Genomic DNA, 72,089 nt, shown 5'->3' with positions numbered 1-72,089 from the left:
ACACCTAGGAAGCTTGTTCAAAGTACAGATTCCCCGACTTCTCCCAAGACCAACTGAATGTGGCTCTGTAGACCAAAGGCCCAGAGTCTTCCTTTAAAGAAAACTCATAGGGGGTGCACATGCCTCCTCAAGCTTGAAAACGAGAGTGACAGAGAAAGAAACAAGTATTTTAAGAACAACCATGTTCAATATGTGACATTTACATATTATTTTAATTCTCCCAATGATAGACCATATTTATAGTATTATTATCATTATTATTATTATTATTATTTTGAGACAGGGTGTCAGTCTGTTGCCCAGGCTGAAGCTCAATAATACAATCATGGGTCACTGCAGCCTCCATCTTCTGGACTTGAGCCATCCTACTGCCTCAGCCACTCAAGTAGCTGAGACTACAGCCACATGCCACCATGCCTGGCTAAGATTTTTTTTATTTTTAGTAGAGACAAGGTCTTGCTATGTTGCCCAGGATGGTCTCAAACTCCTGAACTCAGATGATTCTCCCACTTCAGTCTCCCAAAGTGCTGGGATTACAGGTGTGAAGCACCATACCCTGCCTAATGATTATGTTATTATTTTTATTTGACAGATCAGAAAACCTTGATACAGAGAAGTTAAGGGATTTACCTAATGATATAGCTCAAATATTTTAGAGATTTTGAAGGTAAGATCTCCTCTCTCACAAAAGAAATTTTTTAAAAATATAATCTAGCACTCAAAAACTGAGAGCAGACCACTATCCTTTAGTTCACCGAGAGAACAACATTGGTCCACATGATGAAAATGTCCCCAGGGAGATCTATTTGGATTTCCCCAACACAAATAATTAGGTATGGTTTCTATGATTGTCTCTAGAACAAGGGAAAAGGAAAGGAGAGATGGAGCAGAAAGAAGAGGAGGAACTGACTTTCAGATTGGGCAACTGAGCCAGGTGGAACTGAAAGTCACCAGAAGAGTCACACAGGAAATTTACATGGGATCACGTGGCAAAGTCATTGATTTGCATGGCGAACCGCCCCTCTAGCACAGAGACTCACCTGGAATTTAGTGGGCTTGAATCACAGACCCAACAAAGCCACTTCTAACAGGGAGATACAGCAAGCAAAAACATCAACACCCTTTCTTCCTCCTCCACTGCCATTTAAATATAAACTTCTAGGTCAGGCGCTCCCTGGTTTTTCCTGGATTGCAGACCATACCCAGCAAAGCAGGCACAAACCCAGAGAACCAAATCTGCAATTAAGCCATTGGGAGTTATGTGGAGAGGATTGCCAGGTAGAATAAACAGGCCCCAGGACTGGAACAGATGAGAGCGGAGGTTTAATTCCGTTGTGCCGGGGAAGATTGGCAAGCAAGTCCCAACTGAAGTAGATCATTGCAGTGGAGGTAAAATATTTCATAGGATATTTTCAGAGGGAAATGCATGCAGGGGAAACCATTCCAAATTTTTTTTTTAAAAAATCTTTGCATTAACAAACTAGGTAGGAGCATGTGGGTAATTGATGCATATGCATGAGAGCATAATTAAGAACTATAAGACCTGGAAGATTTTCAAGCTCTATGGCAATTATAAACCATGAAAAAATACCCTTCCTTGGGGTGTAGGGCTATTATTCAAGCATCTCCTCTCATTATGATAGCGGGAACTTACATAGTACTGTGTAGAAATGGAATAAACAAACAGAGAGCTGTCATAAACTAATAATGATTCCTGGCTTTGTGCTTTTCTAAGACTCTTCTCACACATTATCTTATTTGATCTCTATATGTATCAGATTCCTATTGCTGCTACAACAAATTACTACATATTTAGAGGCTTAAAATAATATAATATTTTTCTCTTACAGTTCTAGAGGTCGGAAGTCCCAAATGAGTCTTACAGGGCAAAATCAAAAAGTCAGCAAGAGTGGTTCCTTCTGAAAGCTCCAAGGAAGAACCTATTTTTGCCTCATTCAACTTGCAGTCCTTTACTTTTGGCCCATTCCTCCATCTTCAAGGTCAACAATGTAACATCTTCAAGTCTCTCTGTTTCTGTCATCACCTCACCTTCTGCCCCTCTAATCTGCCTCCCTCTTATAAGGACTCCTGTGATGACCCCAGACCCACCTGAGCAATCCAGGAGAATCCTCCCATCTCAACATTCTTAACTTAATCACATCTGCAAAGACATAGCCACAAGTTCCAGGGATTAGAACATGAACATCATTGGGGTCCATTGTTCAGTCTACGACACTACAGAAATCCTATGAAGTAGATGCCTAAATCCAGTTTTCCAGATGAAGAAACTAAGATTCAGCGGGCTTCTTGACTTGTGTCAAGAACCCTTGTGGCCTGTGTTGGGGTAATTTTATGCGTGTGCCCCTTTAATATTTACTGAGTGCTCTCTCTGTGGCAGACAATGCACTACACAGTGTAGAGGAAAGTCTACCTTGAGAAGCTTCTATACTAGTGAAAAAAGTAAACCGTTATTTAAAAATTCACTTAGATATACACATACTTGTGTTGTAAAGGAAAGGAATGAGGTATTAGGAAAGAAAAATAAAAGAGCGGTCATTGTGTAAATTTAAGGGTAGTGAGGTCAGGGAAAGCCTCTTTAAAAAAGTGGTGTTTATGCCAAGACCTGGAGAAGCATAGGAGTAGATTGTCAAAAGGAAATGGAACAGCATTTGGTTCTGAGGGAACAGCAAGTGCAGATACCCCTAAGTGGGGAGGAATGTGCAACTTCAAGAAGAGCAGCATGGCTGGAGTATGGTGAGTAAATGTCATCTCTTCCTGGAAGCCTTCCTGGCCTGGGGTTGTGAGCTTTCCTTGGGTTTGCATGACACTCACTCCTTATCAGATCACTGCACTAATTCTAACTCCCTGGCTATGTGGGACTCCTTGACTACACTGTGAACCACAGAGAGCCAGGACGGGGTCTATTCATCCCTGAATGCCAGTCTTGCACAGTTCCTGGCATGGAGTAGGTGCTCAATAAATACTCATTGACTAAATGTGTGAATGAACAACATGCAGATCCCTCCTTCCATAAAACTCCCTGTGCTCAAGTGAGATCAGGCCACAACGTGACTGACACTTACAATTCTGCTGTGCAGAAAAAGCATTACTCCTTATTTTTCTCAACAACTGGTCTGATCTCCCTCCAAGCCTCCCCTCCTCTTCTCAATCCTGCCCTCCATCTGTTAGATAGTGTGGGGGAAAAGACAGTATTTAGTGAATCCAATTCAAATTTTAGTTTATCTATTAGCAGCCTCTTTACATAACTTCACACTCTTTGGTTTACTCAGTCTTTTAGATTTCTGACCCTTTCTCACCCAGGTGGAAGCCAGGAAAATGAAGGGGGCTTTTCAGCTTGTGATGCAGCATCCCCCAAAGCCCCTGCCCAATAAAAACTTTGAATTCTTCCACCTTTGAATGAAAGCTGTTTGGAGACAAGAACTGTGTCCTATCAGGTACTATGGATAGTAAAGGAAGTATGGAATGAATCTCCCATGTTTCCTATGTTATCAATATTATTATTAATTATGAGTAACAGACCACATCCCAAGAGAGTCAGCACCCTGGGACTAACTAGTAAAAAAGATAAAAATGGCTGGTGAAACAATTTTTCTTAATGTCGTTCCCCTTACCTGTAAAACAGGAGAGTAAATGCTGCCCTGTCCTACTGGGAAGTATTCTTACTGGGTTCAGTTTACAAAATCATTGTGGAAAAAAAACATGTTGGGGAGGGAAGATTTAAAAATACAGAAAAGTAAGCACAACAACCCAGCCCCCTACCCCACTGCACCCCAATATGATTTATCCTCCCAACATTGTCATTTTGCTATAGATCAAGATCCATCAGAGTCATATCCCAATGATTCCCCCCAGATTTCTAGAACTTTCATGTCTTCTGATAGTGCCTCCATCTCCAACACTGACTCTCAATCTTCCCAATTTTGCTACCTTAAGCAATATACTTTAATTTTCCCTGCCTCAGCTCCCCTACCTATGTCACTATTGTTAGCAGATAACTAAGTGAACCTGCCATGGCACAGGTCAGAGGGTAGTTGTTCAATGCACGTCAGTTACTTCCAGGTTGGGAAGCCTACCTCCTCTGCACTCAGGTCATGTTCCATGAATTCCTTCCTCCAGCCTCTGCTCTGGGCCTGGAAGGCCTTGCCATCTGAGACTTCTCCAGGAATCCTTCCCCTCTTCATAAGCCCAGGGCAAGTTTCTCTCCATAAGCCGTGTCAGTATTAATTCTTCAGCTCACACTAATATCTTCTTTGCTAAATGCTTACTGCATCCATTCTAAGCAGAACCACACATTTCAGGGCTTAATTCTCTTCCATTAGTTCCACATGCCTTGTTTCCTCAACTCGCTATAAAACTCGTGACGACTATGTCCTGGACATCTTAGTGCAGAGAAGCCTGAGGGAGCCTAATCCCCACTCGTTGACTGGCGGTACTGTGGATCCTTCTGTCCTGGGACCCACAAACTCAAACAACAGGCTCACAACATCAGAGTCCATCAGCCCTTAATCACATGGGCTCCAGCAGCAGTTGGAGGCCTCTCTCGAATGGAGAAGGTGGTGAGAAAGCTGATTTGCCCGTAAGTAAATAGCTGTTGTAATTATGGAAGATTATTCTCAACAGACCAGCAGACGGAAACCAATTTGCATAACAGACGCGGTTATTCATGGAAATGTTTGTGATTTGTCTACCAAAGCAGATGAAGACCCTAAATTAATGTGTGTATGCCAGCGCCAGTAAACCAAACACTCGCTTCTTTATCCTCTTCTCTACAACATACACACATTGCCCTCAGGTTGAATTCAGCACCTTCAGATCCACTTTCAGGATTGGGGGAACCCCTGAAGAAAGCCCAAGTCCCAGGGAGCAGGGCAGGAGGAAGCACGCAGACTTGTACAAACTACTGGGCATTTTCCATTGTGCTGGAAGCTCAAGGTTGCCACTGCCTTTCTGATGGAAATCTTGTAAGAGTCTGGTGAGTCCTGAAAATCTAAGACACATCTTAGAGCAGGATGGAACAAACCAGAACTGACAGAAGTTGTCTGGTAAGTTCTGAAACACTAGTTTTCACATACATCAGAATCACTGAAAAAGCTTTCTGTGAAAACATGGATGTTCATATCTTGGCCCCAGAATTTCAGATTTAGTGCTGAATTAAGGTGCTTCCCTCCATTCCCAGGGGACAAGCTGTTCTAAAATGCAACCAACACAAAGTTATCTGTAAACCTGAGAAATATGACATGATGCAAAAGTGCAATGTGTTCAAATGAAACCAGTGATCTATGGATCCTGGAAGTTGATTGGACACAAAAAGGTGTCCAGGCATCTTACAACATGTAAATTTACCCAAATGCATGGAGTCAACTCTTTTAAACCAAGTACTCAATTAAGTTAAGAGCCTGGTTTTTAAGCAAACTGGCTCCTTCATAGACCACTTTCCTTAGGAATGGGCTTTAGTAGTGAGAGCTCTTATAAACAATTAAGAGACCAAGCTACAGTGAACAAATAGATAATCTCCAAATGAAACTTCTTAAATATAGGGTTTTAAGGGGGAATTCACACTTGAACGGAAAGACCTAGGGTTATCTTTAAGGCTTTGTTTCTTCTAAAGATTAGCTCTTAAATGCCTATTAACAACATTTAATTGTTTGCTTACTTAAAAAAAAAAAGTCTTTGTAAGGAGATGGAGGGAAAGGTTTCAGTTTCAAAATCCCAAACTCTTAAACTCAAAGGATGGCTCTGCTTAAGCCCCATATACACTTTCTATTGTTTCTGGCTTAAAGAATATTTAATGTAAGCCCCCATGGGCTCCTGGCAACATTAAAGGCAGCAGCTATTAGTTAAATAAACCAACACATGTGGTGCTTTAAGGGCAGGGCAGTCTTCTGGAAGCGCTTTGATCAGGCCTAATGGGAATCCACACTCCTGATAGGGATTAATTGTCTAAAAGGAAATCTTCGCAGGAGTAAATTCTGCTGTGGGAGTGACTGGGAGTGAGCCACCCGGAAGCAGCCATTCGAGAAATGCAATCAACATAAAATGATGTGTAAACCCGGACACGGTGGACTGCCATGAAAGGGCGATGTGTTAAAATGAAGAAGGTGATGTCATGACAAGCACAAGCAGATGGATGAAAGGAGCTGACAGCTGGTCACTATGGAGTCTTCGAAAGCAGAGCCCATTGTGCTTGTGGAGGGCTGGCCAGGGGAGGAAGGCTGTGCACATCTGGCAGCACAGATATTTCATCACTGTTCTGCAGGGGATCAGGCTTGTCTCACTCCTGGGTCCTTAACTCTGTTTAGCCATCTAACAATGTGTTTGCTTTTCCAGGTACCCAGGAATGGCCCTTCTTGGAGGGCAGACATAAATATCTGGTCATTTTAAAGGGGCATCCTTCATTGACGATTGATTGATACATTACAAGGACATGAAAAGGACCAGTGGGGACCCAGTTTTCCAGAGGCTGGTCACTTCTGGGTGCCCTGATCTGGACATCTGTGAACACCTGTGCCTTGAGCTGTGAAGTCCCCATCACAATGTGACCCCTCAGAGGCTCAATCAGTTACTAGACTGCTTCTCTTCCCCACCTCCCCACTGTTTCTTAATAAGGGTGGGGTTATTTCTATACTCCCAATATGCTTTGTCTAAAAAAGCATCTGAGTGCATTTAACCTATTTTGTAGAAAGTTGCAAAGGCAAGAGGAGAGATGCTGAGCACATCCAAGAAATGACTGGAAATTGGCTACTGAGACCATTTGGCTGGGCAGGATGAGGATACAAATGTGAGATGGAGGGAAAACATTTCAAATATGAAACATGAGTACAGTAAGCATCTGAGAATCCTGTTCTATGGCTGAGTTTTCTCCCCTGTATTATGAAGGTGGAGAGACTTAACTGATTTAGGAATAACTGGCCATGCCTAATTCCGTCTTCCTATCTCCTAGGAGGCAGCAGCCACAGAGAGTGCCTCTCTGGGGGAATGCTCCTCCCCCTGCCCCAGGACCTCTTTCCAGGCTGGGCTGCATGGCTGATGGGGTTTGGAATTATCAAGCCCACATGCCCACTTGGTTAACAGACCTAATGCAATATCACTAACTTGGTTCTATCAGTAATAAAAATAGTATTTGAACTTTAGTTTTATTTCTCAACTTATTAAGTGTTCTTTACCACCACACACTCACAGGAAGAGATATGTGATTTATTGAGGACCCCAACAGGTTTTGTGGAAAAATCACACGGTTCGAAGCTAGGAGTCCCATGTTTGAGTTCTGACTCCATCACTTCCCAGTCTAGGAGCTTGGGCAAGTCATTTAGCTTAGCAGTTCTCCACAGGTGGTTTTTGGACCTGATATTCCAGGATCCTTTTGGGGGCCTGTGAGGTCAAAACCATTTTAGTAATAGTACTAAGCTGTTATTTTCCATTCTTGTTTGTTGGCATTTATGCTGAAGGTGTGCAAATCGAGGCAGTGGAACCACACCATACTAGTCACTGTGTTCTCTACCACCACCCACTTGCAGCAAAAAAAAAAAAAAAAAAAAAAAAAGCCAATTTCATTTCAGAATGTCTTCAATGATGCAGTAAAAATGATTACTTTTATTAAATCTCAACCCCTGAATACATGTCTTTTCAATATTTTGTTGTGAGGAAATTACACACAAAGTGAGCAATTTTGTAACAGACTGCCTCTGTTGAGAACCCTCCCAGGAACAGCTATCCTCAGCACCTAGGGGACAGATTTCCAGCAAGTTCTGCAGCATAGCACCACAGTGGCTTCCCTGCCATTCCATGAGCCACACCCCTGCCATCTGCAGTCAAGTCTGGATCAGCTCTAAGTAAAGGGCAGAGACCTCTTTCCTGGTCACTCTATCTCAGCTGTAGGGTAGTGGATGCCCCATATCTGCTATTGTATTGTTTAGTATCCCCCTTACATTTTACTATCTAATCCCTCATTACTCCAATGCTCCGTGTAATTTTAAAGTCTTTATATTAAACTTCCTTGTTCAACTTCCTGTGTGGTTTCTCTCTTCTGACTGGACCAGGTTGGTAAGATGGTTTCCTCTACAAGGAGATCTACCATCTACCAATAAGATGGTTTCCTCTACAAGGAGCCTCCAGGCCGTCCCTGCCCTGTGTCCAGCAGTGCCCTGAATGTTCATTAAGATTCTGTGGTAGCAAAAAAGAGATTTTTAAAGCCCCTGACCAAGGGCCTGTTCTTGCATAGTGTGAACCTGGGTGGAGAACACCTTGTCTCATTCACCGAAGACCCCATTTGCTTCTTGGGCTGTATCTCTTGTGCCCATTTCTTCTCACAAGATGAATGGGGAAAAAAATGCCTTCCCAGCTGCGTGGGATAAAACCAAAGCTGAATAGTAGCTCTGAAATTGGCTAAGCTTCTTCTTTCTTCCCCTACTGCTCTCAGGTCCTTCCTGAGGTTGAATGGCTGGAGTGGGATAACTTGGCCGGCCTCGACACTGCAAGCTGCCCCTCTCCCCACCACACTCTCAACCTGGGCTTCCTCTGGGTCTCTGATGGCATGAGGTGGGATGGTGCAGCCATGAGGATGGGGATTGATGGCAGACTTCATTGGAAAGAAACCTCCCAGGGCCTTCTGGGGTTCTAAGAAACCAGAGAAAGCCCAGGGAGAGTAGGTCATGAGGACCTGTCACTGCAACTAGAGTAGGTCACTTATTAATACATTCTCTGAACTTCCCATTTCTACTTGGGCCAACATTTCTTTTGCTAAACTACCAGCTCGATTTCTCCAAAATGCCCTATGTCCTGTTACAACCACTTGTCTTACAACCACTTATTACTCTCCTGATGAGTTCTGGTGTAATGCTCTGTCCCTTTCCCATGCTGCTCCTCCTCTCTAGAGCATCCTCCTTTCCCTGGGTACAGCTAAGCTTTCAGGTCCAGCACCACATCCTCTGGGAACTCTTCCAGGACTCTGAGGTTGATCTGAGCACCCAGGTGTATTCCTCACACCATGAACTGAGCAACCAGACTGCCGTCTCATTAAAGACAGGAACTGAATTTTCATCTCTATGCTAGGATCTAGCTCAGTGCCTCTATGCCTATATTTTTTAAAGAAAAAAGTACACAAATAAAAAAATAAAATAAAGGACTACTTGTCTTATCTGTGCTTGAAGTTGTTCAATGCATGTCTGCTGTTACTGGAGGCTGGCTAAATGTCATTAATACTAATGAAGAAACCAAGGCACAAAATGTTTAGGCGACCTGCTTAAGTCACACAGCCAATAAGTGACTGAGGCTGGACTCTAACAGGTGGCTTCTCATGGACGACATTTGGAGGAGCTACGGGAGGGTGGTGTTCTTGGAACATAGGTCAGGCTGGCCAGGAGGGCATGAGGGTCTGCCAGGTGGTTGCTAAAATTACTTCACTGTCTGTCCTTTTAGGACTAGGGAGGGAAATCCAGGGTCACTGGGAAGCTGTCCTTGGCATGTGGTCGTAGGCATTGCTCAGTGTTCTCTCTCAGGGATGGTCCACTGTGATGAGGGCTGGTGGGAAGGGGGACTAATAGGCCTTATCAGAGGAACCAGCAGGGACTCCCTCCCCCTGCACCCTCACACACCTGTAGACACAACACTCACATCTCAGAAGCCAAGCCAGACAATTGGAAGCAAACAGCTCTACTGCCCTGAGCTCCAGCTCCCAGGTTCTGGCCCCAAGTGTCATGGGGGGAAGTGACCTTGCTGTAATGGTATCCTCCATGTCTACTACCAACTAGCTGTTCTGGTGACCAAACAGATGGGCTCAGAGACCAAAGGGGCTGAGATCACATAGGTGATAGGTCAATTTAAAACATACAGCAAGAAGCAAGGGGAGAGGGACAGGGTGGGACAACACACTTAGAACATTGTAAGAGAGGACAGAAGGAAAACATATGTCGCCCTGAGTCATACCATGCTTACATGTCCTGAACTCCACCAGCACTTCCTGCTCATGGTGTGATTATAAATACCAGAGCTGAGGTCTGAGCAAGGGGCACAAAAGACAGATGGTGCCTGGGGCCCAATCCCATCAGAGAGACATGGGACAAGTACGACTGGCCACAGATGTAGCTTATCAATTTATCTGCTGAAAGCCATGGGTGTTTATCTGTATTTCTAGGGGCTCATGGCATTGCCAATGGGTGGCTCACTGAATATTGAGTGCCTCATGGGTCTCGCGTGTGGTTGATGTATCCTGAACACTTGGTGCTTCATGTACCTCATGTATATTTAGTGTGTGTCATGAATATTCAGTGCCCACTCAGCTCCTTCATCCCTTCCTATCTGTGCATATACACACACACATCACGTCCTTTATCTATGCCTAACATGGCTCACAAGCCATTTGCTTCTACTATTAGTTTCAATTATCCTCCTGATTTGTTTTTTTTTTTTTATTTACTAGATCAGAATCCAACATTCCAAGCCCAGCCAGTGCACATTACACCAGGTCTGTTTACTAGAATAGTAACCCCCAATTCTGAACTCCACTTTGCAGTCTGCAAAGGTCTTTCACACTCACAATCTTATTTCATCTTTGTCACCGTCCCACGAGGCAGGAGTTAACATCCCAATTCAGAAGATGAGCACACTAAGGCTCAGAGGTTAAATGACTTTCCTCAGGCCACAAGCACACATCCATTTGGTGGCAGAGAGGACGTGCGTCCCAGTCCCCTCGCCCCTGGTCAAGTGTATTTCCAGTTTTACCAGCCCACCCCTGGGTTATTTTCACTCCCTTAAGGACCCCCAACTCTTCTGACTCCTGAGCCTTGTACAGTCTGATCTGAAGAAGCTGTCACTTCTGGTACCCTGGGTATAAGACACACACACACACACACACACACACACACTCACACACACACACATACATCCCAGAGAAAGGAGCTGCAGCAATAAGCAAGCCTGAGCAGCAATCTCACAGGGCCTATTCCAGTCAATGCCTGCAGACCTCACTGCATGGTCTTTATTCCACAATGGGAGTCCACAGGAGGCTTCCTTGCAGCTCAGTCCCTCCAGAAGCTTATCTGCTTAGGCAGAAGGGCAGCAGTTTGAGCAGAAGAGCATCTGCACCCTGAGAACACCATAGTCCTCTCAGCATTAAACCCCAGGCTAAGGGCACTCTAACAATCTCTGAGTCCTCCCTTGTCAAGGAAGCCAAGGACCAGGGAAAGAATGTTCTGTATGAGTCAACCAGCAAAGCTGCAACCAAGGAACCCAAAGCCACTTGAAAGAGGAGTAAGCGTTTGTGCACGAGGCAGCCTTCCGCAGGGCCTGACGTGGGCCCACTTCTCCAAGGGTGTGTGATACTAAGGGTGAAGGAGTGGAGGGGGCTGGCCTGGGGTCCTGCAGCCTGGGCCACCAGGGCTGCTTGTGTGTGTGCTGCTGCTGCTGCTGGCTGCACAGCCTCTGTAGAGCTGCCTCTTGCTGTTGCTGCCAATGACCCAAGGGGTCTCGATAGCTGGATGACAGGAACATCACACTTGGTGAGGCTCCCCCTCAGGTGAGACTTCATGTGAGGCTAGTGGAAGTCAAACTAAAAACAAGGATCACTTTAATTATTTCATTTGGCCAAGAGATCCCCTCTGGGAAATGATTCCTTTGTCCAAAAGTCCTCAAATAGATGTTTCCAAGCAGAGCTGAAGCTCGGATTTCAGGCACCAGAGGATAGTAGCGCCCAGTTTTCTCTGGTTCAGAAACCACTTGGCTTCTCCCCTGTTGAAGAAAGGTCCTCCCAGACCATTGGAGAGTGGAGGTGGGACTCTCCTGTGCAGTTAACATGGCTGTGAAGGGTAACAGTGAACCACACATTGAAGCCCGGCATGATGCCAATCAGCTTATGTGTGTGGTGGCACGAGATCCTCACAGGGGCCTCTGGACCATAGAGTCAAACAGTGGCGACTCGCCAAAGGTAACTGACACAGCTGGACTTAAGCGGGCACCTTTGTAAAGGCCAGCCTGTGCTCTTGGCAAATTTGCTATCTCCAGCCAGATGCAGATTTAGAAGTTATACAGTCCAACCCCCTCTAATTGCTTTTTAAAATAGATGAATTCAGAAGTTAGGGAACTTGTTGAAGCCTCCATGGATGGCTTTTAAGAACCAAAAATACCCAGACCCCTCGTCAAGGTGAGGCCTGCCCTTTCCATCACCCCACCCTACCTGTCTTGAGCTATGCGGCTTCTGGCATAATTTTCTTCTGCAAGTGGGAGAAACCATGCAAGCCCAGGCTTAAAATGGAAGATAAAGACAGGAGTCAGCATGCGGCTTAAATACCAAGCCTCTCCTGAGCCTGGGTCTGGCCCAGGACCACCCACCTCCCACCACTCACTCTGTGATTTGTGACCTGAAAGCAAAAGGTTCAGGAACTTGACCCAGTGGTTGATCCTCCCAGGAGAAGGAATTCTGAATGGGTAAGAGAAAGTGATGCCCTAGTATCTTGAATTTCGGGATATGAAGAACGTGTTCAGAGGGCATCTGTGATGGTTTGAACTGCACCTTCAGTCAGGACCTGCCATTTGGCATCAGAATGACTCTAAACTTTAGGCCACCAGAGAGGGACCCTTTAGTGAGAAGTCACATGTCTCTTTAGGCAAACCTTATATATCGATATTTTCAGTTAGCAACTTGAGTAGAGACTGACTTTTTAAATGACAGGATTCACCTGAATTACTTTAAAGTCATTCATTCATTAAATTGGTAAATATTAAACATGAGCTATGTACTAAACCAGGTGCTGTGATGCCAGGATGTATGGGCTGGGTGCTGCTATATCCCTCAAGGAGATGCACTTAAGCTGAGCACTTAAATAAATGAAATAAATTTCAGAAACAAATGCAATATATAAAATAGAGTACAGTACATAAATTAAACACTAGTCAGAAAAAAGAGACAAGGAGAGACAAGTGAATCCATGTGAGGCTGAAGCTGGCCTTTTGGGCTGAGTCTGGCTGGCAAGGTACTCCATTAGCCAGGGTTTCCCAGAAGAGCTTGTGCTGAAACTGTCATCTGTGGTCCTGTAGCTGGAAGATGCCCTGGTGTGGGGATCGTGCACCACCTAGCGTTGACATAAGCCACTGCACATACCACAAAAGCGGGAAGGAAGGTGCCCTCCCCACAAAGAAATTTGTGGAGTTCACCGTTTTTAAGTGCACTGCCAAATGCCATAAATGCTCACATATGTTATCTCATCTAGCCTGCATTAGAGCCCTATGAGGTCGATATTGTCATCACCATGTGACTGATGAAGCTGTAGAGATTCAAAAAGGTTAAGCTATTTGATCAAGGTCCCCTGAACTAAGGGCCAATGTAGGGAATTGAACCTCCCTCCCCCTGTACTCTGTTAACTTCCTAGCCTTTCTGGTGTAGAGGAAAGGATTGGGCGTCTCATGACCAGGCTTAGACTTCTTGGATGATGGCTCAGCCTCTCAAGAAAGGACCCAGACTCCATGGCAGATCCTGCAGGGATCAGCCCTTGCCTGCCCCAGCAGCCTTGGTTTTCTTGCAACAGAGATAAGTTCTGGCTTCTCTGAATCTCTTGCTGTGTTCCAAGCACTCCGTTTCATCCCTTGCTTTAGTGTCTTCTTTTTTTTTTTTTTTTCCATGTAGAGTGCCCTCTGTCTGGGACACCACTGTCCCTTTATTTTCCTACCTAGTTCCTCTTTCCCTTAAGATGGTTAAAGGGAAACCTGCCAGGAAGCCTCCCCTGGCCCTCTCAGGTTGTGCTAGATGCCTCTCCCGTGTTTCCACAGCACTGTGTGCATTCCCAGGTCACACTGCACCACAGACCACCTGTCAGTCATCTCTCACCCCCCCCCCAGGAGACTGTGAGCTCTGTGTCCCTAGTGCCTAGCAGATGCCTGACCCATTGCAGGAGCTTGATAAATGTCTTCAGGCGAATGAATGTTTGAATGGCTGGATAGATGGGCAGAAGGATGAGATGAAAGCTTGCTGCCCAACTGGCCTCAGCATTCCAGGGTCTCATCAAGTGCCCTATGCTGGCCAGTCAAGTTCACCAGCAGAGCCAGCCAGGATAGAACCCCAGGGGGACAGGATTCACCTAAATTACTTACAAGTCTAGTGGAGAAAGGTTGCGTTCTAGACTGCATTCTTACCCTGCCTTCTCACTGTCAGTGTCAGTTCACTTCTAGGTCACAACCTAATTCCCAGCAGAGTTTCTGGAACAACTGCAGTTCAGTACTCAGTCTCTCGGGGTTGCTTGGTCTATGGTCCCGAAAACCCCTAGCTGGCAACCTGGAGCTCTGTTGAATAAACGGGCTGCTTCTGAGGTGAGAGGGAAGCAGAGGACAGAGCTTTAATAACGAGATGGCCACTTTCTCAGAGATCCCTGCCCCTGAGTCCCTGCATTGGAGACTGGAGTGGCCCTCCTGGTGCCCCACTTCAAGGAAGTAGTTTGATACATTCAGAAAGAGGATGTGGAAGAAGATGAGGAAAAGAGAAATAGAGCATAAAACCATGGGTGTTTCACTATGTCCTCTAAAAACCAAAATAAAAATAAGTAATAGTAGCTGTAGAAATTACTTGTTCTACCTCAGGGGAAAAATTGGAGCTTCATTCATTGGGTGCCTACAGCCTGCTGGCATTATCTAATCTTCACAATGACCCAGGGATGGAGGCATTTGGGCTCCATTTTACAAATGAATAAACTGAGGTCCAATGTCACACAGCTAGAGTGCATCTTCTCACCTCTCTTCTCTTTCATTTCTGTTGGATTTGGTAGCCTCTCTGTCCTCAGGACACTGGAGAAAAGATGGTAACCCAGGACCTGAGACCAGTGACCCCAAAGGACCATCTTTGCAGAGATCCTGAGAGCTTGATACACAGCCTGCTTCACCACGATGCCCGCTTTTACCTACTCATCACCCACAACACTCATTTCCTCCTTTCCTTCATTATAAATCTAAATACATATACTTCATTGGGGAAACATCAGGTTCAAAATCCTGGAAGCCAAAATCATTTCTCTAACTCAATACAGCAATGGCAGGAAAACAGTGCTATTTACAGTCAGCCAGGAAGCGCCTTGCTCCAGGCCACATCTGCAATCTAGAAGGTTCTCTTTGGATAACTGAAGTTTTATACAAAACATGAAAGAAGAAACAAGACCAGGGATAAATAAATAGTAGGTATTTTCATCTCCTCTTGTTCAGGTAGAGTCCTGTTTTCCTGAGATTGTGACAGCCTGGAACAGGCCTCACTTTGATATGCTTTCCCTGCGTGGGCTGGACTTGACAACCCAACCTCTGGATTCCTTGACCTCACCCTCCTTGGCACTGGCAGGTGATTTCTCACTCCTCCTTGGCTGCACTTTCCACTTTTTCTTATTCATGGCAGACTTTCTGCTTTCGATATTCCAGAACTGCTGATGGTCAACTCTCAGCCCTTCAGCTGACTTCACCCTGGTGCTTGCCCAGTTTCTCCTGCCCCAGATCTCTATTTTCCCGCCCCTGCTTCCCCTGGAGTGACAGAAGATGGGGAAGCGTGGTGGGAGTGGGGAGATTGCTCTGCCCCCTGGTCTTCAGTACTCAGCTTTGGGGGTAAAGGAGAGAATCTGGAGGAAGGGGGTCAGCAAAGACAGGTCATCTTTGAGTTGCCACAGTGCAGATACCTAGACTCAGGAGAGTGAGGCTAGCACCTGAGTGATGTAGGACCACTCAAACCACCCACTGAGAAGTCACCAGAGGGGCTCTCAGGCTTAATCAATGTGGAGATAGATCTATCTGCACCAACACAGCCAGCACACTATAGTCTAAATGTCATGAATAGGATCATGGTGTCACCCTCCCATCACCCAAAAATATCTCCAAAACTGCCTTCAGGGGCCAAGGCAAAATTGGTTTATTAAAACAGCTATTTGCGATGGCAGATTTTAAAGACAAAGATACAAATAAGTCAATGGATATAAAAATCTGTAAAAGGCTATAAATACATGATCATCATTTATAAAATCAACAACATCTCATGTATCTGGCACTTTATGGAAACCCATTTTACATTTTATCATTTGGAATAAATGAAGGGTTTTTTTTCCTAAATAAAATACTTTCCTACCCCATAAGCTACGCTTTCAAAGTGCTCCTTTCTTCTGGTACAGTACCCATCTGACAGGTGCTCAAATCTCCTTTAGTCCTCTGCCAGTGGACACACTTTTATCTCTTCATTCAGCTTTCTTCCTGAGTCTGCTATGGAGTTGGAAATCAAACAGCCATGTTTGTTAGAATTGTTTGTAAATTAAGATTAAATAGAATACAGGTTGACTATCTCTTAACGAAAATGCTTGGGACCAGAAGTGTTTCAGATTTCAGGATATCTGCATTATAGACTTGTCAGTTGAACACCTCAAACCCAAAAATTCAAAATCCAAAATGCCCCTATTTCCTTTGAGTTTCATGTCTACTCTCAGAAATTTTAGATTTTGGAGTATTTCAGATTTGGGGTTTTCAGATTTGGGATGCTCAACCTGTAGTAATAAATGGCTCTGAGGTGCTAACTTATGAATAAATTGCATAGACTTTGGAAAAAGGCCATTGTTCTGGTTTTGCACCTGTATTCTTGGTTGAGAGGGATGACATAAACAAGGTGTTTCATGGTAGTTCAAAAAATCAGATATACCAACCACCCGCTGATTGACTCTATAATTTAGCATGGGTTTGTTTTTGTCCTTTGAAGTAGATAGAGAATTTCTGGACGGATTTGAAATGGATCTGATAGTCTATATATCAAGCAAATAGACACACCTGTCACAAGCAGGAAGCCCTTTGAGAACTCAGGTGTTTTAAATCTACTAGGTTGCCCCAGATCCAATCATATGGAGATATTGTCAGAAGAAGACTACCCCATGATCTCAGATGCCAGAGCCAGCCCACCCCACCTGGACTCTGCCAATTCTCTTATTGTCTGTGTTTCTGAAAGCCCACTATATCCCTGACCCCATCCCCAAACAGCTGAAACTTAGCCTATGTCTCTATCAATTTGCAGATGCTGGGACTAAATGTCTAAGGATATATCATTCCCATTTCAGACCTTAAAACCTAGATGATTACCCCACATGTGAGAACATGTGGCATGTCTAAAGTCACTTGAGTTTGCAGCCACAGAGGCAGTGTTGTATGGAGGCTAACCACACCAGCTCTGGAGTCAGAATGCTTAGGCCATGTCAGGTAACATCTCCGCTTGTGACAAGGTTGTGGCCTCAGGGAAGGATGGCTAGCTTTTACAAATCTGATGTAATCTTTACTTCCTCCCTTCCCTTTCTGCATGCTGGCCATGTACGGGGAGGGCTGCAGAAGAGAAACCTTCCCAGCTGAGAAGGTGACGGCTAGTGAGGCAGTCCTGAAGATCAGTAAGTAGGGTGGGCATGGGTTGGTCTCAGCCAAAGGCTGCTCTTGGGCCACATGCAGAGTCTTCAGTGAGGGCAGGTAAGACTCAGCCTTCTCAGGAGTACAGTGCCATCATCATCCACTGGACATGTTGGGAAAGCAAATGATGGTCAGTTCAGACCCACGTCTCATCTGGGCCTCCCCACCCCACACTCCTGGGGAGCCATGGAGACAGAACATTAATGGATGGTTTAGCCAGAGGGACCATGTCATCCATTAGGAAGTATAAATCAACCTGAAATATAATCAACCTTGACTTCTCATGGTGCCTATGAATGATGACAGTCAAATACAGGCTGATTCTGTATTCAGTTCTCAATGAATTTTTTTCCCATGAATTCAATTTGGCATGCTTGTGCCTGCTCTGTGCAGGTGTGCAAACTGGCAGGGTAGCAGAAATTCATTAAAGCATATTCTACATGTTTACATTTATGGGCCCCTTGGTCTGACAGCTTTATGTGGGTTTGATGAACAACCCCTCTAACTCATATAGAGGGGACCTCTGGGGAAACCACTCCCCAGGCCAATCCCTCAGAATGATAAAGCTGAGAATAGTGAAGTTACCAATGGTGTCAGAGAAAGCCTCAGCGTGAAATCCAACAAGGTGGCTGCCATTCCCTGCAGACCTTGGGTGGTCCTGATCCTCATTGAGCCACAGATGGTCAGAGCTGGAGGCAATCTCAGAGACCACCTAGTTCCACTCATTTCACCTGTGGGGCAGCTGAGGCCCAGAGATTTAATGTAATTTGCCTAAGGTCCCACAGCTAATTACAAGAAGTGTTGTGGCTTCAACCCAGTTCTCAGACCCCAGTGCAGTTCTCTTCCTGTGATAGCTCTTTGCCCACTGGACCCTGCTCAGTTTTGGGCTGACCTATTTCAGGTGCCACATTTGTGTTGTCCTATTCTCCTAGACCTGAGCCGGCCACTATGGAAGGATTGCCTGGGATCAGGAGCGATGCCCCAGTACTCAAGTGTGGGGCTAAGCAGTCCAGGGATAGGCCCTGAAAATTCTGGCCATTGGCCCTCCAGTAGAATCCCACTTCACACCAAATCTTGGAGGGATTGAGGGGAGACACAGGCTGCAGGTCCCTACAGCTTGGAAAGCAATTCCATAAAATGGACATTTGAGATCAAGAAAAACATTCCAGCTTTGACTGAATCATTTCTAAGTGGCCATAGCAGAGGAAGGGTTGCAGAATAAAAGAGCAGAGGATTGAACTCCAGAGTCCAATGTCCTTGCAATGAACATTACCTAGCGCTACACCGGGCACCTAAGCAGCTGCTCAATAAATCAGTGCATTTTGAAGGATCAGGGAAGATAATCAGTTTCATACATAAATTTGTATTCTCCTAGGCATATCACTTCATTCATTCAACACACCCTGCTGTGTCTGCAAAGTGATATTAAAGAGGAGGAAATAGGCTTGGCCATTTGACTTGCTTTGGACAACAGAATGACTTGCAGGTGTGCCAGATTAGAGCCTTGGTTTCAGAGGCCTACTGTGTTTAAGCTTGCTTGCTTGTGTTTCTCCCATTTCCCTGGGAAGAACAAACCTAGGCAGAGTTTCCTCAGTTCAGGTACCCAGCAAAACCCTCAGCCAACCCACAGATACATGAGCAAGCCAGCTGAGATCCACTGACTCCCAGCCATGTGACTCGGAAGCTAAATAAGTGCTTGTCATACATATGCTGCTGAAGTTTTGTAAATTTGTCACATGGCATTATTGCAATCAGAGTTATTGGATACACCTTTCATATGTGCCTGGCACAAACTGGGTGCTCAGAAAATATTTGATGGGTGAATGAATGAATGAATGAATGAGTGCAATGAATGTAGTGCTCAATTTCCAATTCAGCAGAATAAAGGGTCCCCAGAGTCCTTCTCCTTCACAAGAGCATGGTCCCGCAAGGGCCACCTCTACCTAAGATGACATGAGCCACCTCCTTGGGGCAAGTCTTACCTCTGGCTTCTGGAGGTATATCCCTTTGCCATCTTGGGTTAAGTTTTGGAAGACATCTGTGAAAATGCAGCAGAAAGGAATACAGCTAATGTGTCTATTGGAAACATTATGAATTAGTTCCTCCCATATGTCTCACCTTAACCACATCCATTCTGAAAACGTGAGGGAACCCAGTGTCAGCCTACATGTGACCACACGCAGCCACACTTATGATAAGTGAGCCACTTCAAGCCTTTGTCTCTGGAACAAGTCAGGAAAAGATGAGTTTGGATATCTGCAGCCAGGGTTCACAGGCACTTGGCTGGAGGTCCCCACAGCTTCCCTGGTCTGCTGTTTCTGGGATGGCGGCTGTCCTACCTTGTGCTTAAACTAGGGACAGGTGGGAAGTCATGGGGCAGCAGAGGAAGACCTGGCCCTCCCCAGCTTCCTGCCAGCTTACCCTCCATGTTCTCTACACGCAGCATCAAGTGGATGAAACTGACAAAGTCCATCTGGAGGCGGGGGCCGCCGTAGCGGATGAGCATCAGCTGACAGACGTCATCACTGAGCATGATTCCTGCATTGAGCACAAGCTCCTGCTGTGGGTGTTGGGGGCTTGCACCCAGCTCCCCTCCTGCTCAAGGCCCCTTCAAATGTCCCTCCAGTTTAGGGACCTGAATCCTGATAGCATGGAAATCTTCTTTTATAGGGTTCATTTTGAATTGTTTAATTGTTTAACCAATTTATTTTATTTAATCCCTACTCCTCACCCCTGTCTGTTAAGGCAACCAGCATGAGGCTGTTTTCATCAAGTATGTTACCGGCCTTCAAGGAAGGAGGCAGTCTGCTAAGTGCTCAAAAGTACCTGCTTGGGAGCCCGGTAGTCCTGAATTTAAACCCCAGGCAACTGAGCTTCAATTTCTTCCTCTGTGAAGTGAGGATTATAACAAGGTGGTGTTGAAGATTAAATAAGAAGTTGAATGTGCCACCCCTCCATCAATGTTGGCTAGGATCACAGGGACAATCATAAAAAATGTTGGAGTTGACTGCAGATCTACGTCTTTGAGAGTCACACTGCGTATTAGAGTTACTTCAGCATGCCACACATCCCCTCTCCTCTGCCTGATGAGTGTGCACCCTGCCCGTGTGTGCCCACAGCTCCAGCTCTTCCTGTGCCTACCTGCCTCCCTCATGGCAGCGTGCAGCTGCTCCCAGTTCAGGTATCCTGACCCACGGTCTTGCTTGTGGAAAACCTTCTGCAAAGAACCAAATAAGAGGTTCAGGAAGCCAGGCATTTCCAAGCACCATCTGAGAGCCCCTGTGTGCCCCTTGTCAGCACCACAGAGGGGCTGTTGAAGATATCTGAGGCTCCACATGCAGGGCCTGTTGCCAGGATAAGAATATGGCAGAGTCCATGCTGGGATCCTACCACCTCATGTTTCCTACAGAACAAGGCTTCTGAGAAACAAAAAAGTCTTTTTCTCATGGGGTATAGACAGTCTTGGTGTGGGTAAATGTGCTTAATGCAAGCACATTATCCACACTTTAAAGTGATTCCAGCTTTCTGACTCAGGAGACAAGTGGGAGAGTTGTGAGTTGTGAGCAATGATTGGAAGAGCAAGAAGGAGCAAATTTATGAAAGACTTTAAATGCCAAGTGTGCCAAGGAGCTTGGACTTTCTCTGAAGCCCATGGGGAGTCTTAAAAAGCTTTTTGTAAGGAAGCAGCATGATCAGATATGTGTTTTGGAACTTCAGGAGACTACTGCAACCAGCTCTCTGAGTTTGGAAGAGACCAATAGAGGAAATGCTCACTGAAGGGAGAATAGAGAAGGTTTGGTGAAGTGGATATAAAGGGCTGCAGGGGACAGAAGTATCTTCTACAGCTTTGCAGAACTGCCATTCCTACACCATCTTCCAAAGAGGTGTGGTTAAGACTTGTTCTTACCTGAGAGAGCTTCAGCTGCTTCCACAGGTCCCTGAATTCCTGGATGCTCATAGTACCTGATGCATTAAGCTGATTAATAGGTTAAGGTAAAAGCTGCCAGGGAGAGTTCCATCCATGCTTTGGAGGCAGTGATCAGCCCTCCACAAAGTGATGTGCAATTTGTGGATGGCCTCATTCAATGTCTGATCATGTCTGATTTCGCTAGTTGGCCTCACCTCGCTGGCCAGTCCAGCCCAGGGCTCCCTCACTCTTGCTAGGGAAAAACAGAATGAGCCCAGAGCACAGCAGCACTGGGAGAAGCGATGATGATGGAGGTGATGATGGTGATGACCACAGCTAGCATTAAGTGAGGCAGATTTTTTTTAATGCTATGAAATGTTATCTTTCATTATTGTTAGTGGAGTACCAGTAGTATTAATAGATGGTGATATAATTTTAATATACTTGAAGTCTTTTACACCTAAACATAAACATAAACACCTAAACATAAACATAAAAAATTAAATATGACATATCCCACTGCCTCTTCCTTTCATGCCTACTTTTTTTTCTTCTTAGCATCCTTTATTGAGTTCTTTATATATATATACTTTAAGTTCTAGGGTACCTGTGCACAATGTGCAGGTTTGTTACATAGGTATACATGTGCCATGTTGGTTTGCTGCACCCATTAACTCATCATTTACATTAGGTATTTCTCCTAATGTTATCCTTCCCCCTGCCCCCCACCCCCTGACAGGTCCCAGGGTGTGATGTTCCCCACACTTGTCCACGTGTTCTCATTGTTCAGTTCCCACCTATGAGTGAGAACATGCAGTGTTTGGTTTTCTGTCCTTGCGATAGTTTGCTCAGAATGATGGTTTCAAGCTGCATCCATGTCCCTGTAAAGGACATGAACTCATCTTTTTATATGGTTGCATAGTATTCCACGGTGTATATATGCCACATTTTCTGAATCCAGTCTATCATTGATGGACATTTGGGTTGGTTCCAAGTCTTTGCTATTGCGAATAGTGCCACAATAAACATACATGTGCATGTGTCTTTATAGCAGCATGATTTGTAATCCTTTGGGTATATACCCAGTAATGGGATGACTGGGTCAAATGCTATTTCTAGTTCTTGAGGAATCACCACACTGTCTTCCACAATGGTTGAACTAGTTTACAGTCCCACCAACAGTGTAAAAGTGTTCCTAATTATCCACATCCTCTCCAGCAGCTATTGTTTCCTTACTTTTTAATGATCGCCATTCTAACTGGTGTGAGATGGTATCTCATTGTGGTTTTGATTAGCATTTCTCTGATGACCAGTGATGATGAGCATTTTTTCATGAGACTGTTGGCTGCATAAATGTCTTTTTTGGAGAAGTGTCTGTTCATATCGAGGCAGGATATTTTGACATGGCCAATTTGATGTGATTTAAATTTAAAAAATAGTAACCTTTTTTCATTATTATTTTAAAAACCAGCTTATGGAAGGAGTCAGGCACACAGTGGCTAATGATGCCTTTTACATTTTTTTAAGTTTAATGGTTGGCTTTGTAGACCATGCCCAGATACCCCTACCATCAGAGACATTGGGTCAAAGTACCACCACACCCCATCTCTATTTGAGCCCTCACCATGAATCCATCACTGAGTTACACACTTCACCTGTAGCAGGTGAGGTTGGCATTAACTCCCCCATGTTCCAGGTGATGAAATGAGCACTTGGAGAGGGTCTGATCTTGTTCAAGTTCATACAGCTGGTGACAGAGCTGGGACCTGCCCCATGCCCCTACACCTAATCCTGCACTGTCTCTGAGTTTCTGCAGACTGTTTTTGTTTTTACAACCCCCCTTAGGCTATCTATTCAATATGCCTCTCCATAGTATGGATGATCAAACATTGATTACAATTATCCACTTAGAAAGGCAGTGCGTTTGTTAGAAAAATTGCAGGGCTGAGAAAGAGGACAGCTGAGTTTGTGGCATGTTGTTTAACTTCCCTGAGCCCTGGTTTCCTGATCTGTGCATGGGGGCAGCCACCGCCCAGTTCTTAAATGGAAAACATAGGGCCCCAAGGCTTTTGTAAAGCCTCTTGAAACCTGGAGAGCTGTTACTAACCACCACCTTCTAGCTGCCTCATCCTCATTCCCAGGAAATGAGATTATTGTGATGGATGGCTAATATTGGTCACCTATTAGATGATAGCTCTGACCCCAGCATTTTACCTCTGTTATCTCATTTGCATTCCCACATTAATCCTACCAAGTAAGTTTCAACACTCTCTCCATGCTTCAGATGAGCATCTGGATGCATAATGAGGCTCAGTGACTTGTCCAGGATCCCACAATTAGCAAGGATTGGGGTTGGGATTCAAATATACTCTGCCTAGCTCCAGAGTGAAGCTCTCAACCAACAGCAAGCATCCACCCACAAACCTGAAAGGATACGTCCAGTAAGGCCAGGATCCCCTGGCAGGCTCCCAGGCTAAAGAAGGGCTGTCTGCTCCCCATATCTGTGAAGGAGTGAAAGAGTCCACATGGGGGCTGGTCCCAGGTCTGCACACCCCTTTTCTGAGCAGGAAGAGGCAGTGCTGCATGGGCCAGCTGATGACCACCATGTACGTGGGCTGGGAAGAGTGAGAACGGAAGACAGTAGAGAGATGGAGGGGTGACGGTCATTCCTACACCCATGGAGAAAGTCAAATGCTGTAGGGGACGCCTGGTACGGCTTGGGTTTGCTTACACAGAGGGCCAAACGAACATGCCCTTTCTACCTAGGGAGGGCCAGGATCATAGAGTCAAACTCCCAAATCTCAAAGAGATCCAAGAGGTCAACTTGTTCAAGCTCCCAACCAAACTGGGGGATTCTTTCCTCAGGTTTCTTTCTCTTTTCTTTCTTTCTTTCTTTCTTTCTTTCTTTCTTTCTTTCTTTCTTTCTTTCTTTCTCTTTTTCTTTCTCTCTCTCTCTTTCCTTTCTTTTTTTAATTTTTTAAATTTTATTATTATTATACTTTAAGTTTTAGGGTACATGTGCACAATGTGCAGGTTAGTTACATATATATACATGTGTCATGCTGGTGGACTGCACCCACTAACTCATCATTTAGCATTAGGTATATCTCCTAATGCTATCCCTCCCCCCTCCCCCCACCCCACAACAGTCCCCAGAGTGTGATGTTCCCCTTCCTTTGTCCATGTGTTCTCATTGTTCAATTTCCACCTATGAGTGAGAACATTCGGTGTTTGGTTTTTTGTCCTTGCGACAGTTTACTGAGAATGATGATTTCCAATTTCATCCATGTCCCTACAAAGGACATGAACTCATCATTTTTTATGGCTGCATAGTATTCCATGGTGTATATGTGCCACATTTTCTTAATCCAGTCTATCATTGTTGGACTTTTGGGTTGGTTCCATGTCTTTGCTATTGTGAATAGTGCCGCAATAAGCATATGTGTGCATGTGTCTTTATAGCAGCATGATTTATAGTCCTTTGGGTATATACCCAGTAATGGGATGGCTGGGTCAAACGGTATTTGTAGTTCTAGATCCCTGAGGAATCGCCACACAGACTTCCACATTGGCCTTTGACAAAATTCAACAACCCTTCATGCTAAAAACTCTCAATAAATTAGGTATTGATGGGACATATCTCAAAATAATAAGAGCTATCTATGACAAACCCACAGCCAATATCATACTGAATGGGCAAAAACTGGAAGCTTTCCCTTTGAAAACTGGAACAAGACAGGGATGCCCTCTCTCACCACTCCTATTCAACATAGTGTTGGAAGTTCTGGCCAGGGCAGTTAGGCAGGTGAAGGAAATAAAGGGTATTCAATTAGGAAAAGAGGAAGTCAAATTGTCCCTGTTTGCAGATGACATGATTGTATATCTAGAAAACCCCATTGTCTCAGCCCAAAATCTCCTTCAGCTGATAAGCAACTTCAGCAAAGTCTCAGGATACAAAATCAATGTACAAAAATCACAAGCATTCTTATACACCAATAACAGACAAACAGAGAGCCAAATCATGAGTGAACTCCCATTCACAATTGCTTCAAAGAGAATAAAATACCTAGGAATCCAACTTACAAGGGACGTGAAGGACCTCTTCAAGGAGAACTACAAACCACTGCTCAATGAAATAAAAGAGGATACAAAGAAATGGAAGAACATTCCATGCTCATGGGTAGGAAGAATCAATATCGTGAAAATGGCCATACTGCCCAAGGCAATTTATAGATTCAATGCCATCCCCATCAAGCTACCAATGACTTTCTTCACAGAATTGGAAAAAACTACTTTAAAGTTCATATGGAACCAAAAGAGAGCCCGCATCGCCAAGTCAATCCTAAGCCAAAAGAACAAAGCCGGAGGCATCACGCTACCTGACTTCAAACTATACTACAAGGCTACAGTAACCAAAACAGCATGGTACTGATACCAAAACAGAGATATAGATAAATGGAACAGAACAGAGCCCTCAGAAATAAGGCCGCATATCTACAACTATCTGATCTTTGACAAACCTGAGAAAAACAAGCAATGGGGAAAGGATTCCCTATTTAATAAATGGTGCTGGCAAAACTGGCTAGCCATATGTAGAAAGCTGAAACTGGATCCCTTCCTTACACCTTATACAAAAATTAATTCAAGGTGGATTAAAGACTTACATGTTAGACCTAAAACCATAAAAACCCTAGAAGAAAACCTAGGCATTACCATTCAGGACATAGGCATGGGCAAGGACTTCATGTCTAAAACACCAAAAGCAGTGGCAACAAAAGCCAAAATTGACAAATGGGATCTAATTAAACTAAAGAGCTTCTGCACAGCAAAAGAAACTACCATCAGAGTGAACAGGCAACCCACAAAATGGGAGAAAATTTTCGCAACCTACTCATCTGACAAAGGGCTAATATCCAGAATCTACAATGAACTCAAACAAATTTACAAGAAAAAAACAAACAACCCCATCAAAAAGTGGGCGAAGGACATGAACAGACACTTCTCAAAAGAAGACATTTATGCAGCCGAAAAACACATGAAAAAATGCTCACCATCACTGGCCATCAGAGAAATGCAAATCAAAGCCACAATGAGATGCCATCTCACACCAGTTAGTATGGCAATCATTAAAAAGTCAGGAAACAACAGGTGCTGGAGAGGATGTGAAGAAATAGGAACACTTTTACACTGTTGGTGGGACTGTAAACTAGTCCTTTCTTTCTTTCTTTCCTTCTTCCCTCCCTCCCTCCTTTCCTTCCTTCCTTCCTTCTTTCTTTCCTTCTTCCCTCCCTCCCTCCCTCCTTCCTTTCTTTCTTTCTTTCTTTCTTTTTCTTTTTCTTTCTTTTCTTTCTCTTTCTTTCTTTCTTTCGAGATGGAGTCTCATTCTATCACCCAGACTGGAGTGGCACAATCTTGGCTCACTGCAACCTCCACCTCCCGGGTTCAAGCAATTCTCCTGCCTCAGCCTCCTGAGTAGCTGGGATTACAGGAGGGTGCCACCACATCTGGCTAATTTTTCATATTTTTGGTAGAGACAGGGTTTCACCATGTTGGCCAGGTTGATCTCAAACTCCTGACCTCAAGTAATCCGCCCATCTGGGCCTCCCAAAGTGCTGGGATTACAGGAGTGAGCCACCGCGCCCAGCCTTCCTCAGGTTTCTTGATGGATGCTCTGTCAGTTACAGGTGCTCACTTTTTCACATGGGTGAAGAATTTCAGTCAGGAGAAACTTCTTTCATTAATTCCAAAGGAACCTCCTATAATAGTGGCTCACTGATCCTAGTTTCACCTCCAGAAAAGCATAAAACGGTATTTGTCTCTTCTTTGACTTTTGCTTTCCCTTCTAAACATCTGAATATTTCTCAAACTACTCCTCACATGCGATGGTTTCTAAACCCTCAACACCCTTTTCTGAGCCCTACATTTTGCCAGTATCTCTTTGAAATATGGTGCCAAGATTTGAACACAGTCCTCCAGATGCAATTTGATTGAACAGAATACAGTAGACCTATCATTTCCAGTTTTCAGTCAACATTTCCCAAATTATGTTTCAAAGGAGATTTTCTGCAGAGAAAGAGTTTTGCGGTCAAAGAAATGTGGGATACTTTGCATCTATTGATGCTTTTCTTCATTTGCCATGCACTTTACTACATGTGAGGTACTAAAGACCCAAGTACAATCAACCACAGAAGCTAACCCCTTTTATTTCATGGAACACTTACTAAACCTCTTGGTTTCTAGCGTTTCCTGGAACACAATTTTAAAAGCACACATCTAAATGCTCCCATTAAATGCAGCCTGAATTTGTACGAGCTTATTTAGCAGCAATTTGAAACAATTAGTTCACGTTAGCTAGAGGTCAACTAAATTAACCAAATATATTTCACATAAACTGCCACAAAAATGAAGTCTCTCCTGTTAAGAACTTGCGCTACCATTTTAAAATGGTCTATATCAAAATGGCAGTGGTTTATTATCTTCCTGACTACATTTCATCTTTTTGGTTTGGGCACAGCTTGTTGAAAACATTCTGAATTTCAATTCTGCTATCTATTATATTAATGATTTCTCCCAGCTTTGTGCCATCTGCAGCTCCAATAAGCCTATATTCCATGTCTTCTTCCAAGACATTAATAAAAATTGGGGAAATGAACAGGACCAAGGGCACACAGAATCTAAGAACTCTCATCTAAACATCTAAGCATATAGACTCTTGCCTGTAACTGGATAGAATTATCCCTCTAGTTTTATATTTGTATAACTCTTGGGAATGGTGATAAGATTTGTTGTAAATACATCTTCTATTATTATTTTCCAACCCACATTTTATCATTTATCATGGGAGACTCACCAAACATTTTGCCAAAATCTACAGTATTTCTCTGATCTATCCATCTAGAACCTTCTCATAGGACTAAATGAAAGCAATTTGTTCATAAATGCTTTGGAAAACCATTTTGTATCTATGCAATCAAGACCTTTAAAAACTTTTAAATGTGCAGGAGCCATTGCTTCTAGGTAATTTCCCTAGAATTAGCCTAGAATTTTTTTTCAGCCGGGAAGGGGAGTCTTACGTTCTACAATTCCTAGAGTCTTCCCTTCTGGCTGTTTTACTGATAACTGAATTTGGCTTTGAGAAGCCTTTTGCAAATTCTTTCAAACCCTGAATCACACAATAGCCTGGACTGTAATTTGTCTGGATTTTAAATCTTGGCTTCATAGAAAGAAGAAGCAATCATCTAACTTTGGCAGCAAATACTCTGGTTGTTTTATTTTTTTTACTTTGAAGTTCATTCGTCTCCCTGGAGAAATCAGCCTATTTCTTCTGTGTTCTTCTCACTCCAAATATATGTATAAAATATTTTATATGGACTTTAAGCCTTTCTAATAATTTATCCCAGGCTTCATATGAAAGCCTCACGCTACCCATTTGCAATTCTTCTAAGTGGTGTGCTCTCCCTTCCAGAGTTTTGTTGCTTGATCAATTTAACATGAGTTCATCAGACAGCTCCCTGGGTAGGCTAGTTAATACTTAATATTTATATCCCAGGTTGAGGAAATGGGTGCAGTTCTTCCACATGGAATTGATATGCCAAGAAAGAGGTACTCAGTTATTCCTTTCTGACTAGCAAAATGGCAGGAATCTTCATTTTCACTGCCATGTATGTCTATACCCAAAGTAAGCAAAATAATAATAACGATTTTCAAAGCTGTATAAATTTCCCTACTGCTTTTTCAGATCACATAATCCACCTTGTGTAAAATATAGCCACAGTTAAGACCAGTGCTCAGTAATTCACACATCCCACCAAGGGAAAGAGAAACAAAGCCAGAGTTTAGAAAAGTTGCATCCCCTCTGAGTCCTACAGAATGGCTCTAAAACACTTACTTGACCAGGTCATCTGGTTCAGGAGGTACTGAAGCTGAACTGCATTAATCTCTGGATACTGAATAGAAAGCAGATTGGCAAGAAAAAATAACTGTTACTGAAGGCTCATTAGATGGCAGAGGGGTCATACGACTGGCCATGAAATTAAACTGGGATTTCCTAAGAACTTCACAGTGCTTTTTAACTGGCAGAGAACCCTGGCAGGGCATGACTTTCAAGAACAGTGATTCCCGAAGGTGCTATCCAGGTGCTGCTGAAGTTTAGCCAACAATTTGGTTTGAATTTCATTCTCAATAAAATGTCATCAGTCAAAACTCCAGATTTTAATCTTAGAGTTTATTAAAAGAAACTCTTTATATGAACATTTGATTTTAAAATATATCAATGAAATATAAGTATCAAACATCTGAATTTTTAAAACTGAGGCATATTCATAACATGCAATTTTTAGGTGTTTTATATAGATTGGGATTCTCTATGAGACTTCATTTGATAAAAGGATTGCAGCATCAAATGTTTGGAAACCACTGGTATGGAGGAAAACTTTAACAAACAATACATATAAGATTCTGATTTATCCTCTCCAGCTACATTAAACAAAATTCCAGATGGGCAAGGCAGGTAAATTGTGACTTTAAATCAGGAGTGTCACTAACATAGGGGGCTCATATTCTCTGTTTTAGTGACATTGCTCAAATATCAGACCCCAGATTTCCAGTATGTTTCTCGCCCTGTTCCTAAGTGTCTTGCAGGTTAGGAGAGTGTGGCCTCCAGAGCCCCGCACTCACACCATTAGCCCTTGCCAGACTCACGTCTGGGTCAGCCCAAAGGAAGAAGCCACAGAAACCAAGTGTGTGTCCCAGGCCCTCCCCCTTCTTATCAGTCCCACCTTCTCTCCGGGTGACCACTCATGGGCCCCTTCTCCCTGCACTCCCCTCCAATGACCCTCCCCAAGGCCCCCAGAGCTTGTCATTGTCATGCTCTGCACCCCCCACCCCCTGTCCCACTCCCAACTCTGACACTCTACTCTGCTATATCCCATTTTCTCAGGGATGAAAGATTAAAGTTGCTTTCCCTACAACTAATCAATGAGCGTCCAAGAACAGAGAATCATTTTACAGGAGCCTTCTAGACAATGGCTCCACTCATTTGTGTAAAAACTTGAGGACTTTAATAGAAAGTGGCAGTTTGGGGAATAGGTAGCCTTAAATCACAGTTTCTAAGCAGCCTCAAGCAGATGCAAACCTATACTTTATAAAATGAGAAGCTCCACTTCATCCCCTGCTCTTCCTCACCCCCCACCACACCTGTTCAACTAACCTTTTCAAAGAATTTGGTGAAGAATTCATTCTGCCTTTCATTTTGGTCTTCTATCTCCTATAGGAAGAGACACACAGAAAGACATAATTATTCACCTGTATAAACGGACTTTCGTGCACACCCTAATGTCTCATGGCTTCCAGGTTTCTGAAATCCATGAGCTTGACTTTGCATCGTCTTTAATTTTACACCATAGCATTTACAAACAGCCCTTGCTTCTCCAATTTTTCCTGACTCTGGAGAAATCACAAACAGTGAAATGGACAAAAGAAACACCAGATAAAGAGAAGCAGAAGAATGTAGAGATGTAGCTCATACTGCCGGGGTTCTGGACCCTCAGTGACAAGGACCTGATCAGAAGGGTAGTTCTCTACTCTTTGTTGGTGCAAAAACAGCAAAGCCCAGGTACTGTTAGGATACAACGGGTAATGTTTGCCATAGAACAGGGTCTGTAAGGATCCGCATATCTCCTCCCCTGACTCCTTAACTTGAAGGGAGAAACCCAACACCCTGGCTTGGAAAGCAGTCCCAGCCATATGGAATTCCACCAGACTACTCACCTTTGAGAAGACGACACCAGAATTGCTGCCAATTTCACTGAGAACAAACAAACAAGAAAAAACTCAGAGTTTCCTCTTGGGAATTTTTTGGCCAATCTTCCCCCTCTCCTGGGAGCTCGTCTTCCATGTTCCTTCACTGAGGCACCACAAGGGCCCACCCAGCTCTGACACCTCACCTCCTGCTTCCCCTTGAACTGTACATTCCAGCCATGTGCACAGCACACTGCTTGTAATTCCCTGCACCCTCATCTAACTAGTCTTAAAAGATGAGCATGAGACTTAGTGGTCTGACGTGGCAGTGGGGCTTGCCTGAGATCAAATCAAACTACCTGTGGCCGAGACATAAAAAACAAACAAACAAAACAAAACAAAAAACACAAAACCTGGCAGGTAAAACAATCATAGGCAAAATAATATGTTTGGTTGGGATATGTGCACATTAATTCAACTGGATACAGTAGTAGAATGGAAGCCTGCTAGTTCATGACAGCCTCCCTTCATTTGAACAACCCCTATGCATCTTATAATAGTCACCTCCTCCCTGAAGCCACTCCTGCTTCCCCGAGGACCATGGGAGTTGGCTCAAATTCTCCTCCTTGAGGCTCTTGTAACACCCTGTGCATATAAAATGCTTACACTGGATGCACTGGAAGATCAATAACTGCTCATATATCTGTGTTCTTTCCAGACCTTGAACTTCAGGAGGGCAGAAGCTATGTGTGTTTTATCTTTTTCTCTCTAATGTCTAGCATGGTGTTAGTTTGTGAGTGGAAGGAGGGTGGGAAGGAACGGGAGGGATGTTCTCCATGCAGAAAGTCACCTGGTCTCCTGCTCTCCCCATCTCCCTTTTGTCTCAGCAGCAGAGATCCTGGTTTCTGCCATTTCCAACCTTACCCTCCTTGCCTGTCCTCGCCCAAGTGGTCCCCACCCTCTAGGAGAGACCTTGTGTCCTTACTAAAAGATGTGCTTCCTGGAGAAGACCCTGAGGACGAACTCTGACTTCTGGTGGGCCTCCAATATGCAGGGCACGATGAGGTACGTCCCTGGTTCCAGACACAGCTCCTGACTCACTTCTTTCTCCTTGAGAAACCTATCAGGCTGGCTCAGAGGAGTGTTTCTCTGGAAGAACTCAGGGGGCAGTCTCCTCTGGTCATCATGGTACTGTGGGTAGAGGACAGAAGAACAGCAAGGGAGGTGACGACCCAGGGCTGTGGCCGGGCCTGAGGCCCTCAAAGCTCTGAGCCAGGACTAAGGTGGCCCCTGCTCTGCCAAATCCAATAGGCCCCAGTGCAGGATGAAACAAGTGGGGAGGAAAGGAAAAACCAGAATATGTGTGTGGAGGGCTGCACCTTTGCTGGAACCTATCAGGGGCTACATAAACACGTGTCATTTGATTTGACTTACCTTAAAAACAACACCAGCACTAAATGATGTGAGGAATGTCCCTGTGCCTTCCATTTTACGGCTGAGGGCTCTGAGGCTTAGACGGGTTAGGTCATCTGCCCAGAGTCATCAGCTGGGTACAGTCCCAGCCCGATGGGAATTAAGGACAGCTGAGTTCCAATGCTCCTGTTCTTTACCCTTCCTGATGCTGCCTCCATGTATGTGATATGGCATGACTTATGGACACAGATACAGATGGACCACGACCACCTCCCCACCTACACCACACAGCTACACACAGATAAGCTGCACATTCCGCATCATCTCAGGGAAAACACCCTTGTAAAGGACAAAGAGAACTGGGCAAGAGCTCAGAAGACCAAAATCAGGGCTCTGGTTCTGACATTTCTTGGGTATCTGCTTTGTTTTATCTGATTCATATTCTCTCTCTCTCTCTCTCTCTCTCTCTCTGCCTCCTTTGTTTCTCCATCTCTCCCTATTTTTCTCTCTTGCTTACTCTCCCCTTTGTTCTCACTCAGGGCTATAGAGGGAGAGGAGACCCACACCAGGATCCTCTCTCCAGTTTATACACAACTGCTAACAAAGACATCACCCACCCAAATAAACAGATATTTAGCAAATTCCTCAATGTTTGGGAAATAAAATACATATCCTGATGAGGTAGGCATTTTTTTTATAAGACAATGAGAACTAGGGAATCATCCAATTGCCCTCTTTGCCATGGGCTACTAGGAATCTCAGAGCTAAATTGCATAATGAGCCACGGTAGCTGTCCTGGGTTTAGCTTTCCTGGTAGAAGCAACTGCCTACCTAGCTCTCATCCCTTTGTTATTTTTTAATGGCTTTGAAATCTTGTAGCTGATTTGCAGGTTTCCTCTGTTTACAGTTTTTTATTGTAGGTTGACCCAAATTCTATTTAGAAGTAGGCATGACATAAATAACTTTTTCTTTTTAAATTAATAGGCAAATTTGAGAGTGTTCAGTGTTCCTGTGAGAGAAACAACAAACAAAGACCCTGCGTAAAATGGTTTCTCTACAATAATCCTTTTACTTGATTCAATCCAACCTGAGAAAATTAAGCATTTTACTCCTGTTTTTTTGGGAAATAAAATAATAGCTGCCTCCCTCAGAAGCTGGGATTCCTTGGGCCTTCCTACCTGACCCCTCCTGGCGGCCACAGCAGCTGAAGCACGGAGGTGTTCTTGTCCCTCTGCTCATGCTCCTGCCACATGTCCCCAAGCCTTTGTCCTTTCTCCCTAGGGAGGTGGGCTGCATGGTCTTTGATGTCCCATATGTTTTAAATCTATTTTATTTTGAGTTTCATAACCCAGTCATGATTGTAATTTATCATCTTTCCTATGCTGTGATGGCCTTCAATATTAGCCCTGGGTATTTGTGTAGGCATTTAATAAATTCTAAAATGTATTGGTTCTCTGCTAGGCTTTAAGACTCTCCCATAGATGCATGAGGATCTCTTGGGGGTCTTTGGATAAAAAAGATTAACAGATGCACTTTACTTTCATATACACACAGGCAGCGGGCAGACATTCTCATCATCTGGCATTATCATAGCTTCTTACGCAGTATAAGCCTGCTCCAGTCTAACTAAATCCTGTGGAGGCTTGGCCACATGTGATATCACCCCAAACTAGGGCCACCCGGTCAAGTGCAGAACTCACCTTGTTCATCTAAAAAACAAAAACAGAAACAGAAAAAAAAAGAGAGAGAGAGAGAGATCTCATTAGGCAGGGAATCTGGCTCTTTCATAAACCAAAACCCGAATAGAAGCTGATATACAAGGCTCTACCCAGAAGCCGCGTCCCCTCCCACAAGACCTGCTGTTCTATCAGTGACATTTTAATCTATCATTGGAAATTCTGGAAAAGAGGGAGGGAAAGAATGCTTGGCTTTTGGGGAGAGGAAAAGGTAGCCAATATTGATCTTACTATGTGCCAGGCACAATAACAAGCACTACCACATAATCCTCTTTTATTCTACCCTTTGCCTAAATATCATTGTAGAAACTGATGGCCTAGTGCAAGAAGGTGACTTGTTCTAAATCACATGTTCCTAAAGGACAGAGCCTGGATTTGAAAACCCAGGTCTGTGAACAGAGACAGACGGTGAAGAAGACAGGAAACAGGAAGACATGGTAACTGTTGGTGACCCCCACGCTTGGTCCCATGCCCCTGTGGTTCAGAGGTCCACCTACCCTATAGAGGTAGAAGCCAATGGTGAGGAGAGGCTTCCGCTTGCGGCACCTGTGCCTGGGCTTCTGGAGCAGGGACACCAGCACGCTGCAGGGCCTCAGGGATCTCCTGCCCTCCTCGGGCCTCCAGACAGACAGCAGGAACTGCGGGTTCTTCCAAAATGTGTCTGGAGCAGAACACAGCAAGGTGAGAATGGGCCCCAGATCCCCATGCATCCTGCTTGCCGAACCACTAAGAGGTGAACAGTCTGAGGACGCCTCTGCCAGGATTGACACCCTGAGGCCCACTGGGACAGAGCAGGGGTCCCTTCAACCTTGGATTTACGCCCTCCCACCTTGCTCTTCCACCTGGAGGCCTTTTCCACCCTAAGGCCCATCGGGACAGGGTCGGGGTCCCTTCAATCTTGGCTCTTTGCCCTCCCACCTTGCTCTTCCACCTGGAGGTCTTCTCCAGACACACTGACTGGAGTTGTTCCCACCACTGTAGCCTTTGTCTTGCTCAGTGCCTGGCCCAGGTGTTATACCCCACAAGCATGTGCTACCTGAGTAAGCAATTGTATTAACTCCCTGGGGAGGTGATCATGATCCTAGGGGCCTTTGCATTTTAATAGACGCAAAACCTTACCTTAAGGTCAGCTTCAGACTTTGGGGGAAATACTGTGTCAAAAGGGGGACTCCAGAGCTAAGGCCATCCTGGCCTGCTGAGGTCACACCCCACAGGCCTTGCCTTCAAAAGGGATGGCTCACTATCTCCACAGTGGAGGAAGGGACAGGGTCACCAAACCTGTCCCATCTTGGGAGTCCAGACAGGTTTGTCTCCCATATCTAGTGCTCCTGGGAAGCCCTGGGTTTGTGTTTCTCCCAGGCTCCAGGTGAGAAGGCCCAGATACAATTTCTATTTCAATCCTGCCTAGTTAGGGGGTGGTTGCTTCAGTGTTTTCAGTGGTCTTGTCCTAAAACTAAAAAAGATTCTCCCTTGCCCCTGCTTTTATCATGCCTGTGTGCCTGTGACCCCCAGTGCTGACTGCGACAGGGCAACCCTCTGGGAAGATGCAGCCCCACAGGCTGGCAGCTTGACTGAGAGGACTCTGCCTTGGTGCACATTGGGCCCAAAGGTGCCCCATCTTCCCTGTGGTTATAGCCCAGGGCCCCAACACACAGTGAGGCAAGCAGAGCCTCCTCCCCACTCAGCCAATGCAGAATTTGTGCTGCACCCCACTGTGCAGTCATTCTGACACCCCCGCCCACAACCTCACCCCGAGAGCCCTGCTCCTGTGCACATGCTCACCCTGCAGCAACTGCCTCTGGCCACCAGCTGTGCTCCGCTTCTCCCATCTCCCCTCCCGCATGGTGTACGTCCACTTCTGGGCCGCCTCCTGGCTCAACAGGCCTGGGGTCAGTTTACAGATAACCAGGAGCACGAAATGTGTTTTAAAGTCCTGCAGCGTCATCCTGTGGAGAGAAGAAGGAAAAGCACAAACAGATGGACCAGATAACGCCTAGTCATCAGGACCCATGGGAGGGTGAAATGGAGCAGTGGGCATCCCAGCCCTCTCATGGACAAAGACACCAGCTCTTGTGCAGAGCTGAGCTGGCGATGGGCACATGAGCTGGGGCTGGCTAGATCCCTGTGAGGATCCATCGTGGGGGGCTGGAGCTACTGAGAAGCCCCACCCTCTGGCTGGAAGCCGCCGGCCACATGGCTGACTGGGGGAGATGTTCCAGTTTCTGGAATCATGGTGATAGCAGCTGAATTAAGGCATAGCTAACTAGTCATTTGTTTTATCTATAAATCTTCAATAAGAATTACATATCAGTTCTTAATCATTAATTCATGAAGATCTTTGCCCCTACTTGCTAACTTGTGGCCTGCAACACTCTATTTAAGCTGTCTGATGCTCAGTTTACTTAACCATAAAGTGGAAAAAACAGGAATTTGCAGAGATTGAGTTCAGTGAAAGACCTTCCAAAGGAGAGGGCGGTGGCAGGCTGTACTGGATGGTTAATGGGAGCAGTCCTTGGAACGAGGGTTGACATTCACAGTAACAGTGGTGAGCAAAAGCAAAGGAGAACTGATGGGTCCATTTCAGACACCTAGAAGCAGCATCAGCTCAGGATGTCTTGGTGGCCTTTCAAAAAATGAGGTGAGCAGCTCCAGAGTGGGTGGCAGTGTTACTCTGCTCTGGAGGGCAATGGTCAGGGGCCTATCCTATGACAAGACTTTGCAGTCTCTTCCTACCTCATGGCCTTTTCAGGACAAAAAAGGCAAAACCTGTTTTGAATACACTGAGCAAGAGAGCAGAGAGGAAGCCAGAGAGGAGGAAACAGCCTGGCTGAGCCCTCGCTGAGCTCCACCCTAGTGGCCTCTACTCTCAACACAAAGACAGTGACCGTTTATTTACAGGCACTGTTTGTCCTGCTAGACCGTGAGCTCCTAAAGGGATGGTGCCTTATTGATCTCTGTACATGAAGTTCCTGGCACCCACGAGGCATCCAATAAATGTCTGCTGGATGGGTTTTCAAATGTAGGCCAGGACATTTGTCCAAGTCCCCAAGTCCAATACCAGAATTCTCCGTCATTGTCTTTCCTCAGAAGCAGAATCTTCTCCTTGGGGCTCAGCAGCTCCCATTTACTTGAACTGAAAATAGAAAAGGGAATGAAAAGCTTGTGGGGAGCATGCTAGAAATTCTTTAGTAAAGGCTCTATAGTGTCATTATTTATTATTATTTTCATACTACTTCAGACAACTAAATTTCCCATTCCATATTATACAGTAGCATGAACATTAATTGATAGCTTACTATGAGCCAAGCACTGGGCTAGATTCTTGACATACATTATTTCATTCAAGGCTAACAACAACTTTGTTGTTCTCATGTTAGAGATTAGGAAATTGAAGTTAAGGGAGATTAGGTCATTTGCTTGAAGTCAAATATCTATTAAACGTCAGAGCTAACATTTGAACTTGCATATTTTCAAAGCTCATCATTTGAACTTCTACTTCTGGCCATGAAGGAGTAAGACTGTCCTGACAGCCTCCTACCATCAAGAAATAAAAATGGGACAAAATATGAGAAACTGTTTTCAGAAATTGGACAGCAGGCAACAGGGGTCTGTGATCCCAGGAGGCTGGAAACAAATGAGGTGGGCCCCAACATCACCTAGGCTTTCTTCCTGAAGGTAATTTCCTGGCCAGCGCTACAGGGAGAGGGACTCAAAAAAAGAACATAACAGTCTGGCTGAGTGGAGGAGACAGAATCTGGAGTTTGGGGAGATCCAGACAGCCAGAATTTGCTGGGCAAAGTATCCGAAAGGAGGGGGCTACATGAAAAAAAGGAGTTCCAGGAAACTTCATAGGGGTTCCCTTGCGTCTTTGGCTGAGCTTTAATCTGTGCTTTCTTAAAGTGAAACTCCCCAAGACTGGACCGTAAGCAAGACACAGTGCTGGGAATCTCAGGCATTCCTACCGGACAGAGTTAAAAGACTTTATTTATTTATTCACTTATTTTTGAGACAGACTCTCACTCTGCCACGTATGCTGGAGTGCAGTGGTGCGATCTCAGCTCACTGCAACCTCCGCCTCCCGGGTTCAAGCAATTCTCCTGCCTCAGCCTCCCAAACAGCTGGGATTACAGGCACATGCCACCACACCTGGCTAATTTTTGCAGTATTAGTAGAGACGTGGTTTCACCATGTTGGCCGGGCTGGTCTTGAACTCCTGACCTTAAAAGATCTGCCTTCCTCGACCTCCCAAAGTGCTGGGATTACAGGTGTGAGCCACTGTGCCCAGCCAAAAGACTTTATTGAATACATGGAATCTTTACTAGAGATCCCAGAGGGTCTACAATTTAGTAGTGGAATCAAATTATCCCTGAACTAAAGGTTTGTCTTGACCTTCCCTAAAAGTGCTTAAAAACTTCAAAGTATCAAAACAATCCCTAAGTAATGTAACTACCTACTTAAAAAAAAGTCCAATATTCTTTAAAGAAATACAATAAAATTCAGTACTCTGAAACTAAAATTTACAATGTCCAGCATGCAATAAAAAGTTATTAGCCATATGAAGAAGCAGGAAATATGATCCGTGACCTGGAATAAAGAAACAGTCCATAGAAACCACCGTAGAAATGAGAGAGATGATAGAATTAGCAGATAAGGACATTAAAACAGCTATTATAAAAGTGCCGCATATTCTCAAGGATGTAAAGAGAAACACGGACATAAAAAGGGGAGAAATGGAAGATAATCTCAAGTGAAATTTCTAGAATTGAAAACATAATATTTAAAATGAAAAATATACTGGATGGGATTAACAGCAGATTAAACACTACAAAATAAAAGCTCATCATTTTAATATTCACTATACCTCTGGATCCAAGAACTTAAGAAGGTTGCCTAAACTAAGATCACACAGCTAGAAAGTAACAACACTGTAATTGTACCCATCATCTATCTCTAATGTTAGTGCTTGTTCCTCTATGAAAGAAACCGCCACCAGCAACAATATGATGCTAGACTTCTGTAGCACGTTAAAATTTATGTATTTCTTTGGATGACATCTTGCCACATAGATTCAGTTCCTCTAACAACACTGTTTACTAATGTGTAACAAATATAATGCAGCACATTCTATCAGGAGGAATATTCAACTTGTGTTTCTAAGCCTTCATTTTATCAATATAAAAATGATTAAGTGATAATGTGTATATGGACACGTTTGTAGACTCTGAAGACCTGTAAAGGATTAAGTATTATACACCTTCATAATGACAGAATGAAGGACTTTAGGACTTGACCTCCCTTTCTGCCTGTGCCCTACAGCCAGTGTCTAGCCTGCAAAACCCGCATTTCTTTAGGGCTGCCATTAGGCAGAAACAACCTAAATGTAGGCACCTAATCAGAATGCCCAGAGGCTACTATATGTAATCAGAGTGTAGAGTCCAATCCAAATCTGTCTACCTTTGACTCAGCAAACCCAGGTGTGCTGAACTATGCCAGGGAAAGACACTGAACCCAGGCACCAAAGACCTTGGTTGAGTCATGCTGTATGACCTTAGGCAATTCAATTAATCCAAGTTTCTCTATTAGGGGTAAAATGGGGATAAAACTATCTACTTTGTAATAGCGTTGTTTGGGGGATTAAATGAGATCATAAAAATTCAAAAGGTTTAGCACAGTGCTGGCAAGCCCTCAAACAAACATCAGCTTTAATTATTATAATGAAAGAGAAAGCAGTCTCTATACCATAAAGCATCTTATAAATGTGAGGGATTGAGCTTCCCAGTCTAAAGGCTTCCTGATCCAGCCTAAGACCAAAGAAAGCACACATTTGAATCTGTGTGCAAATGGCAGCCTCCTTTGCCTAACCTACCCGTTCTCACCCCTCCAAGATGTCCCCAAAGTTCACCTGTCACTCCAGTCTCCTTTCCATTCCACCTTTCCCCAGGGGTTCCGTAGCTTGACGAGATATTCAGGTCTATGTTTGCAGGTCACCTGCATAAAATGAGAGGCAGTTTAGGTGACTGGGCTGAGTGCAAGCATTCCAGAGATCTGAGTGAGACTCGGGCCTGGAGCTGAGCACTTGCAGTGGAAAATCACAGCCCCAGAGAGAGCTGGTAGAGGAGAAAGTGGCTCTGCTTCTTGTACTTACAAGCTGTGAGACCTAGGGCAAATCACCTAACCTCTCTGTGTCTCCATTTCCCGATCTGTGAAATAAGGTCAATAGTCATACCTATGATAGTGGGTTGAATGGTGATCTTCCCTCCCCAAGAGGATACGTACACTCAGAACCTGTGAACATGACCCTATTTGGAAAAAGGATCTTTGCAAATGTAATTAAAGTAAGGACCTGGGTTTGAGATAATTATGGATCAGGGTGGGCCCTAAATCCAAAGACAAGTGTCAGAAGAGAAAGGGAGAGGACACAGAGAAGGCCACGTGAAGATGGAGGCAGAGAATGGAGTTATGTAGACCAAGCCAAGGAACACCTGGAGCCACTGGAAGGTGGAGGAGGCAAGAAGGGATTGGATTCTTCCCCAGAGCCTTCAGAGGGAGCATGCCCCTGCTCACACCTTGATTTCAGACTTCAGGCCTTCGGAACTGAGAAAATTAATTTCTGTTGTTTTCAAGCTCCCCTGCCCCCAACATTTTATGGTAATTTTTTTGTGGCAACCCTAGGAAACCAGTAGGCCTTGTGAAAGGAAAATAAATCTTGGGACCCCAAAATCACGAATCTAAAGGGAAAAGTCAAGTTGGGAACTGCTTAGGGCAAACCTGCCTCTCATTCTATTCAAAGCCACCCCTCTGCTCACTGAGATAGATGCATATCTGGTTGCCTCCTTTGGAAAGACTAACAGAAACTTGAAAGAATGCAACCATTTGTCTCTTATCTACCTGTGACCTGGAAGCCCCCTCCCTGCTTCGAGTTGTCCTGCCTTTCCAGACGGAATCAAATGTTCATCTTACATATGTTGATTGATGTCTCATGTCTCCCTAAAAGGTATAAAACCAAGCTGTTCTCTGACCACCTTGGGCACATGTAGTCAGGACCTCCTGAGACTGTGTTACAGGTGCACATCCTCAACATTGGCAAAATAAACTTTCTAAATTAACTGAGACCTGTCTCAGATATTTGGGGTTCACAACCTACTCAGAGTAGTGCTGTGAGGATGAAATGAGTCCACGTTTGTAAGGCAGTTAAACAGCATTTAGCACACAGTAAGTGCTACATAAATTTTGTTAATAAATATGGAAATAAATTAAAAGCTCTGGGCACACAGACCAACATAGTTGTTGGAGATCTAGAAGGAAGAAGTTAAGTGTGAATTGAGTCCAAGAAATTTGAAACAGAGTTAAAGGAAACTGGAGTACTTGGGAGGAGTTGGGCCCTCTAGAGAATATCAGAGGTTCTTTAACTTAAACCTGCTGACTTCTTATCTCCATGCTTTGCTTACACTGCTCCCTCCACCAGAATGCCCTTCTCGCCCCGTGCAAATCTATCCATTACAAGGACCAACCCAACAGCACCTCCTCTGTAAGAGACTCTTCTGACTTCTCCCCAACCCAACTCGATGGAGGTCTTTTCTCTTATCCATGAATTCCTAAAGTCTTTCATCTACACTCTCTTCTCTCAGTTTCAACTTTGCTTCCTCCTCATTTTCAGATATGGTTTGTGACCATACCTGACTGTAAGCCCTTTGTAGGCAGGTCCTGCCTGGTGTGTCTTCCTCTCAATGCCTAGTAGAGCTCAAAAGATGGATAGCAATGGAGACTGTCATAAAGAAGCGTGTCAGAGAGGAGTAGAAATTTGGGAGGGAAGAACCAGATGAAATGGTTGTTCTTGGCAGCCCAGTGAAGCAAAGTTCAAGGAAGGGTTGTGAGGTACAGCAGGGTGGGAGGATGGTTGGCTGAGGGCTGCCCCAGGGGATGAGGTTGGGATGATGCATTGGCGGTGGCAAAGCCTGGACCCACCACTTCACCGCAGGAAATAGATGCCGAGGCACAGGGACCCACCAAAGGCTTTACCCACTCTCCAGATGGTACAGAAACTAAATCCACCAAGATAAGCTAGGGTCCAGAGAGGGAAGGGCAAGGCTGAGAGGGAAACCGAGGGGCCAACCTCAACCCACCTTCCTGATTCCTGTGAGAGTATAGGCATGGCCTTCCACCAGCCCATTCTCCAGAATCTTCTCCTGCAGAGACAAGAGAGGTCCTGATCAGTCTTCTGTTATGTACAGCTTATTCTTTGAGTCGTGGGAAGGCTGCTTGGTTGGAGCAGGGGTTTATGGAGAGAAGTGTGGGAGATAATCACGGTATGGTACATTGCAGTTTTCAAAGCTCTTTGGTATCCATAGTCTCATTCCACCCTCTTATTAAGTGAGCCATTCTGCAGTGATCATGTCATACCCTCCATTTTACAGAGGACAAACTCTATTTAGAGTTGAGTCAATGTGTGAGGTGACACATTTGGCCATTAGTGAAGGCAGGGCTGAACTGAGGGCTTCCTACTCCTGTTCCATTGTTTCAATTGTTATCAAATAGGAAGTGGAAAGTGCCTTGCATGTAGCTGGCACTTAATAATTGTTAGCTTCCTTCTCTGCACATCATCTTCTTTTTCCTACTGCCTTGCCTGTCCTGAGGCGCCAACACTGCTGCTCTGGTTTTTTTGTTTTTGCTTTTTAAAACGGAATCTCTCTCTTGTTGCCCAGGCTGGAGTGCAAGGGTGAGATCTCGGGTTACTGCAACCTCCACCTCCCGGGTTTTAGTGATTCTCCTGCCTCAGCCTCCCATATAGCTGGGATTACAGGTGACCATCACCATGCCCGGCTAATTTTTGTATTTTTCAGTAGAGACGGGGTTTCACCACATTGGCCAGGCTGATCTCGAACTCCTGACCCCAGGTGATCCGCCCACCTCGGCCTCCCAAAGTGCTGGGATTACAGGTGTGAGCCACCGCACCTGGCCTTGCTGCTCTGGTTTGAACACCAGGACCTCAGCAGTAGGAGCTGGGTGGAGGTCCTGAGCCCACACCCAGGTGAGGGTAGTGGTGGTGGATGGAGGGCATGGGTGCAGGAGAAGAGGACATTCTGCCAGTGGCAGCCCAGTCTCACCCCTGAGTGGGTCTGGCAGCCAATGAGGGTTCTGTTGTAGGTGGCTTTGATGAGGATGTCCCAGAGGTTGCCATGGGCTTCTGCCAGGTTGATGGTCATTGTCACCCCTCCAGTGAAGTCTACAAGAGCTTCAGACACCTGTCCTGACTGCAAGTCTTCATAGGAACCAGAGAGCCTGGCCAGGGAAGAAATAAACATGAGAGGAAAAAAGTAACATGAGTATTTATAATTTTATGTGGCCTCGGCATCCACTTTTAAATAGGAGTTTAGTTTTCTCATACCAAAAGCAGAGCTCAGGCAACCCTGACATAGTTTCCAATACCATACCCATCCTGAATGGCTCCAGCTGGTGGTCATAGATAAAACTTAGAGGCATCTCTCCTGCCTAGAAGACTGGGAACCCCTCTTTCCCACCACTTCCTTTAAATGGACCATTCAGACGTTTGCCTGAGAACTTAGTGACTGCCTGTCACTCACAGCGAGATCTCAACTAGTGCCTGCTTGCTTTGAACCCATCAGTTAAAGCTGCTTGCGGGAAACCTGTTGGGAGTACACCCTGGACTCAAGAAAAGGCATGTGTCCACCACAAGTCCATTTTCTCTCTTTCTGCCTGGGCCCCCTGACCTCCACATGCATGTGTGCATGTGTGTGTGTGCATGTGTGCGTGTGTGCATGTGTGTATGCGTGTATGTGTGGACGTGTGTGTGTGTATGTGTGTGCGTGCATGTATGTGCATGTGTGCGTGCATATGTGTGTGTGTGCATGTGTGTGTCTGTGTTTGCGTGTGTGTGTGCATGTGTATGTGCATGCGTGTGTGTGTGCACTCCATACATGCCAAGTACCCTCTAGGGTCTGTAGGTATGAAAAACTCTTAAACTTTCATATTGCAGTTGTGTCGTTGAAGCTGTGCCCACAATCTGACCCCTGATGATCAGGCCGCCCCACAGGGACCCAAGCAGGTGGATCCCCTGCTGCTACTCCTTCATCCAGACCTCTTAGCTGCTGGGGACAGCAGTGATCAGCTACGTTGAGAGGGTTTCATTCAAAACAAAAGGAAGAGGCATTTAAACTGTAGATTAGATGGGCCAAATGAGAAGCGAAGCCTTTGCTTAGGTTTTCTTTGGGTGTATCTTGCTACTCCTTCCTTCCATCCCAGGAGCAAAGGAGAGAATATACACTCAGAGCTCCTATCCCCCTTAATTCTATCCATTAGGGAAAGGCAAAACTCTTGAATGCAGGTTTAGATGAGGCGACCCCTACATAAAAGACTGAATACGTTGTCACTTCTATGTTGGCCAAGACATGCCTCAGGATCTCATTTCATAAACTTTACCTGACTCCATTCCCCTTCCTCAACATTGAGAGAGAGAAAAAGAAGCAATGGGAAGGGGGATATTTCTGCCGGTTTCTTACTTGGCATAGGCCTTTTCCAGAAGTGCTCCCCAGAACAAGTTCTTATAGGTGGAGGAGACAAAGACCAGCTGGCCAGCCTCATTCACAGGCAGACGGTCATCGATCACCACAGGAACCCAGTTCCCATAGTGCCAGAACTGGAGGGAGAGAGTGGCCCCGGGTGAATGAGGACTGCTGCAGATGGTGATCAGCCCAGAAGGTGAAGACATGGTCCTCCAGGAACCCTTTTTCCTATGACTCCCTCTGGGCTGAGGACCCGGGAAGACACTCACCCAGAACCGGAAGATGCCAGCATACTTCTCAGTGAAACTCTGATTCAGGGGAACAACCCGGCTCAGGATGTCCTGGTGCAAGGCCAGAGCTTGCAAAGCAGCCAAGAACCAGCAGTCTCCTAAGTCAGACAGCACACAGCATCTGCATGAATCTACTGCGGACTTTATGCCTGCAGAAGATGCCCGGTCCCAATGGCCACCCTCTCTGGGCTTGTAGCCTAGTTTAGGAGAAGGGAATTATATACTGTGAAGGCGGATGATGAGTGAGCAGAGGTGGGGCTGGGAGCATTGGCTGAAATCCAACTTGACCCCAAAACCAGAGCCATGTTCCTGGACCAGATTTTAGATCTGGACCAGGAATTTTAGATTCCTGAATGCCCTATCCTCAGGAATTGGGACCTCAACGCCACTCACTTTTTCCAAATCTTGCCTCTGAAACTGATTTATGTTCTTCTGGGAAAGCCTCAACCCTTCAGGACTCCATTTCCCTGTCTGTGAAATGGGTATCACTGGACTTGGCTGGGCCTTCCCTGATGACCAATTTACTATTTTAAAAAGGTAGAGTTGACGATAGATCTGCTTTGATCCTATTCTGGGGAGGCTAATGACTGCTGTCTCAAGAAGGACCCATTGTGGGAACTAAAATAGAGTGAGCACATTTTCCAAACTTAAAATTTAGACCTGTAAACTGGTAATGAGGACTATGTGAGGACTTAGGCAGGGTATGGCATTCCCACGCATCCCCAGAGGACCAGTTTTTATAAACTTCACGGCAAAGAACAGAGCATGTCCAGGTAGCGTTCAGGGTTTGCCAGTGAATAGCCATTTTGGGCCTCTCTCCAGTGGGGATCTCTGGCTTCTCTTCTTTATCATCCACTCTGTCTTGACCAGGCCTGGTCAGCAGGCAGCCTAGTGTCTGTCTCCAGGGGCTGTGCAAACTTACCTACTATCCCCTGGCACAGATCCAGCCTTTTGGCCTTGGCAAAATAAAACTGGGGATTGCTGTGCAGCTCCTGGGGAAGACAAACAGAATTGTCATTCTGACCTAGAACAAAAAAGCTCCTGGAGCTACAGTGACCACGTTTTCCCATACCCCAAAACTGGACTTATGGGGACAAAGATACAGAATATAGGTGTAATCAGTGCTATCCCAGAAGATCTGGGATACAGAATTCTGTCCTTTTTATTTCTCATTCCTTCTTATAGCTCGTGTAAGTCAGAGCCCTGGAGAACTCTGTGTAGATATTGAGAAGTAGCACTTATACCAAAAATGCCTTTTCTTAGAGTTTCTATTAAAAATGGAAACACTTTTATAGGAGGTATTTTCAGTTTTCCTAGATATCTTCTCTTTCTCTTTTTTCTCCCCTATTCCTCCTTCTTATTCCTGACCCCTAATATGATGTTCTCTTTGGCTTTTCCTGATGCGATGCAGCCTGTGATGGGGTGGTAGGGGGGTGGTCTCTGCTCCGTGGCAAGATTTATATTCTCAGTCTTTGCGCGGACACAGTTTCCCCAAGTCAGATGTAGAACAGAGTCTCTATGTCAGCAGTTCCCAGGATTTTCTGAGAGAAGTAGGATCTTGGCTGCCATGTAGTTTAGGAGGCTCACTGCAGAATTTTACACACAGTAGGGACTTCATAAGTCTGGGGCTGCAGGTATCGATGGTGATGGGTGAGTAGGGAAGAGAAAAGGAAAGTCTGTGGCACAGGCTTACACTTTACCCTGTTCACTAGCGTGTTCCTGAAATCTTGTAGGTAAATCAAGTTTCAGGGAGATGGATTACATTTGAACACATTAAGAAGTTGCTTTTTAAAGGAATTGATGCATTTTATAGAGTGAAGAATACTTTTGTAAAGTGATTAATAGCTTCTTAATTTACATGTTTCATGAACCTGTTTTGGGGGTAGGAGGTTGGAGAGATGTTAAAATTTATCTCTCTGGCAGATGGTATTGGCTGTGACTCAGGAAGCCTTGCCATCTCAGATGAAGCTAAACAGTACCTTGATATATTTTTGGCTATAGCTGTTCTGCATATTTCTGGGCAGGACTGAGGGAGGGCTACATCTTAGACCATTCTCAAAATCACCCCTGGTTTTCTCCATCTGGAAAGTGAGAATGTGGGAACATACCCATCCCTTCTCATGGAGATCAATGACAGTAAGACCTGGTGTGATACTGTGAAATATATATTTGGTCTTCATTTGCTCAGTTTTCTGACATTCAGCTCCTAAAACCTTGGGAACCTCTAGAGTGATAAGAGTGTCCTTCGTATGCTAATGATTGACTGGTGACTGGTGGTCCCTAGGTAGCTTCAGGATAGGGTCTGGTCATTGGAAAGACCAAGGCAGGATTAGAAGGTTGGGACTTTCAGCCCCACCCCCTGATCACTGGGGAGGGGAGGGAAACTGAAGGTTACATTGATCACCAAAGGCCAATGATGTAATCAATCATGCCTAGGTAATAAAGCCTCTATAAAAACCCAAAAGGACAGGGTGTAAGGAGCTCTGGATATCTGAACACACGGAGGTCCCTGGAGGGTGCCACAACCAGGGAGGGCATGAGAGCTCCGCACCCCTTCCCCATGCCTTGCCCTATGCATCTCTTCCACCTGGCTGTCATCTGCATCCTTTGTCATACCCTTTATAATAAATCATTAAATGTAAGCGAAGCATTTCCCTGAGTCCTGTGAGCCTCTCCAGCAAATTAATCAAACCCAAGGAGGGGATCATGGGAATCACGGTCCTGATTTATGGCTGGTCGTGAGTACAGGTCACAACCTGGGACTTGTGATTGGCATCTGAAGTAGGGGCAGTTTTGTGGGATGAACACTCAACCTGTGAGATCTGACACCGTCTCTAGGTAGACAGTGTCGGAATTAAATTTCATTACAGAATACCCAGATGGTGGCCACCAGAGAATTGCTTGGCATGTGGGGAAAACCTCCTACACATCTGGTGTTAGAAGAGTGTGTTGTGTTGAGTGGAGAGGAGAGAGTAGGAAAAAGCCTGTTTTTTTCTCCCATATATCTTAGGCGCAGTATCTGAAAGCCCTAAACCCTAGGGAAGGAGGGTCTGGGCTGACACATTTTGCCTCACCGGGGGCCTCTTCCACTGCAGGCGGGGTGGCAGCTTCTGCAGCAGGGAGCCACTGCCGATGGAGCTCAGGGTGGCCGGGAAGCTGGTGTCTTCAAAGAGGCAGCCATTCCTCAGGCACTCTGCCAGCAGGGCCTCAAAGTCCTGTTGGGGTTGCTGTGGAGACGCCCTCCTAGAGTACCTTGGCGCCAGCTTCCATCTGCATCGGAAAGGTGGCCACAGAGACATGGCAGGTGGTGGGTACAGTCCAGTGAGTCTTCCTGAGGAGTCTCTGCTGCTCCTGAAATGGAGAGAGGACGGTCAGTTTCCTCACTTCCTCCTTGTGCTTTGCCATTGCCACAGAGAAGAGGGGAAGGACGGAGAGAATGGGAGTGGAGAAGTCAGCTGGTGAGAAAGAGACAGAAGCAGGTGGTTCGATTTTGTCCCAGAGAGTGTGGGTCCTTGAGCACTCACTCAAGTGCTTGAGGACCTGGTGGGAGATCAGGGATCTTGTGGCAAAAGCCTACAGAAGGGAAAGTTCTCTCAAGCCTCAGGGCTGAGTCCTGGGCCCCTGACTGCACCAATGTCACGGGGGTCCCTTCTGCTTAGTGGGGAGGCAGGAGAAGAGAAGCAGGAAGCTGGAGCTCAGTCCCCTGGGCCGGAGGGTCCTGTGCCTGCCAAGGTGGTGGGGAGTAGTGGCTGCCTGCTCAGGCCTCCACCAGGCCTGCCAACTTCTGCCTCCCAGCTACAGACATACAGCATTCCTCCTGCTTCAATGTCCTCCTTATTCTTCCCTGCAAAACCTCCTCCTACATTATCTTTATTTTTTTTTTAATTTTTATTTTTTTGAGACAGAGTCTCATTCTGTTGCCCAGGCTGGAGTGCAGTGGCGCGATCTCGGCTCAATGCAACCCCTGCCTCCCAGGTTCAAGCAATTCTCCTGCCTCAGTCTCCCGAGTAGCTGGGATTAGCAAGGCCGCAGGGGGTGCTGGGGGCCAGCAGCTCCCACGTGGAGGCCTCCCAAGGATGTCTCTCCCATCCCAGGAGCCCCCAGCTGCACTCCGGGTCAAGGGTAAAACCCCAGGCTCCAGCACAGGGTGCGTGGGTCTCTCACAGAAGGCCTCCACGGGCGGTCACAGGCTCTGGCAGGGCTGCAGGTTGGCGTGGGCGAGCCGGCAGTGCATCAGATACAGATGCCCGCCACCACACCCAGCTAATTTTTGTATTTTTAGCAGAGATGGGGTTTCGCCATGTTGGCCAGGCTGGTCTCGAACTCCTGACCTCAAGTGATCTACCCGCCTTGGCCTCCCAAAGTGTTGGGAGATTAGAGGCGTGAGCCACCATGCCCAGCCTACATTCTCTTTACAAAGAAATCCTTCCTTGAAGACTTTCTTGCTAATGTAAAAGGGGGACAAAAAAATCACACACACACATATTGTGGCAAATACCAACAGTTGCCAGTACGTGCCCATTCTCCCCTTTTCCTTGTTAACAGAATCCGTTTTGATAACCCAGCTACAAAACTTGATTTCCTGGAGCTTCTTGTAGGACAGGTTGGCTACACAATATAGTTTTTCATTTTACAGTTGCAAAACCACTAATCTTATTAGCCTCCCCATTTTTCAGGTGTTACAACTGAAACCTGTCCATTCATTCACCAAAAATTTTACTGGGAACTTATCATTTGTCAGGCTTGAGGTAGGCACTGCTCACCAAAGACAGTCTCTGCCCTCATGGCTCTTACAGTTTAGAGGGTGGGAGAGCGGGAAGGGTTAAATGATCTTCCTGGTGCTATACAGGGAGATTTTATAAGGGCTGTATCCAGAACCCAGAGCCCTGACTCCCATAACAATGTTCAGCTCTCAGTGCTACAAACTGCCTATTACATCCCGCACAGTGTTTGGGACAGAATGTACATGCCCTAAAAGTAACTCGCAAATGTGCTTATATTGAGTGTGACTTCTCCCTCATGGCTGTAGGAGTGACCTGGGGTCCTCTCCATTTGTCAAGGTCCTGCCCATCCCCCAAAGTCTAACTTGAGTCCTTTCCCCAGGAAGCCCTCCTTGAGTGCCTGGCATTCGCTGAGATCCCCTCATTCTGTCTATGGACCCATTGTCTGCCCCATTGGGCACCTACTATCTTGGTGCTTCTCAAATTATCACTAGTGAAGGGCCTATGTTCTTTTATTTCCGATTTGTCATAGAAATTTAATGAAAATGAATAAATACAAACATAAAATTTTAAAAGATAAATAAAGTCAAGTCCCCCTTTAAGATTTTTTCAGGTCAGGTGCAAGGGCTCACATCTGTAATCCCAGCACTTTGGGAAGCCAAGGTGGGCAAATCACTTGAGCCCAGAAGTTCAATACCAGCTGGGTCAACATGGCAAAACTTCGTCTACATAAAAATACAAAAATTAGCTAGGCATGGTGATGTATGACTGTAATCTTAGCTACTTGGGAGGCTGAGACAGGAGGATCACTTGAGCCGGGAGGTAGAGGTTGCAGTGAACAGAGATGGCGGCACTGCACTCCAGCCTGGGAAGCAGAGCAAGACTCTGTCTCAAAAAAAAAGTTAGATTCAACAAAAATTAAATTAAATTTAAATTATTTGATCAATTGCTATAAAAGTTTCTAAACACTTGCTCTCAGTTTTGTAGGTAGCTCATCAAGCACTGCCAGTGACCAGTTGGTGGAGTGGCCCCACTGTGGTTCTGCTCTGAGTGATGTATGCACAGAAGCCTCTTCTGCCTAATGGCTTTTGAATCCTCTGCAGGATTAGCACTGCTGGAATGTTGTTTGTCTCACACCCTTACCTCTGAGAGCTGAGGGCAGTCGATTCCTGGCTATTCTTATTTGTCACGGGTGCCTGTGTACTTCCTGGGGGAATACCCAGCCCTCTTCTAACCCAGGTCACAGAAACTCAAAAGCTGTTACTCAGGTCTTTTATTTTTTTGACTCCAAAAAAAAAACTCCAAAAAAAACTGGAGTTTTTTTTTCCTAATGTGGATGAGTAGGCAAAGCTTCCCCCAGGCTTACCCCATTTTCTTCCCAGGAAGTTTCTTCTACCACCTGCACATTTATAAACAAACTTGAGGCCTCACAAAGGCAAGGTCTCCCTTTTTGCCCCTTCAAGCCTTTACAACCATCTTTATTGCTTGTCCTGTGAAAAATGATAGAGGGTCCCCTGGCTTCAGAACCTCCCTCAGGCTCATGCCCTCCTTACCAAGTGCTGGGTCATACCTGGATTCCTCTTCAAGCCTGCAAATACTACGTCTTGTGACAAGCACAGTACATCATGGGCTCAGAAGACAAAACACCTATCACAGGTTCCTCTCACCCTCCAAAGTTTAGAATGAGGCCACATGTGTGTGTGCACACACATACACACACAATCTTATTTGTAAATAAGTATTCCTAAGTCACCTTAGGGAAAATATAGGCCCAGATGAAACCAGTTGGCGGTTCTTGCATGTTTCCTATATATTACAAACCATGGATGAAATTGGCTCATTTCCAGATTGGCACAGCTCTCTACAGAGGGCCAGATGGGTCTAGGTCACATTTGGAAATTCATTTTGACTATTGTAAGTGAGCAGCGTTGGAGCAGGTCCACAAAATAAGACTATGCAAATAGATAGGTGAAGGCTAATGGGGCTTGAGCTATTTGAGAATGTGCAGCCTAAAAGCATCCTCCATGGGCCTCAGAGTTCTTTCCTTGGCTCCCCATAAGCTGCCAGGTTGTTCTGCAGTGTTTTGCATGTCAGCATTACTATTATTTTTTATTAGAGACAGGGTCTCACTCTGTCACCCAAGCTGGAGTGCAAGGACACGATCACAGCTTACTACAGCCTTGAACTCCTGGGCTTAAGGGATCCTTCTGCCTCAACCTCTCATGTAGTTAGGACTACAGGTTCATGCCACCATGCGCAGCTAACTTTTTTTTTTTTTTTTTTTTCTGGAGAGATGAGGTCTTGCTGTGTTGCCCAGGCTAGTCTCTAACTCCTGGCCTCAGGCAGTCCTTTCACCTCAGCCTCCCAAAGTGCTGGCATTACAGGCATGAACCACCGTGCCTGTCCAAAATTTATTTATACTCAGGAAGTAAACAGAGAGTCAGGCTTTGATCTTCACTTCTTCCATACTGGCTATTCTCCCCTTATCTATAGATGCTGGGTGCCAGAAAGGGCGTTATGATGGTGAGAGGTGTCAAATAACCTGGTGCTCAGATAACCTAAGTGCCTTGATCCAGAGGAGGAGGCCTTTGAACGCTAACTAGCTTGTGAACATCAGGAGCATCACCAGACAAGACACCTGGGGATACACCAGCCAGCAGCGCAAACTCCAAACCCCAATCCCTGTATACAGGCAGGGTTTCCTCGTCTCTCCTGATAACCCTCTGCCTATTTAATATGTTAGTGTTTATTAAAAGGTAAATGGGAACATTTTAAATGTGGGAGAAGGAACAGACTCTAGATACACCTTGTGGCAAAATTTACTCCTTCAGGTGGGTCTCAGTGGTATTTCAGTAGCCAGTGTGAGCAGGATGACAGGAGCCAGCTGTGCACATCTCTTCCCAAGTCTGTATTCCATCATGCCATGTTAGTACCTTGTAATTGGCCATCGTGGGAGTGTCCATACCATGGAATGGGTAAATGCTACAAATCAGAGCTACTTGGCCTTTTAAAAGAAAAAAAAAAAATTGAGAGCTAGTTGTTGAATATTACCAGCACAGCACTGGTCAACCTTAAGACAGCAGATTGCCTGGTCCTATGAGGTTGTCCAGCTGGAAGTTTCCCTGTTGTCCAGGAATACAGAGTCCATAGCCACAGGTGAGAATCTGTGAAGGCTTTACAAAGGGTGGTCTTACAACTCATTTGGAAAGAGAGGTTGATATCAGTGAAAACACTGACTCTCACAAACTGGACAGAAATGAATACTGTATCTCTGCCATTGAAAGTTCAGTCAGGGCCAGGAGCGGTGGCTCACACCTGTAATCCCAGCACTTTGGGAGGCTGAGGAGGGTGGATCACGAGGTCGAGAGATCAAGATCATCCTGGCTAACATGGTGAAACCCCGTCTGTACTAAAAATGCAAAAAAAAATTAGCCGGGCGTGGTGGCAGGTGCCTGTAGTCCCAGCTACTCGGGAGGCTGAGGCAGGAGAATGGTGTGAACCCGGGAGGCGGAGCTTGCAGTGAGCCGAGATTGCGCCACTGCACTCCAGCCTGGGTGACAGAGCGTGTCTCCATCTCAAAAAAATAAAACATAAAATAAAATAAAATAAAATAAAAGTTCAGTCAGACTGCAGGTTTTTATACATTTGTTCTAATCACTTTCAAGTCAGGAGAATTAGTTTTCACTTAGTTATGAGTTGACTTATTTTCATTTTAAAATCCAAATAACATATATTTATTGCAGAAAAATCAAGGGAAAGAAAGGAAATATAAATTACCCATATTTCCACTACTCAATGATAGTCATAGCTAACATTTTAATGTATACTTTTAGAGAAAATTTTCTATGCTTAATTATTTTTCTAATGAAAGTGAATATAATATTATACATTGTGTTTTATACTTTTTTTACTTGACAATATCTAATGAACACTTGCCTTTGCCAATAAGTTGAATATACAAGAACGTATTTAATTGTTGCAAAGCATGCCAAATCATAGGTCAACCAAAATTTATTTTTAAAATCTACTGTTTCTGGAATTTCATGTTATTTCTTCTTTTTCACTAAACAGTGACAGTATTACTAGAGTTTAACTATGTCTTTGAGCACATCCTAATTATTTTCCTAGGATAAATTTGGGCTAGAATGAAATTTATTTAACCCAACAAAAGATATTTACTAAAAAAATCTAGAGGAACACCATACTTTCTGAGGAAAGATAAAAGATATTTCCTTAAACAGAAGATAAGAATGGTGATTACTACCATTCTTAATCACTTTTAATTGTAATTCCTAGTTAAGCCAATAAAACAGAAAGAAAGAAAAAAGAAAGAAAGAAAGAAAAAGAAAGAGAGAAAGAAAGAAAAAGAGAGAAAGAGAGGGAGGGAGGGAGGAAGGAAGGAAGGGGCACATAAATCAGAAAGCAAAAAAAATGACTATTATTCACAGAAGAGATTATTTTACATGTAGAATATCTAAGAAAATATTTTTTAAAAACCATAGGAAATAACAGAATTCAAGAAGGTCAATGAATACAAGTTAAATACACTATACAGAAACTCAGTGGTATTCTTTTTAAAACAGCAAGAACTAACTAGAAAATGTATTAGGAAAAAAAATCTATTCTTCATAGCAACTCAGGTTACTAGTTTGAGTAACCTGGTGCCATTAATCAAATACAGGAGTCAGTTACAGGTTCTGGAGCAAAATGATTTTAGATAAAATCATCATAGACAAATATGCAATGACCAATGAAGTTGTATATAGATCATGGCCCCAATATTATTAAATGAGCATGCGCGCGCGCGCACACACACACACACACACACACACACACACACACACACGATGGGAAGAAAATATATATAAATAAGAATATGAACTATCTCTGGATAATGTGACTAAGACATTTATTTTACTTTATTAGACTGTTCTATATTTTTGGACTCCTCGATTAGTATGTATTGCTTTTATCATGAGGAAAAAAATGTGTTTAATAAAAATACAATATTTAAGAAAAAGCAAGTCAGTGGTTACCTGGGGCTAGGAGAGGGAATTGCTCAGGAAGGAGTGCAAAATAACTTTTGGGGTAATGGAAATGTTCTATATTGACTGTGGTGGTTGCATCTGTATATTTTTTCATCAAAACTCAATGAACTATGTACAACACACTTAAAAACATGGCCAGGCACAGTGGCTCACGTCTGCAATCCCAGCACCTTGGGAGGCCAAGATCACTTGAGGTCAAGAGTTCAAGACCAGCTTGGCCAACATGGCAAAACCCCATCTCCACTAAAAATACAATAATTAGCTGGGCGCTGTGGTGGGCGCCCATAATCCCAGCTACTCAGGAGACCAAGGCAGGAGAATTGCTTGAACCTGGGAGGTGGAGGTTGCAGTGAGCTGAGATCCCACCACTGCACTCCAGCCTGGGTGACAGAATAAGACCGTCTCAAAACAAAACAAACAAACAAACAAACAAAAAAACAATGTGGTACATGTTTATTATATATAATCATGCCTCAATATAGTTGATTCAAACTAAAATTTTAAATTTATATAGAAAAACCAGGGGATCTGTCTGATTCCTGTCCTACTGGCATCATCATGATGAACTACTGCCTTGATTTGGAATAATAAGATCTGCCCAAATCCTGGCTTTCTTTGGTGGTGGCTACTTTTTCAACCATCTCTGAAGCAGTTGAGAATTCTGGGCTCCATTTTAAAGTGGGAAAAACTGAGATCCTAAGAAATAGAAAGGAATTTCCCAGGAATTTCACCAGAGTGCAAAAATAGGAACTAATTCCCAGGGGTCCATTCAGTGTCTTGAGTCCCTGCCCTGATGTTCAGTTCATTCACACGTTTACTGAACACCTACTATGTGCTAGACACTATGTCTCAGACTGGGAATGTAACACCTGGCCTTTGATCAACCTACAGGGTAGAGTTAGGTCTCTGGAACGAAAGCAAAAGAAATAAGTACCATGCACTCACTCACATGAACCTGTAGAATCCTCCTGGGAGATGATGGATTTCCAGAGAACTCTGGCATCTTGCCGCAACCCACTAAGTTGTCTCAGGCAAAATTGTAGTAGAAACCTAGGCTCTTTGTACAAGACTCTGTCTACATGATAAAAAGCACCAGATTGAAAAACGATCAATTCCCTGCTCTCGACAGTCGGAACAAAAGAACAAGACTAACTATAGGCTTTGCCTGATTTATCTTGAGCAGGCATTGTACTTCTTTTGTGTAATAGGCGGTGTGCAGTGGCCATGGAGTGCTGGGTTTGGAATTAGAAAACCCAGAAGGCAAGTGGGTTTGCCACCTCTTCCCCATGTGCCCGTGCGCTGACTCCTTTATCCTCTCTGAGCTGGCTTCCTCACCCTCAATATGGGATGACATGTACTGTGCCTACTCTCAGAACTCAAAAGAGATAACCGTGTGAAAAGACTTGACAAAAGTCTAAAGTAGGAGTTGGCAAACTACAGCCTGGATAAATAAAGTTTTACTGAAACTACAGCCACATTTATCTGTCTGGTATTGTCCGTGGCTGCTTTCGCATTACAACAGCGGAGTTGAGTCACTGCCACAGAGTTCTTAGGGGCCACAGGCCTAAAATATTTACTATGCTGTCCTTTACAGGCAAAGTTTGCTGAGCACTGCTCTAAAGCACTGTTTAACCAGGTAGATTGCTGTTGCAGGGCTAGGCACAGGGGTAAGCTCCAAGTAGGAACTCACAGATTAAAATGTGGTTGGTTGAATCCATCATTAAGAATTTATCTTAATGAAACAATTTTATCTCTAATTGATTCGTTGACTTTTTAATAGACCCTTAACATTTACAGTTACATTCCTGTCTCAAAACACTTGCAAATGTGGCCTGCAGTTTCTCTCTGCTAAAGTTTCACATCTAATCCCTTATTTAGATGTGATAACATCAGACATTCCTGGGCAGTTTTCAGGTGGTTCTGTGGTTACTGATTATGAACAGGAAAACAGCATCTCTATGTACATATCATGACCTGTTCATAAAAGATGAAATGATTTGGTAATGTTAATGGTTTGAAAGGCTTTAAATTGTTTTTCTTTTACTGTTTAGACATCTGTCTGCATTTAGATCGAGTTTCTAACAGAAAACCCCAAGCATGATTCTTCATTTATTAGAGCAGACATTTGCCTTTCAGGAAACAATGATGAATGTGGCCCAACTGTGACTTCTTGAAGGCAAGAATGGTATAGGTTTTTTTAACCTGTATTCCCAGATGTGATCATTCATGATATAGTCACATAATACCATGAATAAACAGATGCTTGATAAATGCTGGCCAATTGACTCACTGACAGAAGGGATGGATGTTTCTTCACTTGGAAAATGTAAAGAACAATAAAGCATGCCCTCCCCTCCCCTCTTATGAAGCTGAACTGAGATAAAGGAAGTTAAAAACTTCCTGTGAACTGTCAATCACTTGGCTGCTCCTCTGGTGTCTGATCACATTGCTGGGGCCTGATTTAGGTTGAGGGAGCCTCTTTAACATCCTTCCCCTCCAAAATGCTCATCCAGGCTTGCCTTACAGCTCCTTTCCTGGGTGGTATGTGGGATCCATGTCAAAGAAACCTGGGGAAGTAAAACCAAGGTCAGACCTAAAAGAAAAAAGGAGTCTCCAAAGGGAACATGCACCTTGGGAGAAGGTGGGGGAGAAGAGGCAGGAAGTCCCTTAACTGGCAATGCCGGGGTAGGCATCTCCTGGGCTGACTGCATGCCTCTATGGAGGTCTACGAACTTGGCTGGTGGAGCTCCCTACTCACCCCCAGCTGCCCCACTTCCATTTGACTTTATGAGACACTGCATAGTCACAAATCTTTGCAGAGAATAAGACTCCCAGGAGTATGGGTGTGCAGCTTGAGTTGCCACGACCTGGACACAGCTTTCCCTGAGCAAAGGAACATCCGCTCGGCCTGTGTGGAAGTTGCACCCTGGCGTCGCTCATTGCAGCTGAACCAAATATGAGGCTAGAAGGAACTTAGTGGTCATCCAATTCAGTGCCCCCATGTACCGACAGGACCTCTGAGCAGTTCCAGGGAGTCATGGCCTGCTCGGCCTGACTGTTGGGGAAGCCCTGGGGCATCTCTTCTCTCCAGCACAGGCACACCCTCTTTGTACAGCCTCCTCCTAAACTATGACTTCAGTGGAGTCACTCTGTTCCCCTCCAGCTGCCCTGCTCTGACACTTTCCACCCCAAGAGGTAGCAGCACCCTAGTCTGAGAGTCATCCCCTACTCTTCTTTTTCTATCCATTCCCACACTTTTAAAGAGCCAATCCTTCTGATTTTTCAAAACAAAATATCAAATGATTCTGAACATTTGACAACACATTTGGACAGGAAAGAGTTTTAAAGCAGATGTAAATTCGTTCCTTTTTATTTTTGCAAGGGCATTTGCATCTTCAGAGAGTCACGGAATTTGAGCTAGATGAGCGGTCAGACTGACGTAGCTCATCTCCTCCTCTGATCCTGCATTTGCCATAGGACTGGCCATTTCACATCACGCCCTCAAAACCACGCAGCTCATGGCCTTAAGTCCAAATGGCCAGGCTCTTGGTGTGTTAGTTCCTTTCTGTGTACACAAACCCCCACCACACACCCTCTGCTCTGTCCAAACTTACAAAGGAGATGTCGCTTCCTCCGGACCCCCTCTACCTCAAATCTCCCTCATCCTTCAAAGCTCAGGGCAAATGTCTCTCCTCTCCAGAGCCTTCTCTGGAAACCTCTTGTCTTCTCCTTGTGGGGCTTTCCTGCCCTTCATTCACACTCATGAACTGGGGAGAGGATGCTGGTTAACAGCCCCCTCCTCTCCCAAGCCCACTCCTGGGCTGGAAGACTTGGCTGGTCATTTTAGGCTCTGATTAACGCTACTCCAGAAGATCAAGGTATGCAGTTAAAAACCCAGGCAAACTTTTGGAAAAAGTAAGTCAATTAGAAACATCTTAAAAAAGAAAAAAAAAAAAAAAAAAGAAACTATTTGACAGTAAATACTATAGCTAAACAAACTATATGATACAATTCCATTCCTGGTTATTACCCAACAGAAATGCTTAAATCTATGCACCAAAAGACATGTACAAGAATACTCACAACAGAAATATGCAAAATATCCCCAAATGAAAACTACCCAAATGTCCATGAACATGGATAAATATTAATAATAGTGATAACCATTTATACAATGAAATACTTCACAGCTCTGAACAAACAAGAATTACATGCTGCAATATGATGAGATTCACAAACAATATAAGTAGAAAAAATCCAGACACAAAAACTCTTTGATTCCATTTACATAACTTTCAAAAGTGACAAAACCAATCTATGTGTTAGAAATTAGCTTAGTGGTTACCCTTGAGGTCGAGCGATCTATCACCAAACCAATTATACCACTCATAGTTACATCAATTCCATTCCTTTTCTACTGCTTGTTTTGATGGTCAGGAGAGAGATTTACAAGGGAGTTTGAAAAGTGGGAGAATCAATTCATTTAAACAAGGCTTTATTGCATGCTTCCCCATGGGCCAGGCATTGCCCTAGATGGTAGGGGTACAGGATGGATTAGACAGAATTTCTGCCCTCGAGAAAGTCACAGTCCAACGACCAGGCTCACACCCTAGAAAGGGCCCTCGCTCTTCAGCATGAGGTGCCCACTCTGTGAAATGGCCAGTACCTAACTCATCCAAGAATTCTCCCCCTAGAAAGTCAAAGACACCCCTCACCCTATCAGGCCTGGAAGATGTACCCAGGCTGAAACACTTAGGTACCACCCACCAAAACATTGTCACCCTGTGCCTCCACAGGAGAGGGTTATAAGCTGAACTGAGAGCCGACTGCCTCGCTCGGGAGTCCCGCAGAGACTTGATGAGTGATTTCCAGTGCCCATAGGCCAGCAGACCACTCAGACAAGGGCAATTTCAAGATTTCTAATCTAGGCAAGGGCCGTGCCAAGCACCACACTGACAGCTATCATTTGAGGCAATATTTCACTCTTACAGTGTGGTCACCGTCCCAGTGTGTTTTTCACATCTAATTTCATACAGGAAGTCAGCCCAGCCTCACTGCTTATCAGAACAGAGAACAGTCGGCCTCCTTGACTCTGAGGATCCCATAAGGCCTCAGTGATAAGCTGGCTGCCCCCAGATTCCTTCTCACCAGGAGGCTCAGGAGACCACTGGGATGGCCTATGTTCTGGGAAATGACAGCACCTAGCAGCATCAGTAACTCTACCAAATGACTTCGAGAGAAACCAGAGCTGGAGGGACCTCAGAAATTACCCAGGCCCAAAGATACTCCCATCTTTTTTTTTAAATGAGGAGATTGGGGCCAAAGGGCTGAAGTCTATTCCTCAAGGTCACACTAATAAGTGATGGCAAAACTGAGGACAAAATTGAAATCTCCAGACTCCAGGGTTTTTTCTGTATACACTCACCTGCAAAGCTCAAACCAGGAGAAGCAAATACCATCCTCTCACCTTCTAAACCCAGACCCTGTGGAGTCTCATAGGGCCTCTGGGCTAACTTGGACCCACCCTTGGAACTAAAGAAATTTACCTGCACAGGAGATTTTGCTTCTTTAAGCGCCTGGGCAAGCTCTAATCCTGGTGCAGTCAGAAGCATGCAGCCTCAAACCACCTCTTATATATGGGTCCTTTCTACACATGGTGTTTAGCCAAGAATTTGCGACCCCACCTCCCAGGACCTTGGTTCCTCCCCACTGTGTGTTCTCTGGAAGGGAGTGGAGTACCCAGGGCTTTGCGACTGGATTACACAAATCCAATTATTTCTTTAGAACACCATACAGAGAAAGCCTGTTTCAGTAATGCCTTAATGAGAGAGAGTTAGTCATCTTCTCACTTCCAACCCTGGGGAGGGTATTTTCAGGTGTGACCTAGAAAAGCATTTCACTGCAGGAGCACATGATACCGCTTGCTCACCTCCCCACAACTCCCAGGACACCAAAGAACCAAGACAGAGATTCCTGTACATCCCTATGTTTAAACTAACATTGACAGAAGCCTGGAAAGTATTTTCAAGAGGTGGCTGTGGGTTTTCTTTTATGGTTGTCAGAGTCTGATGCAGCCCTCAGGGATGTTTCCTGCTAAGGAGGAAATTTGTGATTCATTTGTGCTATTGAGATCGCTCCCTCTTCCTTCCCAACCTACTTTCCAAATCCCCCATTTTGGCCATCTGGGACTCAGAACATTGACCTCCCACTGGTTGTCTCCTCACAGTTCACCTTGGGTCCCGTTGCTCCAAATCTGGTTGTTCTTCCTTAAAGCATTTCTTAGCCCTCCTGTGGTTGCTCTAGACTTCTTCACTCCCTCCCCACCCCCACCCCCAAATCCTTCTCCTAGGTTCCCACCACCACTTGCACAGATTTCCATCATAGCAGCTTAGTCGGTTCTGGCTTGCCTGCCTCCACGCTTGCACACCTAGGATCCCCAGAACCCAGAACCATGCCTAGTACCCAGGAGGTGCTCAATATGTGTCAGTGGAATCAGAGTCCCTTCCCTGTGGAAATCCTCTGTCCTCTTCCTCCCTGCCTGCTTCTTGGCCTTTGCCTTGACTCTAATCTCTCCAATGCAATCATTTTGTGTGATTATCACTCCACCCATTTTATTAGTACTGATAAATTAACTAATATTGATAATAATAGCCAACATGTTTTGAGCACTTATGACATGCCAAGCACAATGCTAAGCACACTGCATGCAGAATCTCATGGAATCTTCACAACTTTGTGAGGTAGTGCTATTATTATCCACATTCTACAAAAAGAAAACGGAGGCACAGCATGGCAACTCGCCCAAGATAACCGCAGCCAGTAAATAGCAGAGATGGGGCTAAAGTCCCAGGGTGTCAGGTTCCACTAACTTCTCCTCATCTTTGTCAAGGAATTGTCTCCCTGCCACTGTCAAATCAAATCCAAAGCTTTCTTCCTGAGCTAAACACTCTTCAGAGCCTTCCCCCTGCCTCATGTGCCAAATAGCCACCCTTCCTCGCACGGGTCTGAAGGTGTTATGAGGATAGCAGAAGCAGTGGATCTGGGAAGACCATTATTATTATTGATCTATCTCCCAGACATAACCTTTTCATTTTCATCTCCTCATCCTGGCCCTTAGTTATCTTCCCCCTTCTATTCATCATCTTTTCAGGGACTCCAGGTGGGGGGCTTCCGCTCATCCCTTGGGACAGCACCCTGCACCTGGCACAGGGTTAGGCTCACTCTATGTCTAAGTTGTTGTTATGGTCACCACTGGGCTTACCATAAATTGTGCTGTGGATTCACAGAGCCACCGAGACGCATAGGGTGAGGCCCAAGGGCCATTTCCTCCCATGACAACTCTTGAAAGTTATTGTCCTGGGTGACAGGAAACAGATGGCCAGGGAGCCTTGCACAGCAGCACTGTGGCCTTTTAACATCTCAGAGGTCATACATCCCTTCCCAGGCTTCCGACTGTCACCCAGGACAGACTAGTATGCCTGAGAAAAAGGCAGTGAAGTCAAGTGCATCTGGTGATGAGCCTTCTGTCTCTGCAAGGCACAGGCAATCCTGACCCACAGTGGGCTGTGGACCAGAAGTGGGTTGGCAAGTTTGTGATTTATGACCAGAAATTTACGTTCCCGTGGAAACAAGATTTTAGGAGTGGTGAATTTCCCAGAAAGGCTTTGATGGGCTTCACAAGCTCAGGAGCAGTAGAACCGGAGCACTTGCTAGAGTTCTAAGTCCTGGAGGCAAAGAAGAGGGAAATGCATTCCTCGGCTGGTGGCACAGTGGAGTATTGGAGAATGAGGGTTGGCTTGAAAGTCAGAAACACAGATGCAGGTTCACTAACTTTGTGAAGCTGGGCAAGCCATTTCCTCTTTCTGGGACTCAATCATGTGAAACACAGTTGTGCTCGTCATCTCTCTACTTTCTGTTACAACGTATTATGATTCTGTTTGGGACCAGCCTTGAGCAAACATTCAAAGGAGGTCAAATGCGTCTGTGGCACCTTCTAATGTCCTACTTCCCACTTTTTCTAGAAGAGTCCAAGTGCCCTAAATAATCTGCCTCTCCCACAAACCTAATTGCTCTCTAAAGTTTCTCCTTCCTTTCCCTCTAATCAAAATTCTCATTCCTTCAGGGCACGGGAAAGCAATCAAATTGAATTCCTGATGTCTCACTACTGTGTGAATAGCTTCCAAGTCCTTAACCTCACCATAATATTTGCATTTTTTAAAATAGAGAACTCCTTTTCCAAATGAATCCCTGATTGTTGGAATTTGGGGCACTGAAATGAGAAGTAAAAAAATCCAGTTGAGGAATAAAATAGAGTACTGAGATAGTAAATAATGACTGCTCCAAGGTGACCCTTCATGGACACACAGGTTATTTATGGGGTTTCATTAGACTCACGTTAAGGAACAAGTAAAACTGTTTTGTATCCAACACAACTATAAATAAGAAAAACTACTGAAATGCCTATGGCTAAGCTCTAACCATTGATTCTCCCTTTGCCAACATAAGAGTAAAGCGAGAAAGTCATGGGATAGCATTACCCTGGCCAGGGTTACTTCTGGCAGCCCCACAGACAGGGGATGTCAGGCTGTGGTGGCTGCAGCAGCACCAAAGCTTCATAAAACTAACTGACGGCCAGGCATGGTGGCTCACGCCTGTAATCCCAACACTTTGGGAGGCCGAGGCAGGCGGATCACGAGGTCAGGAGACCAACATGACCAACAGCCTGACCAACATGGTGAAACCCCAACTCTACTAAAACTGCACAAATTAGCTGGGTGTGGTGGCACACATCTGTAATCCCAGCTACTCAGGAGGCTGAGGTGGGAGAATCGCTTGAACCAGGGAGGCAGAGGTTGCAGTGAGCCAAGATCACGCCACTAACCGACAAGTCATGCTATTCCTTGATGTTTTTTTCCACCTGGTTTTTGTTCGTTTGGTTATATATTTTCAAAACCAGGATCCAACAAGGAGAAGAGAAGGGCTTTGATTTGTGAGTGGGAGAAAAGACAATAACAAGTTCAGAAGAATGAAAGGAAAAATTGATGATTCCATATATAACTTTCAAGCATTAGAAATTTATCCAAGAACCGAGATAATAAAAAGAGGCTTTGTGGGGTAGCTCATAAATGAAAAGTCATCGCCAAGGTTTCAAAGTAAATTCCAAGACCTAAGTTATTAAATCCTTCACATTCACAATATTTTTAGAATGTCATAGAAAAATATTCGTTAAGAAATTCACTATGAAGTTTGAAAAATAAACACAGACAAGCTATTTTCTCAACAGAAGGGTGTTTTCCTAAGTTATCAGAGAGCTAATTAAAATTTCAAGAACATTTATTCATAACAAATAATTTGAGTGAATTCTGATTGACAAGGACTGCTCTGTCTGGGGAGGGCTTGGGGACAGGGCTGTGAGCCATGCCAATCAGGGAGGCAAGGCAGGTACAGTGCATGTTTCTTATGTTCTGCCTCTATTTTAATTGTGTACTTGGCATTGTTTAATGGGTCCAAATCAATACACTACTAAGGAACATATTTCTAACCATTCTCTTCTTGACCCTTTCTTTGTTCCTGATATCATTTTCTCCAAGTGTCTCACAGTTTTACCTGTGTTCATCTGCCTTTTTGGGGTTTGGTTTTTTTTTTGGTTTATTTTTGGCTTTGTTTTCCTTCTGACTTGTAAACTACCTATCTTTCTTGGCAGAAAATGTATTTGTATTTGCCATTATGATGCTCATGACAGGGAACACTGATCGCCAGGGAGAACAGCGTGGTTTCTGCATTTCCTTCTGAGAGACGGTTGCAAGGCTTCTGTTTCATGTCATTGGGGTATAGTCGGAAAGAAGCCCTGATGGTAAATAAACCATGACTAATTTCAAGGATACAAAAGTGAATAAGACATTGCGACTGATGCCCAGAAGATGCAAGAAAAGAGGGACAAAGTGCCTTGAAGTCAGCAGCACCCCAGCCAGAGTGAGGGCTCTAGCACAGTTGCCAATGTAGCAGCCCCAATTCCTGGGAGTTTTTCACACACAACCCTCTGAAGCAATGTGTCTAGCATGGATGCCTCAGGTCTGCCAGTCAAAGGAATTCCTCACCTTAACAACTATGTCAAATAGCCATCCTAAGGCTTGCATTATCTTAAAATAGAGGGATTCTCTATGTGCAGAAAATAACACACTTTTATGGAGTTGTGTGGGCAAAAGTTTTCAACAGAACACAGAGGAGATTTATGTTGAAATGAATTTTCCTCCTACGGTTCCACGGAAAGGTTATCTATGCCCTTCAAAGCATAAAAGACCAAACTTCCCCTCAACTGAAAAGCATGATATCTAGTAAGTCTTTGAGTCTGGGCTTTTTCGAAAGAGGAAGCAGCTCTGAAAACATTAGTCGTTTAGGTGGCCTTCATACCTGGGCCTCCTGAACACATAGCAACCTTCACTTTGACCTGCCCTCTCTGGAATTATGTGGAGTTTGCATCCTAGAAAGAGCTTACGTTTGGAGTCAGATCAGCCTGCAGTTTGACCCCGATGCTACTGCTTACTAGTTGGATAGCCTCAAGATAGCAACTCACCTCTAAGAGCCTCAGTGTTATCATCCACAAAATGGGAATGATAGATACTTTATATGATTAGTGGAAAAATTCAATTGTTTGTTTTGTAATGAATATAAAACATTTAGTCCAGGGGCTGGTACATAATATGCACTCAATACATTTTTTGAAAATCATAATTGTGATTATTCACTAATGATTGGATTTGGTGCTTACTGAGAGGTTTTTGAGAACCTTTTAACCCCTTGGACTAGGTGTGATTGGTCTACAGGATATCCAAGTGAAAGTGTCAGAAATAGATCTGGAGTTCAAAGATGTTACGGAGTGAATGTTTGCGACCTCCCAAAATTCACAGGTGGAAATCCTGACCCCCAATGTGATCACATTAGGAGATGGAGCCTTGCGGAGGTACTTAGATCATGAGGGTGGAGCAACGAATGGGATTTATGAATCGGAGTTATGAATGGGATTAGGGCTCTTATAAAAGGGACCCCAGAGAACTCTCCTGCCAACTTTCCGCCATGTGAGGATACAACAAGAAGTTGGCAACAAGCAACCTGGAAGAAGGCTTTCACCAGAACCCAACTATGCTGGTGCCCTGATCTCGGGCTTCCAACCTCCAGAGCAGCCAGAAACAAATGTCTATTGTTTATAAGCCACCCAATCTACAGCATTTTGTCATAGCAGCCTAAACTGACTAAGACAAAAGGAGAAGTGTAAACTGGAGACAGGAATGTTTAAGGTTATCAGCATGCAGATGCAGAAAGAAACGGAAATCTTGCAAGTGGGCAATACCACGGTACTAAATTGATTATCTTTGGCTCACCCTCTATCCAGAGTTTTCACCAGCCCATGTGACAGCACTTCAAATGTAACTTTCAAATTTTTAGCTCCTTAAATTATTCACACAGCACAGTTTAGGGTGACCAGTTCCCTCACTGTTAAATATGTCCCATCAGACCCCATCTGGAGCACATCAGTCAGTTCAACATCCTACCCTTCAGAAAGACAGTGACACCTCCCCTACTCTGCCTCATTTTAAGTACTAAGCTTCTGTTTCTTTTTCTTTTCTTTTTTTTTTTTTTGAGATGGAGTCCCACGCTGGAGTGCAGTGGGAGAATCTCGGCTCACTGCAGCCTCCGCCTCCTAGGTTCAAGCGATTCTCCTGCTTCAGCCTCCCAAGTAGCTGGGACTACAGACGCCCACCACGACGCGTGGCTAATTTTTTGTATTTTTAGTAGAGATGAGGTTTCACTATGTTGGCCAGGCTGGTCTCGAACTCCTGACCTCGTGATCCACCTGCCTTGGCCACCCAAAGTACTGAGATTACAGGCATGAGCTACCAAGCCTGGCCGCTTCTGTTTCTTTATCTGGGAGAATAATGACATTTTGAGCTGTCACTGTGCAAATGAAATGAAGTCATCTATGTAAGAATACTTAGCATAACACCTGACATATAACAGGCTCTCCATCAATGTTGATAGTCATTTTTTCCTATGTTTGTTTTCATACAGCCTGAATCCCATCGTCATTTTTCGCAACTACATCTCAGTATTGATCCACATTGAGTGTGTCATCAGTTAAATCTCTTGTCTCTTTAACATGTGAATTCCGTCCCATCCTGTAAAGGAAAAGCCTTTTGAGGAGAGACTGGGGCAGTGATTTAGTATTCTTGTGGCTATCAGTAGAGAACTCCTCAAACTGACTGCTTGCTCCTGAGACTCTTCTACGGTCTCAGCTTCCACTGATGGCACCACCGTCTACCCAGGCTCCCAGGAAAGAACACTCAGTACATAACACACATATACATTTACATATGAAGGCTTCCATACACATACACATACAAATATATATGTCTATTAAAGCTGAGAAGATACTACACACTAAATGCTTTGCTTTGGTAGAATATTTTTTTTATCCAGTCAAAAGGAAAAAATAAGTGTTGAAAGAGATCATCATGCCCAAGCCAAGCGGTGAAGAAGTTGAGGTGAGGAGAGAAAAAAGAATCAAGACAGGTACCAGGATATCATTGAAATCATGAACAAAACAAGAATGCTCACATCTTTGTTGTTTTCAACACTGTTCCGAAAATTCTAGCCAAAATATGAAATATACATTATAAACCAACACAGTATTAATAAAAAAGAAAAGCACTGGTTGATAATCTTTATGTAAGTAGAAAAACAAAGAATAAACTAAAATTAATAAATAGTAAATAAAATAACTATATATATTGTTTAAATTAATGGGATTCCTATATATAACAATAACCAGTTAGAAGGTACCATAATAGAAATATCTCATTTGTAATAATAATAAACTATAAAATATCTGAGAATAATCAAGGAATGTTTTTGACCTATTTGAGGAGAACTATAAAAAGTTTATAGAGATATAAAAGATTTGTGAATAAATAGACAGTCATGTCATATTCCTGGAGGGAAAGATTAAGTATTAAAAATATGTCATTCCTAAAATTAATTCACAGTTTTAATGAGATTCTGATTAAGAGATCCCAATGATTCGGTTTTGTAGGAGAGAGAAGACAAGGAGAAGGTAATTGGCGAAACATTAAAATTAACTTGGATTAGACACAGACAAAAGATTAATAAATGTCCTTACTGTAAAAATTAAAAACTCTTTCAAAACAATACAAAAAACACTAAATGCTTTTAGAAAAATAAGGGAAAAAATAGACAATCAGAAAAATATAAATGGTTCATAAACAATTTCAAAACTTTTTCATAATAAAATATATACTGATTTTTAAAAGTCTATCATTTCTCACTTCCCAAATTGATGGATATTTTAAAATAATAAGCTTTAAATTTTTAAATGAGAGATAACTACATTTTAATAAAATGAAAATATTTTAAAATAATAACATACAGGGCTGGAGTGAGAGAAAAAAATGTAGGAACTCTGATATCATTGTGGTAAGTATATAAATTGATGTGCCTTTTTTGGAAAGCAATTTGGTGATAAGTATCAAAAGCATTAATAATATTCCCAATAATTTCATTTATTAAATATATACAAAGAAAATAAAACCATGGATGAATATTTACATACAAAAATGTTCATCTTTCAATGGTGATCACAGAAACAGAATAGATAACTCTGAAATAGAGCTTTTATTATTGTTGACAATAATTTTGCAAATGACTTATCTGTCCATTATTGAATATAGTTAATTAGATTGCAGAATTTCCATATGGCTGAATATTAGCATTCATTTCAATTTAATTATTGGAATATTTTTTCAGGATATGTAAAAACACTGGTGGTATGGTGTTGACTGGGGGAAAAGATCAGATGGTAAGTTAAATATAAGTGCACAAAAGAAAAGATTGAAGCAAAATTACCCCCAAATTTTCATAATTACTTTTCAATTGGAAAAAATAAAAGACAGAAAGGGAGAGGAGGAGGAAGACAATGATGAAAATAAGAAGAAAGTGAGAATATCTAAGAAATTTTAAAAACATACTAGTAAGGGAGGGCGACTATTCATACCAGATATTAAAATTTATCAAAAGTTGTTGTAATTTAAATGGCATAATACTAATTTAGGCAAATAACTCATGGAAACAAAATAGATAACTCTGAAATAAGGATTGTGTTATCTAATAATTTATAATAATTTATCTTTAAGATTTGACAAATCAAAGGAGAGCAGAAGATCATTGAACCGAGAGAACTAGTAAAGAATGCGGAAATAATTCCTGATACATTGTCACCCCAATCTTTAATACCCCACTTTGTCTGCCTGTGTATTTTTAAATATCCCACGCTTATAGGTTCTGCCTTTATCAGGTTCTCTGTGCTCACAGACATTTTTGTAGTCATAGACTTATCTGTTATAACATATAAGGTTATAATAATTGGCCAACTACAGGTAATTCACATTTCTAATCTTTGTTTGCTTGTCAAAAGCCACATCAGGAATGAGTCAACTTCAGTGCCTGCACCAGCCCTGTGCAGGGTTAAAAGAGAGCTTTTCTCCTCAAGGTGCTTCCTCTATCTCCCCTGGCAAAGAGACAGACATGTAAACAACACTTACAGCCCGGGAAAGATGCTCAGGAACTGGTGCTGGTCCGGGGGTCCTTCAGCATGGATTTCTCTGCTTTTGGTGTTTCCCTTACCCAAGCGAGGCTGTTGAGTGGGATGGTGCAATCAAGATCCTGCTGGCAGGGACAGACAGATATATTTGGGTTTGGAACTAATAACTTGTTTCTGTTTTTGCACTGATCAAGCAGCTCAGAGCCCAGTGTGATGGCTGCTCACCTCTGGGGGCCTCCTGCTCATCTCCCTCTGATATTTCTGTACCATTCACCTGCCCATTCCCCTCATATCAGCTGCCTCAAGGGTTCATTTATTTTTTAGAATTCAAGGGATTTCGGTAAGCTGCCTCCCACTTTTTGTGGACTGAGGGGAAAGTGAGTAGGATGATAGATAGCTCAATCAAAGATGCCTGTGTGGGCAGTTTCCTACCTCTCTGCACCTGAGTTTCCCTCTGGGAAACATCCCTATCTTCCTCTTCAGGATTGCCATGAGGACTAGATGCCCACGCTCTGGAAACACCGGTGCTACAAAAGCAGCCACTGACCATAATTAGGAGATTTTCGAATTATAGCTCACATCTTGCAGGTAGCAAATGTCTTGCCTTTGGAAGTTGAGGTTCTTAGAAGCAGGCATCTTATTAAAACCAGATACACACCGCTGCCTCTCGTGGTGTGGGCTTTCCTCCGTGTAATATTGGATTTCTCAGGTTAGCTCTGCTCCTGCTGCACCCAGGGATGAAACTGACTTTCTGCCAAGGAGAGCTGCTATGTATGAGACAGCCGCATTCCAGCAATTAAGTAGCTGTGGTACCGATGGTATGAATGGGGAGTGTTATTCCTGGACAGCCCATCAACTAGACTCAGACAGACCCTCTTTCTTCATCTCCTTTTTGGCTTATAAACTTCCTAAGCACAGTTCCCTCACCTGTGTATTTTTATTCTAGACTTCCCTTTCCTTGTGCACGTTCAGTACTCATTCATCCAAGGGGAAAGGGAACTATTTATTGAGCGCTTACTATAGACTTATAAAAAACGTATCAGGTCCTTGACCTACATTGTTTCATTTTATCCCCACAACAACACTGTGAAGCGTCATTGACACTTTTCTGCCTTTGGTGTTTCTCTTACCCTGGTTTCACTGATGAGGACCTTGTCATAAAAAGAGGTTTTAACTCGGCCTGATCTCATCAGTAGGAATTGGCTGAGCTGATGCACTTTCGCCTCCAACTGAAGTAAACAGAATGAGTACAACACTGCGTCAGGCTGAAGACGTGCCCTGTCTAGTTGGAAGGCAAACAATTTAAACATGTAATTATAGTAACATGTGATGAATGCGGTAACAGAGGTTTACGTGGGGTAGCTTGGAAGTGGAGAGAGGGGCACAGCCTTCTTATGGGAGAGCTGCTGACTCAGCTCTTCAGAGGGCAGACCACCACACTGAGCCTTAAGGTATGAGTGGGTGCCCACCAGGCAGAGGGTGGGGAAGGGAAGACTGAGGCTGAAGACAGGGTGTGCAAAGGAGCCCGCGTGGTGAGGAGCAGGAAGCAGCTGTGGGAGGCACACATGCGTGCATGGTTGTAGGCAGGTCACCAGGATGCAATGGTAGTTGGGCCAGGTTGAAAGGGGCCATAGATTCCTAAGATTATGGACACTTGGTCCCACTTCCCGATTCTTCTAACTCCCCTAGCCAGGGCTCAAACTTGTATTCCAGGTTGCTGCTACAGTTTCCATCTTCTCCCTTTCCTTCTGGCCAGACTCTGGTGTTGTGGATGAGAAAGGGAAGTGTCTGTATCCACACCACCCTGAATGCACCCGATCTCATCTGATCTTGGAAGCTAAGGAGGGTTCGGCCTGAGTTAGTATCTGAGTGGGAGAAACAGAAGAGATGGAAAAGTCTTCTGTTTCATAGTGTCATCCCTAAGAACCCAGAGCAAACGCCACAGATATCACTACTAACGATTATATTCCTTTGAGTCAATGAGCCATCCTCAGTTAAGACACAAATGAACTGAAAGAAGTTGCTCACTAACTTATTAGGTGCCAGCATATTAAAGAGCTTATTAAATATTACAGCTATTAAATACTAAGCTTATTCAATAGTTTATTGAACAGCTTCTTAAATAGGATATAAGGCAGTGCCATGTAGTGGATAAAAGTAATAATCATTATAATATTAAGAACTAATACATACTGAACACTTTCAATGGCACTTTACATGCACAGTCCCTTTAATCCTGAAAAAATGCTATTGCCATCTTTATTTCAGAGACCAGGGTGCTAAGGCTTGAGAGTGAAGCCACTTTCCCCAAGCTCACATAGCAAAGACACGGGGACACCAGGACTCCATCTACTGCAGGTTGTCTGACTGGGAACCCCCATGTACCTGGCAGGTGACAGAAATAGGAGGCATGTGCTGGGTTTGGAAGAGACACCTGGTGGGAGAGGGCCCTGTGAAGCCAGATGGGGCTGAAAACAAATGTTGAATGCGAGAAAAGTCGAGTTCCAGGGGCATTACATGCAGCAGGATATGCTTTTTAGAAAAAGTCCAAAAACACTAAACTTCAACAATATGTTCTTTTGGCTTGCATTTGTGTATAACCGTAATTAAAAAGCAAGGGGACAACACACAGTAGATTTAGGATAGGGGTCCCCTCTAGAAAGAAGGAGAAGGGGCAGGAGACAGGATGGGGAGGAGCACAT

The 72,089-nt window shown here is 44.3% G+C and overlaps 1 protein-coding gene across 1 annotated transcript; it reads right to left on the bottom strand.

Annotated features, from left to right (window-relative positions):
- Positions 1–17,362: 17,362 nt before the first annotated feature.
- On the bottom strand, positions 17,363–69,464 carry CAPN14 (calpain 14). The gene is made up of 22 exons (XM_054677769.2): positions 69,389–69,464; positions 48,082–48,358; positions 45,930–45,999; positions 44,987–45,105; positions 44,715–44,851; positions 43,302–43,476; positions 42,321–42,383; positions 40,100–40,185; positions 37,256–37,330; positions 35,980–36,143; positions 34,695–34,858; positions 34,162–34,170; positions 32,034–32,239; positions 31,079–31,115; positions 30,519–30,575; positions 29,199–29,256; positions 23,747–23,811; positions 21,311–21,379; positions 20,545–20,620; positions 19,825–19,941; positions 19,386–19,441; positions 17,363–17,506 (listed from the first exon to the last, which is right to left on the bottom strand). Exons 2-22 carry the CDS (start codon positions 48,304–48,306, stop codon positions 17,480–17,482), a joined length of 2,055 nt encoding a protein of 684 aa, XP_054533744.1. The 5' UTR covers positions 48,307–48,358; positions 69,389–69,464; the 3' UTR covers positions 17,363–17,479.
- Between the last annotated feature and the right edge of the window lie 2,625 nt (positions 69,465–72,089).

The sequence above is a fragment of the Pan troglodytes genome, chromosome 12, assembly GCF_028858775.2.
Source record: "Pan troglodytes isolate AG18354 chromosome 12, NHGRI_mPanTro3-v2.0_pri, whole genome shotgun sequence".
Lineage (NCBI taxonomy): Eukaryota > Metazoa > Chordata > Mammalia > Primates > Hominidae > Pan > Pan troglodytes.
This window is presented reverse-complemented; position numbering and strand designations above follow the sequence as displayed.

Excerpts from the sequence above, each read along its gene's own strand:
- CAPN14 (XM_054677769.2), bottom strand. The coding sequence starts at position 48,306 with ATGTCTCTGTGGCCACCTTTCCGATGCAGATGGAAGCTGGCGCCAAGG. Across the intron at positions 37,331-40,099 it reads AAAGGAGACTGGAGTGACAG|TTCAAGTAAATGGGAGCTGC; the intron begins GTGAACTTTGGG and ends TTCTATTTTCAG. Across the intron at positions 17,507-19,385 it reads TATACCTCCAGAAGCCAGAG|TGGATGATGATGGCACTGTA; the intron begins GTAAGACTTGCC and ends CAACATGTCCAG.